The following is a 72,089-nucleotide window of genomic DNA, read 5'->3' on the forward strand; positions in this document are numbered from 1 at the left end:
GGTCCACATAAAATGAGTGACTGATATTTATCCCGTGATCAGCTCAGGTTTCCAGCTCTTTCTTCTCAGCTCTTTTTTGTCTTTTCTCTCTAATGGAGTACTGAGCTTCTAGGAGCTGTATCTGTCAGACCCTGAATACAAGACCTTGCAATTTCATTTTTTGCTTTGAATTTCATGCCAATTTTAACTCTACAGTTACAAAGGTTGCTTGGTTCTCCCTTTATGAAATTCTGACCCTATTTTCTTTCAACAGCGCATCCAAGTCCAGTATAATCAGAAATGTTCATTTTTAACCATCTATTGAGTCATAGTCATCAAAGAAGATTTCAAACAAGACCCGTACTAGGACTGATAGTTATCTTGGAGACTGCTCTGTGACCCTATACATTGCTTTGCAACACAGCATACTGTTGCCTCCTTTTTCACCAGCTCCTCATTCATCCTTGTACTAATTCCCATCTTCTATACTGCAGCTGGTAATTTCCCATATAATGCCTTTGGGCTATGGGAAGGCCACTAGGAGAGCTCTTGATTAATAAACCCTGACAGTACCCATCCATCTTAAACTTAACAACTTGAATGAAAACATCAAGCACACTTCACAAAAGGAATGAATCGACAACACAGTGTTTACAGAAAGCCTTAAGAGATCCATATTATTTCCCTTCTTTAGAAAACTAGAAAGAGCTATCAAGACAATCTAACTGTCATAATTCCTGTGTTCTGTCAGGCTTCAAATTCAGGACAGTTTTCTGAATTTGGAGACTTGTGTTTCAAGAAAAATCCCTTTAACTCTAACAGAGCAAGCAAAGAAAACTTACCAGCTCTGTTTTGTTTTATTTGTGTTTTATCATACTTTGGGTGAATTAAACAAGAAAACTGATTTGGCTTGAAAGAATTTCTCTTGATCCACATAACACATGGCTAGCTTTAAGTTATTGTAAGCAAACTGTTAAGGTGTTGTCTGATTGAGATGGAGTTAATTTTCTTCAGAGCAGAGAGTACTGTGTTTTGGATTTGTGACCAAACCAGTGTTGGTAACACTCCAGTGTTTTAGCTATTGCTGAATACTCTCTGTTTCTCACCTCCAAACCCCACACCCATCCCCTTCAGTGAGTAGGCATCCAGGGTGAGCCCCCACAGGTACCAGTTTTCCTGCTTCTGGGACAAGGTTGGAGGTAAGGAAAGCAAGGGCTCTGATGGAGGGGCTCCAGCCTGGAGGAGAAGTCAACTTGTGGGGACCCTGATCTGTCAGAGCTTCTGCTGCCTCCTCCAGGCGTTGCCGCCTGTGGTAAACAAAGCAAGAGAAGGCACCAGGTAACTGCTTGCTTTCAGGTGCTTCGAAAGCTTTATGGTAATAAGAAGAAATAGAGCTACTAGTCTAGCACTCAATTCTTCCCCAAAATCTCATTGCCCTCCCCCATTACAGCTCTACCACTAAGCAGTACTCATACTCACACTCCTGCATATGCACACTCCTGTAAGAACAGAAATCCAAAAGCAGCCAAAAGAAGAAAGAAGGTTATTACATATACTACAAACCTACTTTTTATCTTTTCTAAAATCAGATCAACCTGATCACTCCATCTGCCCAAAACGAAAGCCACACCACAACCTCTCCGTCAGGAAAATCCATCTGGACCAGAGATGCTTGTTTGTATAATAAATTAGTTTACATTGATTATATGACTCTGTCCTTCTTTTCCTCACAAGCCGGCACTATAATCCCACATGTAACACAGCCTGTGATCAGGTCAGCATAAAGGGTGTAAAGACAAGCAGACCTGGTATGATAAGCACAATGCAGATATTCTCTCTCACACATGAAGTTTAACTTTGACTTTTCAGATTGTCTGATTTTTCACAGAAGTAACAGCGTACACCTAGTATTTTATCCTTCCTGCATTTTTATATTGGGAAATACAAGGGTTAAAGAACAACTCCATAACTGAAGAAAAGTGCAGATAGGAAATACATCCAGATTCTTAAGATTGTTTATAACTGAAACTGCACACTTAAATGAGAGTGAGCTCCAGATTTTATGCACAGCAAAGTAAGGAGCTATTGTTCACAGTTAACGACTAGTCTCTAACAAACAGCACGTATTGCTCTGGAAATGCAAATCACCAGGAAGAGAAAGCCAGGATTTTATAATTATATTACAACAGCTAGTAAAGGATATATTTCATTGATTACTTACATCTTTGAAAAGTATGATACAAATAATATTATAAATCTGTATATTATCATTATGTTAAATATACATCATGCACACATATATGAAACACACACACATGTACATGTATATATATATACATGCATATATACTGGATTTGAATTATTGTCCATAGTTGCATACAACGTTGTCTTTTGTGGCCATTGCTAAAATTCTTATTTGTTTCTAAATATATACATCTATATAAATAAAATACTTTTCATACAGTTTAATTTTCATCAAATCAAATGCTGGTTTGTTAGGCACATTGCAGGTACAAGCATAGTGACAGGGGAATGCTGCAGCTAAGTCAGTGTGTATTATTTCAATTTGTGATGGTGAAATAAGAACCACATGCAAGTCTGTTTGAGCATGATAAGAACAGGAACAAACATTTAGTCCATATTTTGCTTGAGATTGTCAGCATTTTAATATTATGTGGCAGGCAAAATGCTACAATCAGAGTGAGAACAGATGGTGAAAATACTAATGCTTTCCTAGACTGCAGAATACAACTGGATATTGTACTTCAGTTGTCACCAGGATCTACCATGCACATATCATCCCACATCCAGCTGATAGGCAAAGAGATGAAGGGTAATATTTTAATAAGTTAAAATTACACTATTCATGATATTAGCTGCAAATGAGACCAGTATATCTTCCTTAATGAACGGATGTCATCAGCTGTGAGATAAATGTACAACAGAATCAACGGAGAAGAAATATCAGAGGACTTCACCCAAATGTAAAGGTATTTTAAATACAGAGGAGAGAGAGATCTCTCCTCTCCTCTTCTAGAACATTTAGAGGAAAAAAAGCCCTGTGATTAAATGATATTGCCAAAGCAACAGCTGGGCAGTACGACATTGATTCCGAAATGTTCACAATGTCCGTACTTGCACTCCAAATTGCTATCACAGCACAGCAAGATAAGCCACCTAATATTATGGAAAAGGTTGCTGTGATATTTGATATAATCAAAAATATAACTTGTATCTTAAAGTTTATAGCAATACATTACCAGATTTCTCACACTTACTTGTGAGGCGTGGCAGTTAGGCACCTAAAAGACAACACTCAAAGCCAGCCCTTGTCTGAAAAGCTTGCAGTCCTACGAACAGGCATACATTAAGACAGGGAGAGACCAGTTGCAGAATCTACCCTCTTTACTAGCACCTTCTTCAGAACTCGTACAATGTGGAAGAAGTCCTGAAAAAAAATGGAGAAGACTGGAGCCATTACTGGAGCATGGGGAGTGAGGACTGACAAGGTAAGAGATAAGACTGGACTGCTGAATGAGATGGAGCTACGAGGGTCTTCAAGATAAAGATGAGACATTAAGCCATCTGGTGGAGAAGAACAAGACAGGAAACAGTGGCAGGTGTAGTGGGATGCTGTATTTCAGAGATAGGGAGTGGAGTGAGACATTTCCCAGTGAATCTGCAAGGAGAGAAGTTATAGCAAGGGAGGAAAGATACCTGAATGTATGTTAACCTTTCAATAAAGGAACTGTATTTAATTGTACGGAGGAAAGGAGCAGAGAGATTCACAGCCAAGTCAGAATGTGGAGGAGTCCTTACTTCACAATACGAGCCTCACTGGCAGAATGGAGCTGTTGTCAGCAGCAACAGAGAAAGGCAGGAACAAAAGGATTAAGGATGAGAAAAAAGAAGCTCAGTTTTACAGTGCTAAGCTTGAGCTGCCAGGGCATCATGAACTGACATGCCAGGGACAATCTGCAGCACACAGCTGGATACACCATGCAAGGACAGGGGTGCATTCATGATTCACCACTGGAAAACTAACCACCAAAAAAGTACAGGAAGTTGTTCAGGATTAATATATAAAGCAGTGAGTTAAGCACAGTACGAATTCCTGTCTTCTCCACAGAGCATTGTCAGCACCCTGGAAGGTACTTCAAAGGGAAACCACCAGTGGAGAGGAAATGTGTAAAAATGCAATTAAATAGGTCAGTCTTTTGAATGGTAGAAAATGTAGAAAAATGGTTGATTGTGTTTTGGTTCCTCTTCTTGGGTACTTTCAGTCCTCTGCTGCCTCTTGCAAGCATCTCTTTCTACAGAGTAAAACAGTTTCTGCAGTTTGTATTTAAAGCATGCACGTCTGTAAGGTCTTCACTAGAGAACAGGGAGATAGTGCTTGATTCATGTTGACTCTGGTACATCAGCTTTTTGAGTCTGTGACTTCATAGAGCTTTGGTATCTTTGATGTACCATTTTATTCTTTTATATTTGTGTATTTTGCAAAAATTACTGGTAATCTTTTCACCCCGTGCCTTTACTTTTCTGACTTGAGTCTCTGTATTCCTAGAATTTCAGTATAAAAGATGTAAAAACTTTTCTTCAAAAATATACCTAGAATAATTCTGCTGTGATCCAGCTCCAACTTTTTCTGGTTTATTTTCATTTAAGCTGTCTGATATAAACAAGATTGATTTTCTTTCCTAACAGGATTATTTTATTTTGCCTTAAAAATAAAAATGAGTAGGACTCTCAACAGATACATAGGAAAACAAATTACCTGTACCAAATCTCATATAAGAAACAATAAGAAAGTGTCAGTTACAAGAAAAATCATGAGCACATTTAAAAAATTAGAATGCATATATGTATAGAAGGAAAGTGTAATTTAGGCTATTCCACTAAGGCGGGGTTTATTAATTAACAATTACTGCCTTACTTTTTAAGATAAAAATAATTTGTAAAAAAATAATAAAAAACAGAAGCAAATATTCAGAAAGAGAATAAAGCAAACATTCCTCATTCAGTGAAATACAATTAGTTGCATTTCCATGTCTTAATCTGTCTTTGGAGGGGTGCTTTTAAGACATGCAGCATATAAGTAGACATTAGTGAATGTAATCCTGACAGTTGTCTCTACAATAAAACTTAAAAGTTATGACTGTCCCATTCTTTCCAGAGTAACTTGGAAGACTGAATTAATTTAGAATTAAAAAGTAATATTACTTAGGGGAATACATTTGACAAAGCTGTTGTTAATCTCTTCCCTATGGACGAAGGCTAAACAGACACTTCTCCCCTTCAGCTATCCAAATGTCAACTACCCAGAAGTTCATGGCTGGCAGCAATAGATGTAGCACAGTTTAAGGGAGAAAACTTATGCCTAGCTGCCAATATCAGCCAACACAGGAGTTCTCATCACAGTGGGAACCAACAAGTTTATGTTAGCAGTTTATATCAAAATACAGAAGATCTGAATTCCTGTACCAGGAAGAGAGATGGGCTGAAAGTGAGGATAATGCCAGGCAAGGAGAATAGGGTCGGAAGAAAAAAGGTATCTTTTCTGTCCCATTAGAAAGAGTGAAATACAAACTACCAGGCAGTGTCCCCTACTCAACATGGAGCAGGCAGCCTCACACTTTTCATTTAGATTGGCAGCTGCAAACAAAAAGCCCTCCAAGCAAACCTGAAACTGCCTTTTGTAGAATGTGTGGGACACTGCAGGAAGTCCACTAACCAATAACAGTATAATGTCATTCTAATAATAGAACTTCAAACGTACAGTCAACTTCATCAGAGAAGATAATTACTTACAGACAAAGAAAAAAATACATCTGTATTTTTTGTACAGTTTCCCAGGAATAAGTCAACAGGAGTGATTGAGCAACTGTTTTAGAGAGGCAATCTCTGCTACGTCTTACCTTCCGGAAGCTCATACTGGGAGTACCAGGAATACCCCTGGGAAAGGTATCACAGAACATACAAACTCATCAGTTTGGTCCAGTAAGAAGAGCAGAAATTCCTGAAATTCAGTCCAAGATCCCAGGAAACAAACAAACAAATAAATAAATAAATAGCAAGGATGAGATCAGCAAGTGAAAGTGGACCAGTTCCAAATTATCAAGTTTATTGGAATATCTATATATCTCAGTAAAAAGAGATTCAGACAGAGGCTATAAATATTTTATACATAATTGGCTCTACATTTAATAGTGATTGCAGCTAGAAAGAGTAAATTTTGACTTTTCTCATTCTGAACAAGTAATCTCTCTGCAGACACTCACAGATTAATGATACCATTCTCTAAAATCTGAGCCACATAGTCCTTCAGACTTCAAGAACATTTTAAACAGAATTTGTGTGTCCTTACCAGTTCATTGAACTTACTGTTTTGTTATGTCACGTTGACTTAGAGAAGACTCTAGTCTATAACTGGCTGTTATTTTTTATGTTTGCTCATTGAACATTGACTTACATTTTGAAAAGTGAAAATTCCAAGCAGGAAATTTTATAAAGAGGCAGTGGCCACTCTGACCATAAATAAAGAAAAAATCTATGCACAGTGTAGAACTACATGTCTTTGTTATTGCTGTTTACACATGTAAGACATTCGCAGTTCACATTTTTTACTTGGTCTCATGATCTATGTGTCACAGTGGTACTCTACTCTTGAGACTAAAATGTATTCTCCTCAAAAGGATAAACCAGCATCCGATTTCATTTAGAAAGAGAATTTCACTGCTGGAACATCTTTGTTGTCCAGGAACATTTATAAGTGGCTGAATAATTCCTTCCACATCCTCCTTTATTTAACCAGCTTGGATGACAGCAGTCCTAAAATTCTGATCACTGCAAAAAGCCTTTGAGGTCACTTCAGGGAACTGGAAATGCTATTGTATTGGAAATTCAGGTCTCTTGCAAAAAGGACCAGATAATGTTTGAGCTGCTATCCAAGCAGGAGAATAATAACCCCAAGTGCCTAATTGCTGTCTTCACTCTTAAAATTAAGGTTTTCTTTTTAACTCCTTTTAGGTATAATCCTTAAAAAGCAAAACTCATAGGAAATGATACTTCTATGTCAACAGATCAGGTCAATATCTCTTTACTGTCTGTCCAGCTCCACGACAGGAGGAGGAAGTGGTGTGATACTGGAAGCAGAAAACCTTGTGTACGCCAGGAGACATTACTTCGCTGGGCATGCCAGGGATATATTTGGAGAGACCCCAAAGAAAACACTAAGTTTCTGCTGAGCATACAGAATAAAAAAAAAAAAAAAAAAAAAAAAAGAGAGAGAGAGAAAGATTTTTAGGTAGATAAGGTAGATATATCTTAGATAAGGTAGATAGATAAGATAGATAAGATAGATAAGGTAGATATATCATAGAATCATAGAATGGTTTGGGTTGGAAAGGACCTTAAAGATCACCCAGTTCCAACCTCCCTGCCATGGGCATGGACACTTTCCACGAGATCAAGTTACCCAAAGCCCCATCCAACCTGGCCTTAAACACTTCTAGGGATGGGACATCCACAAATTCTCCAGGCAACCTGTTCCAGTACCTCACCACCCTCATAGAAAAAAATAATAATAATAATAATAATAAAAAAAAAATCCTAATATCTAATCTAAACCTATCCTCTTTTAGTTTTTACTTTACACCTTTACACCTTGTGCTATCACTACACACCCTGATAAAGAATCTCTCACCAGCTTTTCTGTAGGCTTCCTTTAGGTACTGGAAGGTCACTATAAGGTCTCTTCTCCAGGCTGAACAACCCCATCTCCCTCAGCCTGTCTTTGCAGGAGAGGTTCTCCAGCCCCTTGATCATCTTCGCAGCCCTCCTCTGGACTTGCTCGAATGCATCCATGTCCATGGACATGATTTCATTTGGTTATCGTTTGAAACCTCCTATATGAGTTCTTAACACTAGATGTCGTTGCCACCACGTCTCCAGGAGGACAGCTGTCTCCTGCAGCAGGGCTTTAAGTGCCTTGCTGTCAGAGGCCTGTCCTTTGCAGTATTTACGAACATAAACCTTTTGCTCTTGATGCTGTAAAAACATTTGCCATTTTCTTCAGCCTGTTTTTAGTACTATCATTTCAGCCAAGGACTGATGCCTCAACAGAGAGGATCCAGCAGGGAAGAAGACTTCCGCAGCTAGGAGGATTCCTTGGGAAAATCCTCAACACCCACAAGGAATGTCACATCCCTGCACCCTGTCCCTGCGTTATGTTATATATAACAATATACATTCGTGGATATCCCCATCTGTGCATGTTGCTGGCAGGAAGGCTGGAAGGGCCTCCTGTTGTTTCACATGCACTGTTGATGGGGAGCCACAGGGCACCATCCTCTTTACGCTTGGCATACCTTGCATTTTTCCATGAGAGTGATGAAGGGCCTTATTCAGTCATGTCAGAATTTCATTGGTTCCTGTCTTCTTCATATGCAGGGTTAAGGATTTTTCAGCCTTCAGAGAAAACTCCCTCGTTCTATCACATACTCACTCAGAAGCAGCCAGGGGGAAAAAATTAAAAATAAAAAATTAAAATTAAAATTAAAAAATAAAAATAAGGTTGCTCTATGAAAAGTACTAGTGACAGATAAGTAGGAAACAGTTTTATGCAGTTGAAAGGTGGAGCATCATGCTGAGGAGAGGAAAAAATGCCATATTAAATCAGTGGAGCATACAGCTAGACCAGCATCTGGTCACCCATCTCTAACAAAGTCTTGCTAAAAAGGTGGAAAAAAATTGTGATGTTGATGATTAGGGAATTCGTCATCTCCAGGAAATATTTCCTTCAGATCCTTAAGAAACAGAGGTTTGAGTTTGCTCCAATACAGTGAATTTATATCTTTAGAAACTCTGATCTTATGAACCATAAAACTCTCTCATGGTCATAGAATCATAGAATATCTGGAGTTGGAAGGGACCTGGTAGGATAGAATCATAGAATGGTTTGGGTTGGAAGGGTCATCCAGTTTCAACCCCTGGCTCCACACAGAGCCACCCCAAAATCAGACCATGTGTCTGAGTGTGTTGTCCAAATGCTTCTTGAATGCTTCTTGTGGCAGGCTAGGTGCCGTGATCACTGCCCTGGGGAGTTTGTACCAGTACCCGACCACCCTCTTGGTGCAGAACCTTTCCCTAACCCCCAGCCTGACCCTCCCCTGTCCCAGCTCCATGCCGTTCCCTCAGGTCCTGTCTCTGTCCCCAGAGAGCAGAGCTGAGCGCCTGCCCCTCCGCTCCCCTCGTGAGGAAGCTGCAGGCCACCATGAGGCCTCCCCTCAGTCTGCCCTGCTCAGAGGCTGAAATACCTCTAAGCTGGGGTATTTAATAGTTCTTTAAAACAAGTAACTCCAGAATTTGACTAGTTAGATTTTCATAACCTGTAAAGCACTGAAGCTCAGAGTTTCCTACTTCAGTTCTCAACCACGTTTTGAAGAACACATCAGTAGAAGGATTTTTTTAAATGAAAGTGGTGCATTTCTGAATCCATTTTATTGCGTCCAGTTTTGGTTCACATACTACAAGAAAAACAGATGAAGCAGCCCAGAGGAGGGACACCAAGATGGTCTGTGGCTGGAGCACCTCCCTAAGAAGAGGTGCTGAGGGAGCTGGGCTTGTTCAGCCTAGAGAAGTGATGGCTTCAGGGGAGATTAGTATCAAGTTTCCTGTTCATAAGAGGCAACTGAGAAGACAGAGCAAGGCATTTTATTACAGTACACATTAGGAGAACAAAAGATGACAGTCACAGATTAATGCATGGGCAGTTCAGACTTGATCTGAAGAAAAAAAAATGTCTGTGAGGAAAATTAAATACTGGAACAGACTGCCCAGAGTGACTGTAGAGGGAATCTCCATCCCTTTAGAGCTGACTGGATAAAGCTGTGAACAGCCTGGCCTAAATTCAGCTTTGACACTGCTTTGAGCAGGATATTGCACTATAGACTTTCTGAGGTCCCTTCCAGCCTGAATCCCAGAGGCTGTCTCCAAACTAGAAGTCATGCTGTAACCACGAGCAGCACAGTATTGAACTAAATTAGCAAACTCTGATGAGATTAAGCAGATGCTTAGCTTCTGGATAGCTTGGCACACAAGGAAAAAGGTCGCTTCATTTGGCACAGAAGCAAAGCGCTACGACTCCTACTTTCCCTGTGCTTTTATCCCTCTCTCTGTAAAAAGGAATGCTACAGCTCCTGTGTTCACCTTTGCCTCTGTCTATCTAGGCTGCAAATTCTTTGCCTCTGACTATGAATGTGTGCTGTATCTAAAACAGCTGATCTCAATTAGGGCTTCTTGTCACAACGCTCCCACAGATAGATAGCCAAAACCATTGGAGCGCTCAGTTAAAACTCCAGGAGTGCTTTCAGAGACTTCAGGCTGCCATCCACAGATTTTAACTATGTTTTCAAGGATTAGGATTTTCATAAATCAGATGCCATTGTTCTATCAGATGCCATTGTTCTAAAGAAGCTATTGTTCTCAGATGCTGCACCGCTTGTAAGAAAAATTCCAAAGTATTTATCATCAGACCTCCATTTTCAAACAAAGAGTACTGAGATATAAAGCTGGCACTCTTCAGTTGTAACAGTGGATCTCTTAATTTCCCCTTTTGATATTTTTTTCTTTAAACTGTGACAATCCCATCATGTACTTTTTAATTTTTCAGAAGGACTTCTTCTTTCATCAGTTTATTAACACTCCTTGATCTGAAGACAGCACTAGCAAAATAGTATTTTGGCAGCACCTCAAACTATATCTTTACCTTCATTATGTTTATTTTTATTCTCAAAATAATCTGCACAACATTCTGTGTAACATTAAATGGTTCCTTGTAAAGAATTGTCTCCTTTTGGTTCTATGATCCCACTGGATTTGGTGTTACCCGTAATAGGATGCAGTACACTAACTTTGCCAGATCCAAAGCACTGGCAGTATTCTTCCCTCATTTCTTCGTCTAAGGGAAGGGATTTAGTAAAACACCACTCCACACATGCACCCCTGGAACTCTTAACTGTTCCCAGAATGATACAAGAGAAATCATCACAGGAACTCTTTTCTTTGCTGGAATGAATCAGTTTAACCAACAGGATGTGTTTTGGTACACTCCACATAATTTGCTTTGGAGATTCTGGTTTGCCAAAACAAAATGTCATGTTAACAGAGTTAAATAAAGACTTGTATTTCCCCTATCTCTAAACAAGAACTGGGGCCTGCTATGGCAAAGCTTTATTTTGCTTTATTCAGAGAGGCCAAAGAATGCATCTTTGGTAACCCAAAATGGTGCATTTTCTTGTGTGGCGCCTGACAGTGTAACACATAGCTGATGTGAGGCTGCAGTATGACTGCAGGGAACATGTCTGACCTCGCTTTACCACAGGAAAGAAGTCCTGTGTTTTGAGCCTCCTATGCTTAGCTGCAAAAGTACGTCAGCAGAATAGTTAAACACATACTCAGGGGTGCCTACACAAGCCATGGTTCCTGTGGAAAAGTCCTAGCCCAGTACCCAGAGGGGAAAGCAATTCCCCCAGACTTACTCTGACCTCCTGGCAAAGACATGGCTTCATTCGATTCTGCATTCTTGGCATCTACCTAGGTTCAATCATGCTTCAAATTCTTGCATTGTCTGCATTTCTCAGTCTCCTCACTCACACACAGACAGTTCTGCTGGGCTGAAGTTAATATTGCATGACTGCTTACTGAAGAGAGACAAAAAAAAAAAAAAAACTCCTTTTATTTTTATTTTTAGACTATGGCACAGTTTCAGATGATCTTGGACTCATTTCTTTGTCTACTGACACTTTCCATGAATCTCACAAATCTGTAGAGAAAACAGTTCTTAAAATTTCAAGAATCCTGTATCTGTGGTAGAAAGGCCCTAGGCATAAGCTGAAGCCCAAGTCAGAAGCAAGAGCTGTATCTCCCTGCTATATGCTTGCCTGTCAGCATCTCCTCTGCCCACTCCCCCAGACAAGCTAGGCTTTCTGGAATGTGGGAGGCGTATCAGATGGTGTCTGTCTATATCAAAGACCAAATAATGCTGCTACATTGCATGTAGAGGTGCTGTGTTTTGATTTTTTTCAACAATTCTTCCTACAAGATGTGTAGTCACAGTCAGAATACACCTTTTATAAATGTTCCTTTGTGGCTAGCCTTTCTTTGGGAAGCCATAACGACCCTGCAGTTTTCCTTCACTTTTATTAATGATGCATTGGAGCAGCCTTCAATAAGTGCTGTGTTTTCTATTCCTTAAATGTAAACCAACAATAAGTAAAACATTTCTCTATTCTTAGGTATCTGAAGAGACAATCCATGCTGCATTTTGAGACTTTGAACATTTGCCCGAAGCAAGCCATCACTGCATGCCAGTTTCCTCAAAAATTGGGCTTTTGTGACAGTAGTATGCATTCATCAGCCCTTCTCATACTTCGTAAGCAGTTATCTAATTTCAGTAAGGTTTGAAAAGAGAAGTGTAGTCTCAAAGATAATTACGTTCCCAATAAGTTTCACCAGTTGTTATGAAACCTTTAGGAACATAATAATCTCTGAGGGAGAGGAAATTAGTGTCCCTCAGGGAAAGGCTCCAGTATAATCTCAACAGTCATCTCTTCTGTTTGCCTTGTCAAAAAACACAGATCCACACTGGAAACAGCTGTACTTTGATAATATTTAAGAAAGACTTTGTGTAGAAATGATGATTAGCTGATAAGTGAGGTTTATTGGAGATATTACAGATGCAAAGAATGTCACAGGGAACATGGAAGGAGAATTCCAATATAATGTAGTGAGACAAGTGTAGAAAGAGTACACAAATCCAAGAAAACCAGGCATTATTAGTTCTATTATTAATGTAATCTGCTGTTCTTCTCAGACTTTAGTGTAGAAAGTATGTCTTTTTTTCCTTAGAGACCCGGACCGCAGTCTTGTTTGAGAAAACATCTAATGTCAGAATTTCCACTTAAATATGCAAAAAGTTTTATACTTGTGCTGTCCTAGTGGGGATGCCTCATGTATAAGCAGGAAAAAAAAGAGCACTTTGGATGAACAGGCTTGCCTGAAGTGTGCCCTTCTTCTTTTCTTGTAGTCTTCAAATACTGAATTCATCCTGAGTTACTAACACATACATGCATGCTGATGTGGAACTTGAGACAAAAAAATGTTAACACAAATTTAAAATTGGTACACATCAGAAACTGCACAGTTTACTATGAGTTTATCTACAGTGTATGTTATATATGCAGAGAAAGAATTCTTAAGTAAAATCATTGTGTGCTGTTTCATTAGTGCTTACAATTTACTCCTTCTGCAACTGCTGTGTATAAACAGTGGCAATCCTTTGCACAGAGATTTGCTAGAAGCCATTAGGAACTCTTTAAAATGACACAGATGTCATTTATGAAATGACATTTATGCAAAAAAAGAAAAACAAGGAGACTTCCAAAGCTCAGGAAGATGGGCTTATTAGTCAGTGCTTATTCATGCACTGACTAATGTGAGATGTCACTTGTACAGAACTGAACGTCTCTCCACAGCCTGCAGCACAGGAAGCCCACAGGTGGTTTCTTGGGAGTTACAGTCCTCTCCTTAGATCAGAAAATATTCTCCCTAAATTATGTTGATTTTTTTTATTTTTTTACAAAAACACTTGAAAACCATAGCTTAGCATTCCCTAGGGTGTTGTGTCATTTTCCTGAACTCATCACTCTTTGGGAATTTGCTGTCTACTCTTCACTTTCTTTGTTCTCCCATTTTTTTGTCAGTGTAAAAGAAAAAAGGGGACACAACAGGTACACAATGGACGATTGTGTCCTGGAGGGCTTACAACACAAACTGCTATTATAAGCTGGAATCTCATGTTTTTGAGGTAAGTGGATCTAAATATACTAAGTAATGAGATACTTCAGACTGCCTGTGAAGGGCAACTCTGAAAAAGGCAAAGTCAATTTTTGGATGTGTTAATTACTGTATTTCAAGCAGATATAGGAAAATATTGGTGTTGTGTGAAGCGTTTCTGCTGTGTTCTCTGGGGTAATGTGTATCATTCTAATCATTCATGCTCTAGAGAGGGACACAAACTGAAAGATGGCCAGGATGACCCTGAATTTGGAGATGCTGTCACATAAGGGTGGTTTGGCTGACTCAATGCTGCAAATCAGCACTGAGAATTGATTTGATCATTGAAACATCACTGCATTGTTAGGAAAGAAAAATTCTACCTAAATGAGAGAACAATTTGTTAATAACAATTATAGGTTGGTAATAAATAGGTTTATGACAGAAAATTTGAAGAAAGTTCTGCATAAAAGGTAAACTGAACTTGTGAAACAGACTTCCAGCTGCAATAGAAGATGCAAAAAAACATGGCCAGGCCAAGCCAGGATGTCGATCCAAGGGCAGACTTGGCTCGGTGGGTTCCGTGGCCAGGACAGCTGTGGGGAGACAGATCAGGATCCTACAGCATTGCAGGGTCTGACAAAGTAATTTGAAGGTCCTCACCTGGCATGATTATTTCAGTCCATATTGTTTAGGTAAATAACATATACGAAAAAGGGTACAAAAAAACCTACTTCTGGCTAGCAAAATCCCATGAAAATGTTCATGAGCAACGAATGAGATGAATGTTCCTAAGGGGACACATGGTGGCTCATACTACTGTTTTCTCAAAAGCCATATGTTCTACAGCTCTGCTCTTAGCAAATTATAACAAGGGATTCAAAAATATTGACCATTGCAACTCTAGAGGTTCACAAAATATATGCAAAAAATATGACTAGCAGAAAGCTCTCTGGTAAGCCCACTTCTACTCTCTTATGAAGGTACCTGATTCTCTATATACTCAATACTGCAGTGTACTTTTCCTAGTGCTGAGTCCTGCAAAGTCTGATGTCCTAAATAATAATTTTTAGACAATAAAGTTCATGGCTGAGAATGTATCATATCTATTAACTCACTGTTCTTCACGGAGGAAGGAGATCAGCAACTGAAAGATTTAACAATTCCATCTGCCAGAAATCTTTGTAGACCATAAAACCTCGGTGTTCCTGGAATAGCAACAGACGGGGGAAAAAAAAAGTAATTAAAAAAAAATAAAAGCAAAGCTTTTAGCACATAATTTACTGTGGTATATTGGGACTTATAAACTGGGTGATTTAGAAAGTTGTTTAAAATCAATACAGAGTGCCCTAGATTATGGCTATTCTATTAAATTTGAATGTGGTGCCTGTGTAATTTCGAATGAAGGGGCGTGGTGGCAGCGGGGGAGAGCATATGGTCGTAATTGCTTTCCTACAGCATAATGATGCAAGAAAGAACATTTCCAGGCAAAACATGAGTGAATTTACCCTAAGTTCCTTAAATTCTTGTGGTGTTACTGTCCTCAGAGCCCTGTCACTAGGCTCTGAGGTAGGTACCCTCTGGGCTTCCTCTTTTTAGATGAGTTCACAAAAAAACAGGCTTTGGCTGTTTGTAGTATGAAAATGTAAGCTAGAACTATAAACTTCTAAAAGAGATTAAATCTGGTGAAGCAGAATAAAGTGTCTGTAAACATTTTTCTCTCTGAGGCCTTGCAGGCTGGAAGGAAGGTTTCTTCCAGTGCAACAGCTTCTGGTGACTTGCTGAGTTACCATCATCTCCCCAATGTCCCTCTGGATGGTTTGGGACAGATTTTTATCTTCTTGTCCCCTCCTAAGACTTGACTGTTGCTATTCTCAACCCTCCTGGTCTCCAAACGTGCTGTCAGTGCCTGTTCCACGTGCATCCCCCTCTGCTTGCTCCACCAAAGGCCCACAGGGAGCTGCATTATTCTCCAGCCCATGTTTCATTCAGTCTGGCCCAGGATGCAATTACCAGAACAAAGTGAATAAGCAGGCTTTTACAGAAGTATAACAACCTAAAATCAAGCATTCGGGACTCTTGCAAATCTTCCTTAAATACTGGAATCCTTTCAGGCTAATACATACAGATGTCTGGAAACTCAGTATGGGAACAAAAACTTTTCAATAAAGAACAGTTGGCCAATATTTAGGTAGTCGCTGACACTTTTAAGGACTAGCAGCAATCATATCACTGCATGACGTAGATTTCTATATATACATATATTTGCAACAATGATGGAACATAGAACATAATTTTCTTTGTATTAGCAGTATTAAAAAAAAAAAAAAGTCTTTCTTTTGAGGAGTCTATGAAGCTTTAAAATATATATTGGCAACTTTCTTCCTTTCATACAGGTTAATTTGAAATCAATCTTTCTCCCTGGTCTATAAATACAATGAAACACTTCCTATTACTACTACAAATCTTATCAAAACACACAAAATTTACATGTAGCATGTGATACACAGTCCAAGACACAGCAAAATAAAGCCAAAATAATAATAAAAAAAATCCTATCAACCTTCCCTCAGTAACTGTTCACCAAGCCACTTACATAATTCCACAAAACTCATTGTAGTCAATGAGTTTTGACTCTCAAGTCAAATGCTCTCGGAGGAGTGAATTTCTTCTCCTTTGCTATATAGGAAAGCAGGTATCCTGAACAAGGGTAGATGAGGGTGCACAGCCAGTCATAACATTGACTTCCTGACTAATGAACAGCACTCACAGTCTCATCAAATCCATTTAAGCAAGAACCAGGGAGAACCAAGAGCTATTTCTATGCTGCTTGGAGGTTTCTAGCCTGAAACACTATTCCTGGATGTAAAGCCACACGGTGCGTAGCTTTGTCTCCACTGTGCTCAACCCTAGAGTGGACTTTCAGCAACAACTCAAATCACCTAGAAAATCAACCCGAAACTTTGCCAGAAACCAGAAGATGGTTGGGCCATATCCAAGATTTGAAAGGTATATTGTCAGAAGATTTGACTGCAGGTAGACCAACCCCAGAGCCTATAAGAATGCCAGCATATTGATTTAGCTTTTCTCAGCACCATGGGCTTTTAAGTTATTCTCTCATATCCTCTGCTAAAATACTGTTCAACTTCCACACTCCTTTTTTTTCTATAAATTTATGAATACAGGAACACAGTGTAACCTTGCCATTTTGATATCCTTCCAGACAACAGAGCATATAGTTTAAAAGGATTTTTCCTTTATCATATAGCTTCTTTCTAATATTCTCTCATTTCCACAATAGCATAGCCTCTGTCTAATAGCACAGACTCTGGTTGTTTTAGTTTTTTTTTGTTTTGTTTTGTTCTGTTCTGTTTTGTTTTTCTAAAGAGATCATTAATGCCAGTCATTAGCAGCATGCCCCAGGGGTCATAACTGAGACTGATACTACGGACATCTTCATTAGTGACCTGGATGATGGGGAAAGTGTTTGCTGCAAGTTTGCTGATGATGCAAAAATGATGTGGACTGGCTGATGCACACGTGAGTTGCCCTGCCATCCAGAGGGACACGGACAGGCTGGAGAAATGGGCAGAGAGGAACCTCATGGCGTTCAATAAGTGGAAGTGCAAAGTCCTCCACCAGGGGAGGAGCAACCCCAGGCACCAGGACAAGCTGGGGACCACCCAGCTGGAGAGTAGCTTGGATGGAAAGGAGCTGGGGATCCTGATGGGCAACAAGCCAAACATGAGCCAGCAATGTGACATTGCTGCTAAGAAGTAAAACAGCATCCTGGATTACTTTAGGCACAGCTTTCCCAGCAGGTCAAGGGAAATGATTCTCCTCCTTCTACTCAGCATTGGCAAGGAAACACCTGGAATGCTGTGTCCAGTTCTGGGCCCCCAGTACAAGAGAGACATGCAGATACTGGAGAGAGTCCAGCAAAGGGACACTAAGGTGACTGATGGCTTGCAGTATTTCTCTTATAAGAAAAGGCTGAGAGAGCCGAGTCTGCTCAGCCTACAGAAGATAAGGCTCAGGGGGCTCTTATCAGAGTGTGTAAATACCTGATAGGGTGAGTAAAGAAGAGGGAGACAGGCTCTTCTGAGTGGTATCCAGTGACAGGACAAGAGGAAATACAGGAAATTCCATTTAAACATTTTTAAATTTTTATTTTATTTCATTTCATTTTATTTCATTTTATTTTTACTCTGGCTGTGCTTGAACACTGACACAGGTCACCCAAAAAGGTTGTAAAGTCTCCATCCTTGGAGATCCTCAAAACCTGGTCTGAGCAACCTGCTCTAGCTGAGCCTGCTAGATCTTCTCCAGAGGTCCCTTCTAACTTTAACCATGCTGGGATTCTGTGAGACACTACATCCCAAAGAGAAAGATGATCATATACACAATTCTAGCCCAAATATCTAGAGTCTTAGTCAGTTCTCAGCACTGCCACAAATTCCTGTATAAACCAGTGAAACTATAAGTATTTGCTACGGTTACCCTGTCCTTAAAAATAAATAAATAAATAAATAATAAATAAATAAAATAAAATTTAATAATTTATTATTATTTATCCTGCTGTTGTATTATCCCATCAAAACTCAATGTTTCACTAATATTACCGAACAATTAACAGCATAGTTTGCTTTCAGGGCTTCTGTCACTTAGAACATAGTCAGCCATACACAACCTTTATAGTTTTCAAACTATAAAATCTTTTTCATGTCTGAAGAGCCAGTCTTTCAAGCCAAGCAATCTTTCACCTCAGGTAACCATATTCTTTGGCACTACCTTTTATACTGTTGGCATGTTCTAATCTAAAACATTATCTGTGCTTCTCTTCACTTCCTTCATAAAACCACATTATAGTTTTAATAAGGATGATATTTCTGAACTGCAACTTAACTTTAGTTGTTAGGGGCTGAATGCAAACTAGGAAACTGATTTTTTTGCTTGTTCCCTTAGCTTTGCTTTCAATAGTCACAGTTCCTAATGTCTTAAAACATTAAGTAAAACAACAGTTCTTGCAAGACACTTAACTTCGTAAAATTTAAAGTCTAAAAATCTGGGAACAAAACATTCTCTGGAGTTCCTTGGTGTTGAGCCCTGCTTCCCACTACTCTGTCACATAGCCAAGATCTTTCTGAGCTACAAGCTGGGGTTTAAAAATGCTCAGTGCTGGCTTATTGCTTCTCCTTGTGAAGTCAAGGGTGCAAAGACCAATGCCTTTGACTATAAAGATAATGCTGAATACTTTCAAAAACTCCGTAATAGATTAACTTGTTTTTGTGATAAGACAAATATGTAGTCACTTTTAAGTCAGAAATTTCTTGTGAAGAAAGGCCAAAGACCTGGAAAAGTGTTTAAATTTTATTTTAGTTAACAATCTACTGAAATTCTCTAGAATGCTTATAATACCATCCTTCGCCATGTATATTGCATCTTAATTTAAAAAGTACTTGAAGCATTTGGAGATGGACCAAATCCCATTTTTGCAAACAGCCTTTTAACTCTCATTTCCTCTACACCTGAACCACTCTAAAAAAAAGGCAGGATGAACACACTTTTCTCTCTTATAAATATAACTTAGAAAATGTGCACACCAAAAATGCCTCTTCTGGATGTTTTCTCTGAATGTGCAAATGTAAACTTCTCTTTGAAAATATTAAGGTAATATCTATCTTATGATAATTTGCAGATCTTATGGAAGAAGTTTCACGGGAAATAAAAAAACTAATTCTTCCAAATCCTCATATCAGTACTTCCCAGTCACTCTGAGATAATTCTTTTATAAAGAGAAGCACTTACCTTGAAAATCTACATTAGTTTTCACAACCTATTGTGTTGTATTTTAGATTAAATTTGTTATGTGCACACAGACTACATTGACATGTTAGAGACCTGCTACAAAGTTCACCATTCAACAGCATATTTTTATATTTTACCTCAAAATAACTAATCAGCTATTTCTACTAAAATATTTTATCCCATTTTCTAGGAGGTGGTAAGGACATTAAAAACAAACAAACAAAAAAATGTTTTCAAACATCCTACAGCTGTCAGAAAGTCCGCAATAAGCAACAGAAAAAAAAAAAATCTGAAATGTCAGCCCTAACACATTGATATTCTTAAAAATGGAAGAGGACCATGTTTCCTTTTGCTATTTTAGCAGATTAACAGGTTTTGTAAAGTCATTCATTTTAGCTGTGTGGATCTATAACATATTTTCCATAGCTAAAAATACAAAGAAACAACTGATTGAAACAAAGCTGGTTTTCTAGCTGGTTGTTAACATTGAGAAACTTCTAAAAAAATCTAAGTACTGAAGCCTATAGAGATTTTTGGCATTTAGGTGTGTAAGTATAAGGTCAGCGAGGAAAAAAATAACTGTTAAATTGGTAAGGAAAGATAATTGCTGTAGTATAGCCTTGTTCTGGTGTGTCTAACAGGGGAAGCCATGTAAATCCAAAAGACAGTTTTCCAGCAGAAATAGTCATGAAATCATCTTCCTAACATTATTATGGCAGACGGGGGTAAAAATAACCAGCTTCAATAGCAACAGCAATTACTGTGTTATTTTCCAATAACACCTACTTTTTTATCATCAAATAACCAACATGTTAGAGAAATATTCACATCAGGCCCTCACTCAATAGCATGGAGACCATGGATGCAGTTGTGCTTTATGGACCATCACAACACCCCACTCCCTTGTAGGCTCTGCCCTTCTAGCAAGAGCCACATCAGCATCCTTAAGGTTTCTAAACGACTTGACACACTTTTTTTCTGTCATGGGATGCCTGTGATCTCTACAGCATGACAATTTTTCTTGACAGCTTACTTCATATTATAATTTTCCACATTTATGAAATGTCTTTCATCAGAGGATCTCACAGAGCCTTACAAGAGCTGGATTATTTTTTATAGTGAGTTTGTATAAAACCAGATCTCATGTCCTGACTCCCCTGCTCTATTCACTAGTCAAAGCTACTTTCCCTGAATATGTCTCATTTAACTGACTCCCATAACCAGGGTTGCCTGAATTTCCATCCGCTCTTTCTCTGTTCTCTAAAGGAAGTTGTCAGGAGCACAGAATATAGTGAATCACGTTATATTTGTTGAATAAGAGCACACAACTGTTCACCACCTAAACTTGCTAAAGCAGGGATCAAGTGAGACCAATTTTTAAGAGTTCCAGCTAAAAATAAGTACTACCATTGCTATAACGCATTCCTCTGAGTAGACTGGTTATTGTACATGTTTTTGCCATGACAGAAGTGAAGATGTGACCATCTATAGGAAGTGCACTGTGTCACATACACAATCATTTCTAGATTTTTTTCCTTTTTAATGAGATGTTATCTAATAAACAGACTCATGGGACAATCTAATGTCCCTGGCAGTAAATGCTGTTAAGCTTGTTGTCTAATGACAGACCTGAAAACATGCCATCATGAACAATCATGCCAAAATCCTCAATAACATCCTAGAGTTCTAGTTCTCAAAAGTCAAAATTCTTCCTTATTTCATAGCATCTGGCTGTCTGTGTATGCCTACAGTAATTCACGGAGTTGTGATCTCAAAAGTAAACAGTTCTGAAAGCAGTTTTCCTGCATTTCCGATTCTTATGTAGCCCAAAGTAATTTGAAGGAGTTAATCCATTTCTTAAGATGTCTATGGATTGCAGAACAATCAGTAGATGCTTTGATAAAACAAATTGCTTATTAGCTCCTTATGGTGTTTCCTCTGTAATATTCAGATATTGCATGTGATCACTTTGATGCAACACCATAGAGATATATAGGTTTTAACTTCTATTTAAAGACCTAATTCTCAGTGGTTTCAGTGGAAAGAAGGTAATTTAAACAGGATTTAGATGTTTAATTCCTTTAAGGATGTAAGCCTTTGTCTTTCCATAGTAGATAGTTCACCATTGCTTTCCAGACATTTCAGTGTTGACCGTTTTAGCTTTTGACTCTTTATGCTCTGTGAAAGTTAGTCACTACATATAATCCAAAAATTCTGGGAGAATTTTGGATCATTATCAATTATATTTAGCAATCTGCTTTTACAGTGATAATAATATCACCATTAAAAAAAAAAAAAAAACTATCATAATGTCTGAACACAGGTCAATAGAGCTAAGAAACCCATATGAAACTTCATTGTTGTGTTTCATTTGTATTCTGCCACTTAGCATTGCATTTTTGAACATTAGTTTAAGCTCTCTGAAATAGAAAAGAAAAAAAAAAATCTATAGAGCTTTGGACTTTACAGGTCTAAAGTTATTGAGAAGACTCTTACTGAACATATTGGATTTTGGATCAGGAATATGCAAGAACTCCTTCCTATACAACAGGAAAAGTTTCCTGATATTTAACACAGTTGAATCCCCTGAGTGTAGTCATTTAAGAAATTGGTTACCAATGGAGTTACTCTAATCCCACTTAAGGAGCTTCTCACTTAAGCAGCTCTGATTCCTTCTTAGAGTGGGGTCATCTTGGTAGACACTACTTTAAAACAAGCTTAGAGAAACAGGGAAGACAAAGGTCTCTGAAGGCTACTTAAATAGTTCAGAATCAGATTTTCACCGCAAGGAAAATGATACCAGCCTGGATGCAGTTCATTTCAAGTATGTCCTCACAAATGTTGTACAATTAAGAGTTCCCTTTGCTAGACTGAGCAATCTCCCATGTGAACAAACATTTTGCTGTTTACATAATGGAGCTGAGACAGCCTCCGTTTCAGGGCTCTCAGTAAAGTTTTCTGTACTGCACCTTTTCTGGTTCCACCATCACATCTTCTGACGTGAATCCTTCTTCACCAAATGCAGTCAGATGAATTATTCTGTGACACTACTGTATTTCTGAAGTGGTTTTCCCCTTTTTATTCCTTTTAACTACCAGGCTTCTTCCTCATTTGCATACGTCAGTCTTTGCCTCATTTGCTTAATTAAGAGTAAAGTTCTGCTCTACTAATGAGAACAAAGCCTAATTCCTATACAGCCTGTTAATGTAGAATGGAGAAACTGTGTTATGCTTCTAATTCTTGGAAAATAATCTAACCTTCAGTACAGGATTAATATTAATTTTAGAATGAAAAACCTTTTCGTGCCTCAAGATATAAGTATTTGTTACATTATTAACTATGCTATAGGAACCTTAATTACATACAAGCTACCATCAGAAATCCGAAGATCAACACTTTCGATCTTGGGTGCCTCAAGGCAATTACTTTTAAGCCATTTCTATTATAGATCTGATTTTTATGGTGCTACACACATACACACCCCTCTGAATGGAGGTGAAGGAACATGAATGTATTCAGTACACTTGAAAATGAGGTCACCTTATTTAGAAGCATAACTGCATTCACATTCAGCTTTGACAATTTTAGTTTGGATTCACGTTGCTAAAAATGAGAGCACACCAATTCCAGACAAGTACACTGAATGGCACGGGAGAGCTACTACATCTTGGAGAGCTATATCCTACAGTGTGCAGTGTCACACTGCAGAATTATTTTGGCTTTTACCAGTGGTATTAGTGGTATGCTACAGGGAGCAGAGACTAGGTCACCAGCAAAATGTGACACCTATAAATGGAGTGGGTGGCCAGTTATCAGAGCCAACATGTAGGAAGAGTACCATGAATCAAAATAAAATGCTGGTGTCAAATTTGAATGCCACATATGGCATCAAGAGAATCAGCAAATAAGGCACTATAAAGGACACGATCTAACTATTAAGGGTGTCCTGGGTACATGAGTGTCATCTGGACGCCAATGCAGTTCAAAAAAAAAAAATCCATATTCGGCCATAATACACATTTCTTTTTGGAAATAGCTAAAACTCTTTCTATGATCAGAAATTTCAAGGATTTATGTCTCCAATGTACTTCCACATTTCTAGCCATGCTGATAACAGCACTGTAACTAAATTTTGTCAGACCAAATCAACGATGAACACTCAGAAAGGAATAGCTTTTGTTTGCAGCTGTGTCTAACTACAGACAGCATGTAATACATACCTGGGAGAAACAAAAGCTTGCCTGTTTTGGAAGCTACATATTTCTTTTGTTGTTAGGAGAAATACAGGTACAGCTTCTCCTGTGTGGCAGTAGGCATGGAAACATTGCTGACACTGGAATACCTACAGCATAGCAGTCGTCATAACAAATGTACAATGTGCTCCATTACACGGTAACTCTGTCCCGTGATCCCAGATGTAGTAAAGATCCTTTTTTAAACCACTTAAGCTGGTTAGGAAGAGAGGAGCTTTAACTGCTCGACAATTTTGGCAGTTGTAAACTGCCTCATTTAATTTGGTTTAAGGCAGTTGTGAAATATGGAGATATAAATACATATGGTTTCCCAAGTCCTCATTACAAAAGATTGTTATCTCATCTGTTTCAGTCTGTATAAATGTAAATAGAGTAAAATACGGTAGCCCATAACCTATATCATGTTACAGGAACCAGTCAAATCTATATGCTCAAAGACATAAAACTTCTGCAATACAGTCAACTGATGTTTTTTATGCTAGAATTTACACCTGCTTCCAGCTGGTGTATACTTTATGCCCCAAATCAGGAAAGCAATTGGTTTTCTTCTTCTTCTTTGAGGCAATTACAGATGGTATTTTAATGTATATATAATCTCTTATATACCTGTTATCTTTCTAAGTCACTGAAGTCAGCTAAGCCATTTGACTCAGTTAGCCTGTGGCAGAGAATTGCATGGGTTAATTCTACAATACTCCTATCATTTCTAAATCAATTGCCTTTTAATTTCAATGACTGCCCTCTTAATAGGGTGAAAAGGATCTAATTGCCTCCCTATGGACCACTTGTAACTACACAGCCCTCTGAAATTCACTTTTTTACTCCTGTGCTGAATTTCTGTGTAATTTAACTTGATCATGTATCAAAACGCCTCCCTTCTCCCCAGTTGCAAATTATTTTGTCATTTCTTCAGGTTGTCTCTGATAAATTTCCTGACAAGATGTCCAAAACAGAATGCTAAGTTACTGGTGAAAACACAGACTACATCGATACAACATTTTTTTTTTTTTTTCTTTTTCCCCAAGAATTTTAATTTTCTGTACCCTTTTCCATTCCTTTATGCAGCTGAGCATATTAGAAACCTTTACATTTTTTGTCAATGTTACTGAGATCTGCCTCACAATAAATAAATAAATAAATACTGTTGTTGAGCATATTCACCAGAACTTTGTGTAACAAGGTAGTATCTTTGTATTCCTAACAGCTCCAGCTAAATCTGTATTGATTCAAACACAAAGAGGGTTGTATCTTCAGAAGGGGGACCAACAGCAATATTTTAACAGATAAACCTGCATTTTGGAGCATCTGAGATGCTCTGAACACTAAACTCTGAACACGTTGGTGAGGACTGCAGCACTTTGGCCGTTCCAGAAAGGTCCACATATGACCATTTTACTTTTTCTCACCTTTGTAGGGCTCCTGCAGTTCTTTTCAACTCACAGATCACAGGGAGACAGGGATTCTGCAGCATTTCTCTAATTGCTACAAATGCCAGCTGGAGCATGTGAGGTGCTTAAGTGGTTACTCCCCAAATTGTTTCATGACAGTCAAGCTTTCTCTCAGGTTTTCTTGGCTCTCTGACAATATTAAGAACCAGTAAAATAGAGAAATAACCAAGGTTTAGCTCAGTAGCAGCCATAGCTAACTTAAGTCTGTATTGCTCGTTTCACAACCTTCCCATCATACATTCCAAATCCCTTGCACCAGCCCCTGAGCTCATTTAACAGGACTGTGAAACAGGCCAGCATTCATTTAACTGAAAACTAACCTGGAAAAAATTTGATATGGTTTAGGCCAGTTCAGGTCTCCAATCTAGCAATGGAAACACACAAATATCAGAACAATGGATGGGGGAATAAGCTGAGGCCCAGGGAAACAACAGTTTAAATTTTTATATATTGCATGATCATGTGGCTTTAGTTTTTTGTTTGTTTGTTTGTTTTAAGGTAACAATTCAAACTATTGTAGTTTTTAGCTTTCAGTGTATTTCAGGGTATCACGGTCAGATAGTACTCATTGCAGTCTGTCTTTTTTCATTGACTCTACAACCAACATTCTGATATTGATCCCGCAGGAGTCTGTCTGGAATAAAAAATCAGTATTTCTTAGTGCGCTAAACAGACTATTAGACTATTTTGTTGGTATTTGCAATAAATATTTTATTAATTATATATAATATATAAAGCCCTGACTTACTGACATCTGGCATTCTAAATTTTTGTTATAATAGCAGCAGGTATGATGTGTAATGCTAATTCTCATTTCGAATTCTGGGTTTCATTTCTGTGACTGGGAGCAGTTTCCACCATTTATACCTCAGGAAATGGTGATAAACCAGCTGCAGCCTGGGGGAAAAAAAACACAGCACAAAGAACTATTTTATTTAACATTCTTTTTCGAAAAGCTGATGGCTACTCAGCATCACACAAAACTTGTGTATAAATGCAATGCTATGCTAAGTGATGTGGAAATACCAAAAGACTGTGAAATACTTTCTAAAGAGCTATTAACGTGTGCCTGAGGCTATACTGCTGAGCTGCAAATTTAAGGGGCGTGTTTGCATCAGTATTCAAGTCATATTTGTTAGTGAGTAAATGAGAAAGGTAAATAGTGCTAGAAACATCTGAAAAGTTCCTATGCATTTTAGAAATTCCCTGTGTTGAGCCATACAACAGCACAATCTTTGACTTTTTATTACTTCTTTAGCTAATAGCCTGAAGTCCAGCCTTAGATCCACATATCTTCCTCATGCAACGTTGTCATTTATGCATATTGTTACCCTAATGCTGGCCCAGAGCCTCCAGCATAACATTAGTATTCAACCCTAAATACGTGAATAACATCTCTGATATCACATGCCTAATGGCAAACACCTACATGCCTGGAGAAGTGAGGCAGTAGGTTACAAGCCTTCTGGAACAGAAATTTATCATTACATATTTTACAACCCACTGTATGTATCTGTGACCAGCTAAGTAATAATAACATTCAACCGTTCTCTAAAGCAACCTAACATGATGTCCCCATTGTCACTATGTGATTAACGCTATGTGGATGAAGCACAGTATAGCAGGTGGCACATTTATGCTCTTGAAAAAGACATAGCAAAGCCTCGCTTTCCAAAATACTCAAAAATGTCCTAACACATGCCAAGCTTAAGCCCAGGGGCGGCAGGCTTCTCTGGCACATTTAGTTTGGTTGACTGAAGCAGTTAGCACTAGCTACCCACCCTTCTGCCAAAGACCACCATCTCCACAGCTATACTGATGTAAACTGACAGTGGCAGATTCCCACATTCAACGGATGAGCCAAATGACAGCTGGAACAGTAACGTCTTCAACTATTCCAAATAAACCTGCTACCAAACATGTATCGACCATACTTCTCCAAGAGGCTGAGCACTTGCATCTCCAGATAAATGGAAATCTCCATTCAAAAAAATCCTAAGACTCTGACAAAGTATGAGGATGGTTGTGAAAAAAAAAATTGCTAAGGCCAGGTAAAAGTTATTAATGTGCTAACCAAGTTACCAAAAACTAAGTCTTTGCAATGGAAAAAGTAACCTCTTCTTCAATTCCATCGACCACTACAAGCTGACAAAATGGAAGCTTTGGGCGTGCCATGCTGAGCCTTACTAGTCTACTTCAGATTTTGATTTCTAGCCCCTTAAATAATATAGACATCTTAAAAAAAAAAAATCAGTTCTGAAACTCTGACCCTACACTTTTCACAAGTCCCCACGGGCATACTTGCTGCTTTCAAACCTAGACCATTATTTATGAGGAGAGGTCATTGCTTTAAGAAATTACAAATGCAATCCTTGCAGAGAGAGGTAATATATTTTTGTGAATGAATGTAGTTTAAAAAAATGTAAACATAGAAACATTAGGGTTGGAAAAGACCTCCAGGATCATCCGGTCCAACCATCCCCCTGCCACCAATGTCACCACTAAACCATGTCCCCAAGCACCACGCCATGGTTTTGGGCATGTAAGGTTCTACTCATGTACACAAGATATAACACAGCTTTGGTGCACAAAAACACCTTATTGCAAATGCAGAATTTTTATTTTGTATTCATTATCTAATATTGGCATAATAAAAAAATGTACAGGTTCATTTATTTATTAACAACAACAAAAATGAACACATCAAAAAAAAATCTGTCTTCATATGGATAATTTGATTTTTACTAGGCATTCATTTAAGGGAAAAGTAATGCAAGGAAACGAGGCACAACAAGGGAAAGTCCCCAAACTAGGTCACTTTATGAATGGGGCAAGTTACAGTGACAAAAGCACAAAACAGCACCCATTTCAGGAGCTTCTGCCAATTGAGTATAAATTCTTCACCTCTTTGCATAATGCAGAACTGAGGGTATGCTCAGGATGTATAATAATAGCATTGGAAGAAGAGAAAAATATTTTTTCTTAAGTTATACAGGAGTGGTAAAGGTGGTACATGTTTCTCCTTACTACTTGTCCTTGTTTAAGTGGACACCTGGTTCTACCTCATGGTAAGATTTGAGATAAACTATCAGTTTGCTAAGCACCTGAGCAGGACCTGGAGCTCAGTGTCATATCATAGCATGAAACTACAGGAAAATACCCCGGCTATTAGCAATTACAGCATAACTACAAACTTCAGAGGGATGAGGCAGGACCGATCTTTGACGAAATACTGACTGCAGGCAGGACTCGGCTTCTTAACACCGCCGCAAAAGGAAACCAAGGGCCAGACGCCTTCACAGCCCGTGTGTCAGGAGGTAACCGCAGCCGGCTCCATCTCTGCCCACCGCCATGGCAGTTTCCAAACCCAAAGGCAGGCTCTGCCCTCAGAATAACTTCAGACCAATGCCTGGTGTGCCCTCAGTAGCTATTTCTGGGACAAATACCCCCTAGGTGCCATGTTTAACCACACACCAAGAGCCAGAGGCCCATGTGGCACTGTGAGGGGAGCCGGTGACAAGAAGACGGGAGAGGAGCGAGGGCCCTGGTGACGGGGACTCCCTACCCCATGCTCCCCCCAACCTCCCTCTCCTCACAGCTCCACTTCCCACCACCCACCCGCCGTCCCCATGGCAACGCCAGCAACCTCCCTTCACAGGTCTCCCTATGTGGCTTCACCACCGCTCCTGCGCATGCGCCGCTCAGAATGGTGGCAGGAACATTAGGTGGAGCGACGAGGCCCGCGCATGCGCAACGCTCCGGGTGACGCCCAAACCCGAAACCGGGCACCGCCGCCGCGTGGCGCTCAGCAGCTCCCAAGCGCCGGGGCGGGCCCGTGCCCGGGCGAGCCGACGGCATTTCCGGGGGAGGGCGGGAGGGAGCGGCGCGAGCAGAGTTGACTATATATGGTCATAGGCAGCGGCGGGCGGACGGGCGGCGCGGCCGCTTCCTGGTTCGGGCCGCGGCGCTGAGGCGGCGGCGGGCGGGTGAGGAGCAGAGCGGGAGCCGAGCGGCCGCCGGTCTGCCCGCCTGCGCCTCCCTCCATTCCGTGCCCTTCCCTTCCTTCCTTCCCAGTGCCTCCGGCCGCGAGCGGACGAAGATGCCGTACGAGATCAGTAAGTCCCCGGCGAGGCGGAGGAGGGAGGGTGGGGGGCACCGGGGGACCGCCGGCAGCAACAAGTGACCGCGCCTTCTCTTCCCCCCCCCCCCCGCCTTCTCTCTCTGTCTCCCTTCCTTCTTTTTTATTATTTTTTCCTCAGAAAAAGTGTTCGCCAGCCTCCCGCAGGTTGAACGAGGCGTTTCCAAAATCCTCGGAGGTGATCCTAAGGGCAATAATTTTCTCTATACCAACGGAAAATGCGTCGTCATCAGGAACGCTGATGTAACGTATCCCGATTTATTTCGCTCCGTGCCCTAGCCCCGCTCGCTAACTTTCCTTTTCCTTCCCAGCCCCTCTCCTGTAGCAGCCCGGGCTTCCTTTCACGCTTAATTATCGCAATTGAGGTCGCGGCTCCGTGATCGGCAGCAGGGGGATAGGAAGGGTGCGTGACTCAGGCGTGCAGCCATGGGCAGCAGCTACAAAAATCTGTAAAAAAAATAAAATAAAATAAAAATAAAAATCATTATTTCCTTCCTTTCTCTGCATAGGATTTATAGAGCAGAGACTGGTATGTTCTGGTTGGCCCTGTTTATCTCCTTATATACCACTGTTAGGAAGTTGAGAGTTTTGTTGGCCTAATAAATGAAATCTTCCTTATTTCCTGTATTGGGCCTTTTGCTAGTAAAAGAAGCATGCAAATACTTGCAAACAACTGTCTTTAAGTCCATTATTCTGTAGCTTTTTTTCCCCCCCACCCTGTGAGCGTTCCAGGAATTGAACCAGTTATCAGGTACTTGACTCTATGGCAAGCTGCACCTTGAGCTCTCACCCTGCTCATGGGGAATTTTTCTCATTATTCGAATACTAGAATGCCCCAGTTAATGTTTTCAGTGGTGTTTTTGTTTCTCTTTACTTTGGTGATAACTAGAGTAATGTTAGATGAGTTATTTAAATGATTTCAAAGATGGCATCCCTTAGAGAAGTATGGAGGAAGCGCTACATGTCCAGGTTATTGTCTTGCTATTGGTTTTCAAAAATCATTCTTTACTTATAAGTAAATACTTGCTCTTTAGAAAAAATCAAACTCTCCCCCAGATTTAATTTCCTCTCTTACTGTAAACGTGGCTTGCAGTAGGGAGGGCTGCAAGGGGACAGATCCTACCTCTGGAATTTCTAGGTCTCCACGAGAGTGTATTTGTAGATGGCTGCTTCTGCTTTTGTAAACTGGATATTTTTTATATTTTCCTGATTCATCTCATAACTCCCACTGTATTCAGATGGTTCTTCACTATCATGTCACAACACAGAAATGCTAGTAAACACTTAATTGCAAATTTCTTGTTTGGTAACAGTTTAAATGCACTCACTGAAAAACAAATCCATGCTTGTACTCTGGTTTTAACGTCTCAGTATTTATCCTATAGTAATAGTGTTTCACTCTTGGTGTCAAGAAAAGTTCAATTTTCTGAAACCAGAACCCCCAGTTAAACACTATAATGGCATACAGTGCAATGAGAGAAGAGAGAAAAGCCACTCTGCTTACATTACAGTTCTTGCCCAAGATATGGATTGTGACCTCCTCCCTTGCACTGTCATTAGTGCTTCTCTGACCCTATTTTGGGGGGTTGAATTGGAAGAAAACAATTTGCTTTTAGCTTTCTGAATCAGCTCACTGAAGGTTTGACTGGTGCAAATGTTAGTCCCAGCATGAGACAGAATGTAGAGCACATTGCAAAGTCTGAGTACAAAAGTGAGGTGGGACTCTGGGAATTCCAATTTAGACTGTTTAAACTCTCAAGGGATGTTGAGAATGGAAGTCATAAACCCTTCAGTTTTATATTATTTATGCTGGCATGCAAATTTACCTGAACTGGCAAGTAGGAAGAACACCCACCTCTAAATCAAGAGCTGATCAGTGGTGATGAATATAGCCTTCAGGGTTAATATGTGAGCATGAAGTAGAGACATTCTTTAACAAGAAAAAGTCCTGGAATGGTGCTGAAGAAGCTCTCAGAGACAGGACTAGTGATATTTGTAAGGTTTCATACTTAATAAATAATTTATACTGTCTTCATGGGTCCAAGCCTACTTTGAAGCTTGGAACTTTAACTGCTTGGTTTCGTATGTGGCTCTGGTTTCAGTGTTCAAAATAAGCCACATAAGCTCTCTCTTCTTGTTGAATCTGGTATTAGGTACTGTGTTTGTCCTAGCTAGCAAACTTATCCAAAAACCTCTTTAGAACTGATTTTTTTTCTTTTCCTCGTGGTATGAAAGACACATGAGATTTTAAAAAAAATAAACAAACAGGATTTAAAATGGTAATTCTGACCTACCTGATATCCTGAATTTATTGACTGTATTTTAAATTTGGGAATTTGATCTTAATGGTGCATTTCACCCTCTCAGTCAGTCTGTAAGTTCAGTCTCATCCCTTTAGGTCCCTGGACTCTTGGAGAGTGTTGCTATAAAACAGCAGCCACTTATGTATGCCATTACTAACAGAGTGGGGTTGTTTTGAGCTCCTTGAACTAGGAGATGGTGCAGCTATAGCATAGGGAAAACATTATCGTGTATTGCTTAGCTAAAATCCCAGTTGCACACAAAATGGAGAATGACATGAGGATGCTGCAAATGCAGACAATTGTGACTTAAGTAAGGCTATAATGCACTCAAGCAATGTAAAAGCAGGAATGAAAAAGTTGCTTCTTGCATGAGTAAGCTATATTTTGTCTCCTGAGATGTAGCAGTACTGCAACAGCAAGAACTCATGCAAACAAGAGACTCTCTCTGCTTTCTAGCACAGAGCAGGTGTTTTAGTTTTTCCTGATTGGACAGCTGAATCATGCCACAACATCAGGTGGTTCTCTGGTTTGGTTGGATAATTCAGTATTTATTACAGCAGCTAAAATTGACTTTTGTTTTGACCATAGGAATAATGTTTCTGGAGCTGGAAGATGTCTGTTAACTGCCAGAAAAAGACCGCTCTAAGGAGTAGCGCATTACATTGTAGCTTAAGCAGTGTGTTTGGGAGATGTGCAGAATGTCTCTTCTGTTTATGCAGTTAATTTGAGAGCAGGCGTTGGAAGAATTCTTGTCTAGATGTTGTCCTTTGATTGGTGTGGCACCTCAGTAGTGTAACACCACTGATCTTATGAGACACAGTCAGTTTTATTATCCAGCCTGAAGCCTCTGAAAGCACATAAGACCGAAGAGATAAAACTGCGATGCCATGGCAGCAAATTTCTTTCAGAACTCCTGTACAGCTGTTGCTACTGGGGAAGACTTCCTGTGCTAGTCTAGTAGCTTTTAAACCAGATTTCAGTTGGCAAGAATGAGTAAGCCTTGCACAGCTCATTGGTTACTGAGTAATCTGGAGTGTGCGTACTGATGAGTAACGGCCATGCAGTATGGTTAACCATCTGCTGAACCTTCATACTCTACTATAGTACAACTTCTGGGTGTGTGTCCTGAAGCACAGCTCGTGTTTAGTGATCTACCTGGAGAGCTGTCTTACCTGGCCAGCCCCATAAAAAGGACGTCTAATGCTTAGCGTGCTACTTTGGAGAGGGTTTTTCTATTTTTCAGCAGATATTGAAGAGAGGGTCACAGCTAGTGTTGGCTGTCAGAGGAAATAATTTAACTGTGGCAGTTGTTAGAAATTAGCATATGATGTTTCAGTCATAACTGGACAGTAATTTTCTGCAATGTGCCCTGCAGTTTTCTTCTCAGTTGTAGACTATATCTTGATTTAAAGGACAAATTAGAAGAAAGAGCGAGAGGAGTGTTGGGAGAAATGATTTTTTTTCATGGAATGTCTGATTTTACTTCTGTGAAAACCAGGAAGTACTACCTAGTAACATTTTTTTCCTTTAAATTAGAATCCTGCAATTGCTGACATCTATACTGAGCATGCCCACCAGGTTGTAGTTGCCAAGTATGCTCCCAGTGGATTCTACATAGCGTCTGGAGGTAAGGTATTGATGCGCATGCTGGATGGGCTATGGGGGCAGAGCTGTTAAAGTGCTTGGCACAAAACTTACTGGCACAACAGAGGAGTTAACCTTTAAATGTATGTCCAAACTGTATGCAACCAATGTGACATGCTGCAATGAAATTAAGTGAGGGAGGAAGGAAGGACTTCTGTAGTTGTTCCTCTAGCCTCTTTCTAAAGCATTGAGTTCTGTTTCCTGCTTGGTCTTTTTAAAATTGGTGCTTAAATCAGAAGGAACCTGGAAATCAACTTTACAAAGTATAAAGTTAAAGAGAGAAAAGCTTGGTGTAATAAATGACATTTGTACATGCAGCAGAATGAAAAGTTATTTCTGAAATACGGGGCTGCTGTTTCTTCTCATTAATATACTTGGATACTTTAGGGGTGAGGGAGGGATTCTAGAAGAGTATACTCATTTCGTTTCCATAGCCCCTTTTTTCGTGACAGAACTTGGCAAGATTTAGCATCATTTTTCTTACAGTTGTAACACAAACTAAAAAAGGCTTTCACTGGTAAGTTAACAGGGAAAATGGCAGATTCTCAACTTCTGTGAAATATATGTTTGTGAATGAATATCTGAGAATGGGCAACATGAATTTCCTTCTGCGTGAATTTTTTGGATTATTAGTAAAAACGGCTGCAGTTTTTGATGATTTACAAACAAAGAACTAAACAATCCCATATTAACAGCAGCTTGGTTCAAATAATTCCTCCTTTTTCAGGAGGACTGGTGTACAGTTGAAGAATATTAACTTGCAACATCCATTTCTTAGAATTGTAATCAATTTGTATATTTAAAAAAACATTGCCATTGTCAATGAAAAACACTTGAGAAGCAACTAGTGGACCCAAATAGAGCAAAACCTCCTGATTTTAAATAATAGATCAGTTACTGTTGCTGAAAATAAACATTCTGAATATGTACCCCTTAGGGAGTCCAGATTTGTTTACACAAGTGTTAGTAGTTGGTGAATTTCTCATCAATTTTACAGGTAGAGCACTTTGAATTTGTAAAATATCTGTCCTTTCTTGCATATCCAAAAGCTGTATTAGAAAATGTGTCTTCTGAATACCAGGGGAGCTTTAAGAACACTGATAACACAGTCTTAGGTTTTGTATTTTTGTTCTTGTTCCTTTTTCCCCCTCCTTGTCTGAAGGAAATGAAAGCCAGGATTTTTTTGGCTCAGTCTTGTGTGTGGACCATATGTCAAACCGAGTACCTTCTTAAAATCCAGTTTGTATTTTTTTTATTCTACCGACTTGGTGCTGTAGGTTTGTGCTGTACTTAACCCTCAGGATAACCATTTATTTTGTTCTTGTGACACTGTAGATTCAGTCCTCTGTAAAATAAGTTTATATATGCCTAGCCTGATCCAGAAAGATGTCTTTCATTTGTGATCAGTGTAAGGAAGCTCCTTGCTTCTGGGGGAATTATTCATTTGGCTTTTTTTCAGACGTTGTTTGTCCTACCCCAGTAAACAAGCTTAGGCTGCAATATTTCCTTTAAAAACTGTCTTCTGTATATCACTGATTTTGAAGTTTGAACTTGAATTCCACTACAAAAGCATTCTCAGTGTAAAATGAAGGGTTCTGAATCTGTCCTTTTAGCAGAAGTAGAGGTGGTGAGTCAGTGGGAAGGTCCCAAAGATACAGGGATGCTCTATGTCCATGCTGTAAAGATGCACTGATACTCAAAAGAGCTCTGCTGTGGTAGAAGATATGCTGTTAACATGTAGCTTATTCTAAAAGGTGGCTTTTATGAAGGGTTCAGTGCGCACAAAATCTACTGTGTGGGCTTTGTTACAGATATGTAAACCTGTCTGTGCATGGAACAATTCTGCTGGTTGCAGTGTTGCACCACGGTAATTGCTTCTAAATGGAAGGAAGCTCTAGTTTTGTGTAATACTTAGAGGAAGTAATGACCAAGGCAGCTGGCATTATGTTGTCCTAGATTGTTAGGACCTGTTACATCTGCTGGTTGTGTCATTAATGTTTTGTGATATTTTGTTGGATTTCTTTGTAATACTCTAGAAACTGCATGTGGATACCTGCACAAATAAGTGCGTATGTGCTTTTGTACTGAAAAAGCATGCTGATGTGTGCATGAATAGAGCGTTATGGGTAGAGGTCTCTTTGTACCTCTAAATATATATACACCTTGTATTTACATGCAAAACAGGTTTGCTACAAAGGTGCAAAAAAGCTGAAGTGTGAATTTTAGTGTAACAGCCACTGTCCACCAGTTTCCTTTCTTATTGTAGTGTAGAGTGGCTTACTTTCCAAAGTAGCGTGTGTGAGCCATCTTGTAGTTGATGGAGGATTTTCATTTTTTTGGTAACATAGACATGTAACATGCAAATGCCTACCTTCTCTTTACTATGTAACTTTCCTCACATGTTCTCAAATTTTCTCACATGTTCTCAAAAGTTCTTTACATGCATTGTATTTATTGCAGCATGTCTTAAGCCTTAATATCTGGTTAAAAACATACATCAGTGAAACAGATGTAGTCTTCAGCATTCTTAAATCAAGGGATTTGTGGTCATTGCAATAGGATAAGATTGGTCCCTAGTACCAATGTTCAGTGTAGCTGAAAATTTGTATCCTGGCAGATTGTTGAGTCATGTGACTGAGTCATGCTGGAACAACGATAGTTATATTCTGTTTTATTATGGCAGATGTCTCTGGAAAGCTAAGAATCTGGGATACTACACAGAAGGAACACTTACTGAAGTATGAGTATCAGCCATTTGCAGGAAAAATCAAGGACCTTGCCTGGACTGAAGACAGCAAGAGAATTGCTGTGGTTGGAGAAGGAAGGGAAAAGTAAGTAAATTTTTTTGTATGTCTGTGTATTTATGCATATGTATTTGTGTGTGTGTATAAATATTCACACTGTAAACTTCTGTGATCTAGCAAAGCAGGTTCTTTGCAGAAAGCTTTTCCTTCTTCAGAGGAAGGAAATTGTGGCTTGTTCCCTCTTTAGACTTCAAAATGTCCCGTTCTGCAGCAGAGTTCTTTATGCAGTATTTGACAGCTGTAGAGCTACTTGGAAAATACAGTTCTGTTACAATTGCTTAGTTTAAATTGTGTGGGTTTGCTTATTTCTTAGAGGTGATATTATGTTAAATATCTGTTCAGTGTGACTCTTTAGGGATTTCTTTCTTTCCGATAGAGTAGGAAGGAAAAGCCACAAGTAGATTCTCTCCCTCTTCTTTCACCCCTCTCAAATTGAGGATATGATTGAATAAGACTACAAATAAAGAAAACCTTGTATCTGAATTTTCTCACCCGGCAACACTCCCATACTTCTAGGTATTACTATGTTGATTAAAATTGCAACCAGTTGTCCTTGTTTGACTAAATAAGGTGTCTGTTTCAGTCAGGTTTGTGTCCTTCCTTAATGTTTAAAGACTGGCAGATCTTTAAAACAGAGTCCAGACCAAGTAGTCTTATACCTAGATGTCTGAAAAATATAGTGTGGTCCTGTTCCCCACCTTCTGCACCATTTTTAAATGCCATCATGTACTATGTCCTGATATTGGAGAGATGTTCTTTGTCCCTGTCTGTCCCTTCACCCCTACCTGCCCCTTGGTAGATACTGTAGAAATTTTGTTCTTCTGCTTTAAGAAACTGGACTGTTTCATATTAGGTGTGTGTACTTCAAATCTAGAATTATGCTGAAGTCATTCTACAAAGCCCATTTTAAACAGTGATTTTCTGATAGCTTAATGCCATTGTACTGACCATACTAATTTAAAAAAACATAATTTAAAATAAGAAATGGCAAAAATGCTATTATAATAATTCTTTATATCTTTAAGTAGTAATTGTTGTAAAAGTGATGGTACCCAATCTGGGCTAAATTGTCAGATAATTCATCTGATGTTATTGTTATGCTAGCTCTCTGAGTTCTGTGTAGTGACTAGTTAGTTGGCAAAACTTAGTGTTTTCTTTCATAAACCAGTAGAGTTGCTGAAGAATATCTTCTGGATCTCTGAATTTTAGAAGCTCTGTACATAAAATGTTTGTCTGACCTTCTCAGCGAATGTCTCCTATTAAAGTCTAGGTTCTATCTCCAGCAAGATCTTAAATATCCTTCAGGGAACTGTGATGCGGTTGCATGAGATTAATGAGATGACCTAATTTCTTTGAGTGCACTCGAATCTGCTGTTTGCAGATGATCAAGGAATTAATCTAAATGTAACATTTATGAATTATACTTAATGTGTGCTTCTCTAACTAGATTCGGAGCAGTGTTCCTGTGGGATAGTGGTTCTTCTGTTGGTGAGATCACTGGACACAACAAAGTGATCAACAGCGTGGACATAAAACAAACAAGACCTTATCGTCTAGCAACTGGCAGTGATGACAACTGTGCTGCTTTCTTTGAGGGACCTCCATTCAAGTTCAAGTTTACACTAAGTGTGAGTTTTAAGTTGTGGTTACATTAAACTGTGTACCAAATTAACTAGAAGCTTTCCAACAAGCTTGCAGTTTTTGTCACAGCTAATTTTAATAAGTTCTTAATTCCCTCTTTTGAGCCACAGCTGGTGTCATGTGTCTGTCTTAAACCCATGTTTGTGTATAACTGAAGGCTTGACTCAAGCCTACAATCAAAACAAGTCATTGGGTAAGAAGAAAACCTGAAGCATTTTAAATGAATTTTGGCTTTACGTCTTCTTTCATAGCATAAGCAGTAGGAATTCTCATCAGCCCTTGTGATGCTCCTTGAGCTCTTCTTCCTGACAGAGAAATGCATAGTGTTTCTTAAGACTCCAAGGTGCTTGATTCAAGAAATGTGGTTGTGTGAGTGGAATTTCCCAATCTGCTTAAGAATGCTCAAATCTGAAATCCCAAGGCAGCTCTGAAAGGGCAAGAGGAGGTGTTTTGAAATGTAACTAACCACAGAAAATATATACCCAATACTTGTAGAAATCAGTTTTGTTTTTACATTCTTTCTTACTTTTTTATTGTACTAACTGAAATCTCATAACTGAAACAAAGCCTGGAACTATCACATTTAAGACATTCGTTGTTACTTGAGGCAAAAAAAAAAGCCAAGAACTTGTGTAGCTTTTTCTGATGCCACAAAATGTGTCTTGCCTCAAAAAAAAAAAAAACAGTATTGCAGAGATACTGAATTTTATTGGACTAGTAAATTCCAAATATTTAGTGGCTCTTTTTTAAAGACTACAGTAGTAGGACTTATGAAAATAAGTATGTGCTTTGAGTAAGCTTCATACATTGACTTTAGTAAGGATTCCATTCCAGTTCTAGAAAAGGAATTGTTTTGAGCTCTGCAATCCAATGAAATGATGTAGTTGCCTAATATATTTCTGAACTTAAGTTGATACTTACATTTTGCTAAGCTGGTTCTTCTGGAGCTGTGAGGTCTGAATTGCTTACCAGTGCTGCTCAGACTGGTATGTGATGGAGCCTTCCTTTTAAAGTGATATTTGAGTTGCTGTATGGGATTCAAGTACAGGCTGTTAAATGGCTTAGATTGAAGCTTGAGGTATTGGGGGGGAAAAGTATTTAATCAAAAAAAGTAGGTTAGAACCTGCCTTTTATAATACTAAAAATAGTCTTCCAAATCTCTTTGCATGGGAGCTTTGGCCTCATTGTGGTGCTTTCCTATTTAACGTGTGCTTTCTAGTTAACATTGTTCGAATAGTCTCCTGTTTGTAAGTGGCCTATTTGCAGAGCATACATCAGTCTTGCCTGGTTACTTCAGAGCTAGTATGACTGCAGTCTCCCAGAACTGGAATTCCAGCGAGCAATTTATTCTTCATTGCTGTGTTTTTTTTACAATAATAAGCATAAAATACTTTTCTGTGTGTAAGATTTACTTGGACAATGAAGTAAGTCAAAATTTAGAGAATGCTGCAGAAGAATTGACTGGGGGCAGGAATCCCATGATTGCATATAGGCTGCACCTGAGTTTTTTTCCCCCCTACATATCCCTGATACAGGGCTTACTCATTCACCTGGTATTGTGCAAGTGGTGTGAGCTACATCAATATCCAACAGTTTCTTCCCTGGGCTGTTGTTGATCCATATGATCATCTTCAGTTATATTCATATATTCAGAGGCTTGGTTTGCTCTTGAGAAACTGAATAGCCTGCTGTAGAGAATACTGCATTTCCTACATAACTAATTTATGGCTTGAATATAAGAGAACTTCATTGTTACTGGATTATCTCCTATGTAATTTGGTCTCTTCTTATTTTGTGTGCTGGTTGTTCTCTTTTCTACAGGACCATACGCGGTTTGTGAACTGTGTGAGATTTTCTCCTGATGGGAACAGATTTGCTACAGCTAGTGCAGATGGCCAGGTAAAACACAAGTAACTCTTTTCTGTAGTGACTTTTAGAATGAGAGATTTTCTTGTGCGTTTTCTTATTCCTGCTTTTTCTTATTCTGAGAAATCACTGATGTAAACTTATAGGGAGACACTAGAAAGGTGTAACAGCTGATGTCAGACCACTTTCACTTAGCCTTGTCCCTGTTCCATCTCCCTGGCGTATTACTTCTCTTGGAGATGATTTTGGTAGGAATATATCAGACTTCTGCAATATGTGCATCCTTGTTATGATCCTGAAAAGTCTGAACTCATAGATGGCATTGTAGCTCCATGTGGATGCCCTGCTGCTAAGGGCAGATTTAATAACATTTACCATAGGCTGCTCCTTCTATGTAGTAGATTTCCATGTTGTAGGCAGATACCCCTGACAGCAGTGCTAAGCAGCTGCCATCACAGCAGGAGTTAAAAATGTTACATCTCCCACAATTTCAAATGTCAGGATCCAGTGTACAGGGTGGCTTACTGTGCTTATTTAGAATTGTCACTTTATTGATTCAGGCTTAAATATTAAATGCAGGACTACTTGTGCCTCTTCAAAAATCTGCTACTTTATAAGCTGGAAAGTGTGCTTTGTAACAAAAGAATATGAGCAGTGCAAGTACCAATGTTTTAGTTCTTCATTGTTTTTTCTCCTGTTACCGCTTTTCTATTTGTGGTGTGTGTGTGCTCTTTTAAGATTTTCATCTATGATGGGAAGACGGGAGAGAAAGTGTGTGCTCTTGGTGGAGGCAAAGCTCATGATGGAGGTATTTATGCTGTAAGTATCACTTAATTTGTGCAAATGATCCATGCTGTTTCATTACGAAGTTCGTGGACTGTGAAGTCTTGCAATAATAAATGCACTTACTGTCTTGTGGTGGCATTTAATTTTACAGATTAGTTGGAGCCCTGACAGTAGCCAGTTGCTTTCTGCTTCTGGAGATAAAACTGCTAAAATCTGGGATGTTGGTGCTAATTCAGTTGTCAGTACTTTCAACATGGGATCAAATGTGTTGGATCAGCAGCTGGGTTGCTTGTGGCAGAAAGACCACTTACTGACTATCTCCCTCTCTGGCTATATTAATTATCTGGACAAGAACAATCCAGATAAACCTTTACGTGTCATAAAGGTAGGTGAAACTTACATTGTCACACCAGAGTCTCTGATAAATGGTTTGGTGATTGAAGTTGTCTAGGTGGAATAGTTGAGTGCTGAAAGATGGCTTTGTTAAATGAGCATTGCCAGACAAGCTATATGTGACTGACTATCACAAGTCACGTAAATCAAAAAGTTACAATGTTATGTGCAGTGATATTGTGCAAATATACAGACTGACTTGGTTTCAATTAAGGTTATCAAATTTTTCTTTTGTAGTAGCTTTAACCATTCTTCAGATGAGAGAAGAATACAACATAGATAGAAAACTACCAGTGATGTCTCAGTCAACCAGAGCCACTGTGTTGTGAACAAGGTGACTAGGGTTACTATACAAGTGAGCTTTAATTTTAGGAATTACAGAGTTCGCTGACACAGCACTCTCACGGGAGCTTACGTTTTTACATGAACTAGAAACAGATGTCCCAGATTCTTGCTACTATAATTCTGGCAGCTGGTGTGGGTGCACAACCACATCTAATCTTCATCTGAATCGTAAAGTGCTTGAAAAGTAAACTTTGCCTATGAAAAGACTGTGAAAGTATTTTGGCCTAGCTAGCAGCCTTAAGTAATAGGGGTATTCACAGTGCTTATTTTTTCTCCTTAATGGGTAGTACATGTAAATAGCAATACTGCAGTAGTAAAATGACTTCACTAATTAGTGGTTTGTATTCTGGGTGACCTTCAATGCTTATAAATGTTACTTTCTGAATAACCTGTAATTCTTCTCAAATAGATTTGAACTTATATATGGATGTTAAAGTGAAAAATTGCCTATCAATAATTATTGTCCTATTCACAGGGTCACAGTAAATCAATTCAGTGTCTTACAGTGCATAAAAATGGTGGAAAGTCCTATATTTACTCTGGCAGTAATGATGGTCATATTAATATCCTTTGAATAATAATGTGATACTTGTTTTAACCTTATAGTCTGAGAAAGCTTGTTAGGAAAAAAAAATGCTTCACCAAAGACAAAAATTATCTTTATTGAACACAATTTATATCTTCTGAAGAAACTTATTTTGTCTTCCCTGTCTTATTTTACTGTTTGTCTTTAAATTTGCCTGCTAAATACATGCCAGTTCCTAATTGCCAGTTCTCACTTCTTTGTAGTAGGTAGATTGTTAGAATGAAGAAGTAAATATACAAATTAGCCTCTTGTAACTTTCTGTATATAATTGATTACATGTGTTAAATATGTATTGCTGCTGCTTGCTGTTACATGCAGTAAATAGGTAGGTTTCAGCATGAGCTGGAAGTCATCTGTCTTGGTTTTTCAGATGTTCAGGGCAAGGAAGATGACAAACTCTTGTTAATCTCCCTCTGACCTAGTAACAAGCACTTCTTACAGCAGTTCTTCCCACCTGTATTCAGGTGACATTCTGTGACATACCAATCCTATTCTTTACTTGATATCCCAAATGTCACTAGGCTTTCTCAGTACTCAAGAGAACTTGTACTTCTCTTAAGATTCAATTCCAGTCCCTTTGGTTTCTGAATTAAAATGTTGGGAATGCAGTCTGATCCCTAAAGGGCATGGGTAAAGGGTGAGGCTGTGGTGTGTTTAGCTAAAAGACTGTTGGCTTTTCTTCAACATTCTGAAGATTATAAATAAAACTGCAGTCCTTCATCCAGCTTGCCATGATGCATTAAAATGGCATCGCATTGGCAGAAACCATTGTAAAATAAAGGACTTACCTCTCAGCAAAGCTCTAGTACAAACTGATAGTTCAAACTGATATTAATACTTCTTATGAGGGAAAGCCAATGTTGCAGGACTTGTAAATGTAATTGTTTTGAAAAGTATTTTGCATTCACAGACCTAATGCTAATTGTTCCAGTATTTACTATCAATTGTAAGAACTCACTTAGCTTATTACAGAACATCAGAATTTCATTTAATAAATAGTGTGAGGGATATTGAACACTGACATGGGTTTTCTGGAGAAATTGTAGAGACTCCATCGTTGGAGATGCTCAAAACCCAATTGAATAAGCAATCTGCTTTATCTGAACCTGACTTGAGCAAATGCTTGGACTAAACAGTCTCTAGGGGCTACTTCTGACCTCAGTTTTCTGATTACATAAGCTATTTAACTTCTTAATTGGGATATTTTTCTATATCTGACTGCGCTGGCGTCTTCAAATATTCCTTAATTCTGTTGTGTACATTATTGGGATTCGGACACTGGAGAGAATGATGGCTTTTCTGGGAAAGGCCATACAAACCAGGTTTCTAGAATGGCAGTGGACGAAATGGATCAGCTGGTCACCTGCAGTATGGATGATACTGTGCGCTATACTAACCTTAGCAAGAGGGACTACAGGTTAGTTAAACTGTTATCTTTTATTGTAATATTGAAGCCTTTTTTATTTTCCAGCAACCATTTTATTGATTTATATGGTATATAATTTTATGCTGCAATTTATTCAGGTTTTAAGTTACCATGGGAACTGTAGAAACGATTGCTGCACCAACCTTACTTTTTTCTGTGACAAGGGAAAATGCATCCCAGGCTTTTCACTTAGTCTCATCCCTTCCACAGGTTAGATAGATATTTGTCCTGTATCAGGTGGCTTACTTAGGGGATGGTGGGAAGGGTGTCAGTTTCTCTATGATTCATTAATACATAAGAATACTGTTAATAAGCAGCTTGTTAGGAAGGCTGGGATACGGCTGTTCCTTCATCAAAACTACAGTTGAAGGAAACAAAACTTTACAGAATTGTATTAAGATCACCTAGTTACATCCAGAATTTATACTCTAGTGTAGTAACATTGACTTTCACTTAGAAGGTATACTACCCAATTAAGATATGTTTGGTCTTTAGAATGTCAGTAAGGAAACTTTGTAGATTTTAATTTAAAACTTTTTAGGTATATCCATGAAGATCATTATTAGGTGATTATTTTAAAACTGATTATTCAATAATATTAAGTATGGAATATTTTTCTCTGTTTTGTTCCTTCCCGCTTCTCTACCCTACCACACCTTCCTCTAGTGGCCAGGAAGCTGTGAAAATGGATGTTCAACCAAAATGTTTAGCTGTGGGTCCTGGTGGCTATACTGTAGTTTTATGCATTGGACAAGTAAGTATTAACTTCTGGACTTGCAACACAATTGCTCTGTTCATAATGCAGTGTATGGTAACAAGATGGCTTCTAATTTGTTTAGTGTGGGATCATTAACAAGAGCTTTGGAGAACATAATTAAACAAGCCCTTGTGATAGCCTTGCCTTTTTTCTTGTACCAATTGAATGGTCTTATGTATGGATTTAAACTTCATGTAGTCCCTTGTGTGCATACATCTGAATTCGTTATTAACAGTACAGTTTTGTGCAGGAAGGCTGCACCGAGTCTAAGTTGAGATAGGGAGAAAAGAACCCTGTACACTTGCTGAATTGGAAGCTAAATAGGCATGTCTTGACTGTTGGTTGTAAGTGTGCCTGAAATAAATCCTCTCAGGTACTGATTGTAAAGAGGTTCTGATCTGCTGTCTCTTTCAAGTTTATTATGCTAGATTTCATTCTCCATACTCATTCTCTTTTTGGAGAGAGAAGGGGGGTTGGGGGGAAGAGGTGAAGAAGAGAGGGAGAGCAGAAAAGGGCAAGGCAATAAAGTTTAATTTTATTCTGTCATGTAACTCTGTTGGAGTAAGCGCACTTACCTCTATGTACTATGCTGGCCTTAAGAACGTTTCTGCTAGTACATAGGACTTCTCTGGTATATCTTTTTTTATGAGTGATTTTTTTTGTTGATTCTTTTCTAAAGATTATAGGGATTAAGCATTATGTTCATGCAAGAATATTAACTTCCAAGTAATGTTCTTGCCTGCTCTGTTCAGTGAGGCAGTTCTGGGGAAAAATTGCATCTTGCTGCTGCATTTTTTTGGCAACTAATCCAACTAATAAATTGGAAAAATGCTGTTCAGTGTGGATAGCTTGAATTTGCTTGTCAGCAGTATTCAGATCACAAAACTCCAGAAGGATTTGTATCATCAAGGCAATCATGTATCAAAGCCTGCTTAAATTCTAATGATTTCTTTTCCTTGTGTGGATACTTGTTCTATGCTTGAGCCTTTCATTAAGGTTGTCCAAACCTGTTTCCAATGTGAGTTATAATTCTAGTTGTCTGTTATATAGATCTAGATAGGAAATAGCCCTCAAAATGTAATACTGCAGTATTAATGTGCTGCTAATTTGGGCCTGTGTCCCTTCCTTTAATAGTGAACTGGGCAGGGAGTAAGCACTGCTAAAAATACTACTTTATCCACGTTTCTTCTCTGTTCTGACCAAGTGAGGTAAAGCTGAATGCAGTAGAGCATGCCCTGTGCTACCTAATGTAGAATGCTTAACCTGCTGTACTAGAGTACTTAGTCACCACACAGGCCCTTTTTAATTTTTAAAGGAGTGAATCAGTTCCCTCAGGATCAGAATATAGTAGACTTTTGAGCGGTCAGAGTGGATTTGTGACTAAGCAACATGGCTTAGTCATAGTTATGTATTGGGCGCTTGGAAGAATGATCTTAATACTTACTGATTTTTTGATTTGCAGATTGTCTTGATGAAAGATAAGAAAAAATGTTTTGCAATTGATGACCTTGGCTATGAGCCGGAAGCTGTAGCTGTTCACCCTGGAGGAGGTACAGTAGCAGTGGGAGGAACGGTAAGGTTGCACTTCTTACAACTGTACTTCTGTGACTACTTGCACCGGTAACAGAAGCCTTTAACAATAGTAGGTCTGTTGTGTTGAGAAGTAGTAGATGGCAGGTTGTAACAACAGCAGTGTTGTAATAAGTAACCTATGTGTAATTGGTATTCCTGGGGAATGAAAGCCCAGGTTCTTCCACCATTGTGACCAATATCTACTTCATTTTTTGCATCTCGTCTTCACTGTCTACAAACTGTTTTTACTCAGTGCAAGATTAAAGTAGGCAAATTCTTCAGTTCTGTATTCTAGACTTGTTGGACTGTAGTCAGTATGAATGACAGTTCTTTAAACTGTTTCTCAATATAAGCAGTACCAGATGGAATTGATGACAACCGTCCAGAAGCTCGGTGAGCCTTCCTGTTTCTACTGTACAGTGACTTTTTTGTACCTCCCCCTCTTCTCCACTTTTAACTTGCAGGATGGGAATGTCCGTTTGTATTCAATCCAAGGAACCTCTTTGAAAAGTGATGAGAAGTCTTTGGAAGCCAAAGGTCCTGTTACTGACCTGGCATATTCTCACGATGGTGCCTTTCTTGCAGTCTGTGATGCAAACAAAGTTGTCACTGTCTTCAGCGTCACTGATGGCTACGCGGTAAGAAAAGCTGCATCAGTTTTTTTGTTTAAAAACACATACTGGCATCTCATGTCTAAATCTGTTGTGATGGAATGTGTAGCTGGTGGGCCATAATTGTTAAATCACAAATGTGCACTTGGTGTTTCTGTGACTTTACCTGACATTTTGGGGTAGCGTTTCTTTTTACAGCAGCTTATGTGAAGCCATCAGATTGTTAGAATAGAGGAAATGTACAGCATAGGTTGATTACTAGGAAAATGCTCAAATTCAGTCTAATAATAAACAGATAAATGGAGTGGAGTAGAGGGGGAAGGGTCAGGTTTCCACAGGCCTAGGGGTAATGAAATACAAAAGATTACAGAGTATGCAGGTTCCTTATTTGGATCAGCTGAATCAATAACATGGGGTTTTTTTTGCTTGTTTGTTTTGCAAAACAAAAGTCAATGAATTGCGTGCATGTCAAGTAGAGAATTAGTGTGCATTTCTGTACAATAGATAAGAATGCAGGCCCAATTTGATGAGAATTCTGCAGTGCAATAAACTTTAATGAAGTGAATAAAGCAGACTTAACAATGTAACTTTGTTAGCTGTGGCATACAACTTTGTGGTAAGAACACCAAAAGGGATATATGGTAGGGCAGGGAATCTTGTGCCATTCTTCAATCTACTGTCCTTTAACCAAGAGCCAAGTAACAAGCAATTGCTGCTTCTCAGCTGAGTAGCCAATATGTGAATCAGCATTCTAAAGTCATTTTTCCAGAAGTTTACTGAAACCACACTGAAGTAGACAATTCAGGATGACATTCCAGAAAAACACTTCATTTTTTAAGTAAAAACTTAAAGAATTGTGCTTTTGAAAATATCCGAAGGGTTATTTTAAAGGCCTCTAAATAAAAAGAACTTGCTGTACATGCCCTTTACAGATCCATGTTTCATAGAAAGTCTTCAAATTGTTTACAAAAGGTCTGGATTTTTGTATACATTTTATGCCATTTATTTAAACTCTAATCAAAAGAAGTCAGCACTTGGCATAGGACATCCATCTGCACCTCAGATACACATTAAAATTATCATTGTTTGTTTGTGATGCTATACATTGAAAGCCAGTGATTTCCTGCAGTAGCTGGAACTAATGAAATGACGCTGTATCCCTGTTAACTTTCAAATAGGAACATAATGTCTTCTATGGACACCATGCAAAAATTGTTTGTATTGCCTGGTCACCAGATAATGAACACTTTGCTTCTGGAGGCATGGATATGATGGTATATGTTTGGACTGTAGGTGATCCAGAGACCAGAGTCAAAATACCAGGTATGTTTGCTTCAGAATTTAACTTCTGAAAGTTTCTAGTCTTACAATCCAACATGGTGCTTGTTTTCTAGAACTGGACAGTAAGCAGATAAATTGCTGTGTATGTTCCCAAGCTAATTTAGCCTTCATGTTAATCTCTTCCATATAACTTAGCTGGCTGTTTTAGCCATGTTCTGTTATGTTCTTTTATTATGTAGTCACAAAATATAGTACTAGTATTTAATGCAGCTGAAAATCACTTTTGGAATATGTGCTGAAGTTATTTCGTCAGCCCAGCCTTCCTAATTTTCTCTTATTTCTGACTGCCATACAGATGCTCACAGACTACATCATGTAAGTGGCTTGGCATGGTTGGATGAACATACTCTGGTAACAACATCCCATGATGCTTCTGTCAAAGCGTGGTCTATCTCCTACAATTGAAATAAGTCGTCTCTTTGGAAGGACCTAATCAGGGACTAGAACTACTGCAGCGGAACATAGCATTTCTCTTAAAGAATCTGTATTGGCCTCTGGGTCTGCTATCATATCCTCATATCTTTACAGGGTGTTCATATCTGTAATTAAATGTACTTTGAAAGCTTTAGCCAGTAACAGTTTGCACATGAAAAGCACTTAAATTATGTCTGGAGCTTAACCTTTGTGCTGAACATTCCAGAGGCAACAGCCTAGCAAGTTGGCGTGAAAGATTCAGGCGTGAAAGATTCAAACTCAATCACTTGTTCTTTTCTAACCAAGAAACATGAGACTGTACAGCATGAGAGTAATACTTCTCATTTTTTCTAATTACAGAACATTTCTGTACTAACGGTCATAGTAAGAATATTTAGTTGTGATCTGAAACCAATCAAGCTGTGTGCAGCTACTGTATATTGCTTTGCTTCTCTGTACTGCACCAAACTGTTGCCTCAGATTTTCTCCTCCAGATAACAAAATGGGGTACATACATAATAAACTTTTTATGTATTTCATGTCAAAGCTTTGTGGTTTATTTTAGGATGAAAGTGTGGGGTTTTGATGTACTTACTGTTGTGGGTATAATGTTTACAAATAATTGTTGTGGCAACTTCTTGCTTCAAAAACACATTTGTTACTATCATGGAATAAGAATGTCTAGTCATTTCAGTGTCAGAAAAAATCTGTTTCAAAGATTAAAGATATTTTCTGTTTGAAGGAGGAGAAGCATGTTAGTGTTCACAAAAATGCAGTACTTCTACCACCCTTTTTGAAAGTACAGGAATTAAACTAAGTGAAGCATTGTTGTGACTCAAAGTGCTTTTTAAGGAGATAGTGTTTACTAAGTAACTTCTATGCATCCGCATGTACAGAACAGTTGCATGTAAGCTGTTATCTAATGCAGACAGATCATGCTCTTGTGTTTGGTTCCCTTCTCGCACTCTACAGCACATTTAAGTGATTTGAAGTGAACAGTCCAGCCAGGCTGGAGGAGGGCACTGGTGCAATGTAGTAGGATTTGTTACCATCTCTATTGGCCAGAAGTTGGCGGTGGTGTCCAGAACCTTGGAATACTTTTTTTTCAAACTTTCCTCTAAGTCTTTATCACTGTCACCCCTCCGATATTGGTTTGGTTTTTATTAAGCTTTCCTTTCTGTGTGGATTTGTATGTTGTTTTTCTTATTAGTCATATTTCTAATGATTAATTGTACAGCAAATAAAAATTCTTTCACTGGGCCTTTCACTGATAACTTACAATGTCAGATGTATCATGTTATGTTTTTGTAAAGGGGGAACAAATAGTGAATGTTTATTTGGCCTTTTCCAAAGAAACTGTTGCCCTTTCTAGAGCTATCTATGTCAAAATAGAGCCTTCACTGTTAGGTTGACTATAAAATGTGTGTGGTAACAGAAGCCATTGGCTTGGCTGGACAAATTGTGATTACTTCAGCTATCATATCTATATTTTTTCTGCATTCCCTTTCCTACAACCCTGTTTTGTACAACCCTGTTTTGTCTGTGGCAGCTTATGGCAAGATGATCTACAGGCCTCATGACCCCTTTAAAAAAAAAAAGGGATGTGGACTGATTTCTATGAACTCAATTATTTTCTTCAGTAGTAGTTTACAGATGCTAGTGACTGTGAAAGGAAATATGAGATACTTAACAAGAGTATGAAGTTAAGGCTGTTAATAGGAATGCAATGACAAGAAGGAAAAACAAAACACTTTGCTCTATTAGAAGACTAGTTGTGATTTTTCTTTTTTTAATGTTAGTTGAAGCCCTGACCAAACATGGCTTCTCAAGCCCATTCAGGAGTAAAGGTTTCTGTTTCAAGCATGCATGCGCTTTAAATTCTAGCTGGCAGTTACTTGAAAGCAGGTTTCACTTCACCATGACTGGCAGCTTGCCTACTTTACAGTGAAAATGCGGCTTAATTAGGCCAGGGATAGATTTAGAAAACTAACATGACCAGCAATTCCTCATGAGGCTGTAGTGCATGGATTCTCCCCTCCCCCTTCAACATTGCCATTTAATCCTGTTTGCCTCTTCCATTTCTGCTGTGTTTGTACAGAACATTGGCCTTCCAAGAAGTTGGTCTATGCTCTCAGCCAGAAACTAGCAGCAGCTGTTCTGTGGAATATCACCAGCAAATCCCAAATGACATCTTTAATTGGTAATGGGTAAACGGAAAGGTAAAGGACATCATAAATCATTTGGACATGGAAGTGTTTATAGAAAGTGAGACACACGACGGTGAAACTATGCATAGACTTGCAACGTGTTGTGGCATGGCTCATCTACTAAATGATTAGTTTTTTGTTTGCTTGCTTTTAAGCATTATGGCATCTTTTTGGAGTGAGGGTAACTGCCTGAAAATTTTATTCATGCGATTATTGTTCTTAAGCAAAAAGCCAAAGCCATGGGATCCTTCAACCTGGAACTGAATATTTGAAGCTACGTTTCTAAGCAGAGAATCCAAGAATTTCTCCTGCTGCCCATATTAGTATACCACTGCAGATACTGTTTCAGGGTTGTGGCACAAGTAAGGATTTGCTGATCAAATCGTTTCCCAGTGATAAATTTAGCCATGGCTATCTCTATGATGAATGTGTACTGAGGAGAAAAAGGTCCCTTCCGTGTGCCCATGAGTGGGATGACAGTTCAACCGGCCGAACTGAGAACAAGTGGCAAGTTCTCAGATATGCAGGAACTGCTTGGGCTAAGAGAGCAAAGTTCCTTGGAGAGACTTGGGCGTGAAGCTAATTAGTGCAAGAGTAAGTGCATGTCTTTTGCATACCACAGAAAGTTCATTTGATTTTTTTTTTACTGAGATGAATTAAATCAGTTACACCTATTCATAGCACAGAGGTATTGGTGACAGGGACGCTGCAGATCCCCTTCATCTGGTCTAATTTCCTACGGGAAGTAGGGCTATGAGCAATAATACATCAGGTCAGCTGCATGTTTTGTTTTGTTTTCCTAGCCAAGTCATAGAAAACATACACCAAGGGAGATTACACAACCTCTTTGAGTTATCTGCTCCAGTGAAGTTTTTCCCAATGTCCAACCTGAAATTCCCAAGCCTCATTACATGGTGACTGTCCCTTTTTACGTGTTCTGTAATCAGACGTAGGCTGAACAGCATGGTAGTATTGCCTCCCTGGAATAATTTACTGTTACTTCCTGGCCACCAGATGGAAGTTCAGTTATTGATTGCTGCTTAGAGCCCAGCGGTCCATTCTTCCAGCCCACATACCTCAGTTTTTAAGTAAAACTGCTGGGGGATGAGGTGTATGAATAAAGATGTACTGTATTTGCATGCTGATGGTGAAACACCTAGCTGTCAAGTGTGATTTGCCTATGGCAAGTCAGGGTAGACCATTTCTTTGTCCTGCAAGTATTTAGGATTGAACTTCAAGGGGATGTGCTCCTTCAGCTGTCCAGGGACTAGTGAAAGCTAATGAGCCACTAGTGCTCTGGATCTTCCTTTTATTCAAGGTTGTACCTGGGTACATCAGCATTTTTCCAGTCATCAGGCCCCTCCCATGGTGAACATGCTTTTTTCAGGGATGATAGGTAACTATCTTATAATCACACTGGCCAGCTATCTCAAAAGCTTTGGGTGAGTCCCATCACAATACTATGGACTTGAATGCATCCAGTTTGTAGGTGTTCCCTAACATTTCTTCCTCCAGACATTTGCCCCTCTCCTCTTCAAATCACATTGGTATTGGAACAGGGCTGTCTGAAAAACAAAGCCAAAAAATGTGATGAGTACCTGAGCCCTTTCCTACATCATCTAGTGCTAGGTTACTTTACCTATTTAACAACAGCCTCCCAGCTTTCCTTGAAATATTCAAAACATAAAATTGGTGTGTGCAGTTATATCTGAGGCATTCCAGTATTTCTCTTTTAAAACAAAGACAGGAGAAGAAACTTTGTTAATTTTTTGTGGCCTAGTTGCCTGGGTCTTGCAGGAAATGCATTGAGTTTGAGGAGTATGCCTCATTTTCAAACTTATTTTGAACTTCTGAAATACTTAATCATGTAGCTGCTGTAACAATTGCAGCCTGATGATGGGAGGCTTGCAGGTGGCTGTAGGATCTTGCATCAAGTTGTATAGGTTGCAGTTCACACTAGCTCTGTATAAACTAGGCTGAGAGAGAGAGTTACAGAAGAAAAGCCAAGAATAGCTGTTTTCTTCTGCTCTATAGGTTAGCTGGCTACTAAGCGTATGTCCTATGTAGTCATGAACATCTACAGTAGGGTTATTTGCTGTGGGTTCAAACCAGCCAGCATGCACTGTGGGGAGTCAGCCCTGAAATGTCCGTGACTCGGACTGGTTAGTTCTGATTTCCCCTAGAGAAAGATAAAAGTTGTGAAGTGCGGCTTATCTGTGATGCCAAGAGGAATTTCTTCTTGGATACCCAGAAATGCTTGTCAGTCCAGATTGCCTGGTCTGCATGATTTACGGCAAGTCTGTTCCACATGAACAAATGAGTCATCCATATTTAGCAACCCCTGAGAACATGGCTTATCAACCTCAGTCAGGCTGAGATGTCAGGGACTCAGACTACCTGAGAGCTCCTCGATGTGTCAGCCAGGCCCCAGTGCTTGACTGTGGATTTGCTTTGCTCTGTAACACTTGCATAACATTAAAATTGGAAGGGAGGGGTGTCCTCAGAGTAACAGTACCCTGAAGCAAGCATAGCCAGGGGTGAATAACAGGCATTTGTGCTGTGATTCACACGCTCTGATCATAGGCCAGAAGTGATTTTTGGGTTGGCATACACAACCTGTGTTTTCTGTAGCTTTTTGTTTTTATGCAGTCTGTAGCCTGTGCATGGCCCGTGCAGCAACTTGCTACTTGCTGCACCATGCTTCCTCTGCACACAGCACGCTCACCTGCCAGGGCAATGCTGGGTTGCTGCAGCTCTGCAAAGTTCTCAGCATCACTATCAGTGCAGAAACTGTGGTCGTGGTGACTGTACCCAGCCACAACCCCACAAGGCAGGAGTAGTGGTGTGGGATGGGGAAGTAGTATGGAGAAGTTGCTACAGCCAAATAAGTTGGTGCAAAATACTTAGAGACAGTCTTTCAGCAGATTTCTCGACAGCATCTATATGGAGATGGAAAGAGGCCCTTACTGCTGAGTTTTGCTAATAACCTTCATGGAGAATCCCGTTCCAAGCAGTTTAAAAATCAATCAATCAATAAATAAATAAATAAAAAATCTTTGATGCAGATTATGCGGTACCTCAGTTTACAACCACAGCAACACCTGCATCATAGAAAAATGTAGAATGGAAACATCAAGGTAAGGAAGGGGTTAAGACATCTCATCAGATCATTCATGGTTTTTAGATTTAGACATTAAGAATGACAATGATCTTAAAGTGCCAAATAAAAAGGACTAGTTAGTAGTTACATCTTTGCAAGTAGTAATTCCTATGTTATAGGGTGTTATTTAGTCCCTAGAGCTGCTCTACACAAAGGAGAATGATATTTTTTAGTATTAGAAGTCATAAAGGGTCAAAGAACTTTTTGACAGTTATCTTTGGTAATGTGGTGCATGCATTCCCTAAATTACTAGATTTAATCCTGGCAGCACTGCGAGGAGAGGCACTTGCTCTGTGTCAGCCCTAGCCCAGGAAGGAGTGAACTGCCAGGAGGGCAAATGCTGTGACCTGCCAGGACACGGCTCTAGCACCAGGTGGCAGAGTAGCACTGGCAATTGCATCTCCCACTTCTGCTTTTCCACCTGTTTCCAGCGGATTGCCATATCCCCACTGACACTTCGAAATTACTTCTGTTTCAGAAATTACTTACCTACCTGTTCCCGTGTGTGATTTCAATCTGCAGCATGCACAGTAACAGGGATAGTTCACAGCTCTGGCCAGACAGCCCACATCTCAGTTATGTTTGTGTGCCTTCTACCCAGCTTTCTGCTGCTGCTGTTCATTTACACAGCACTATCAGTGAGCAAAGTACCATATAGCAGGGCAGTGAGTCTAACAGGGAAGAAGTCTGTTTGACAAGGAGCTGAGAGTCAGATCAGTAAATTACCATCTGATCATCATCAGATCATCGTGTCAGATCAGTAAATTACCATCTCAGCAAAGAAGGCCCTTTAAGTTACATACTATATAGAAAAGTACAAGGATTACTAAAGGGCTGTAACTTGGGCGCTAAAAAGGTAAATAGTATCAGAAGTACATACTCATAATTTTAACTATATGTAGTATTTATTTGTTTAATGATAAGTCTGTAACAATCATTTCTTATGAAGGCAGAGAAAGTGATGTCTGATCAAATTTGAATCCAAGAGAAGATGAGTCTTCCATTTGTAATGCAGGCAAGAGGAGCTGGTGGGAGCAGCAAACGGGGAAGATGGTGGAAGAAGGTAGATGCACTGGAGCTTTGGCACTTGTGGCTGTAAGGGCTGAGCAGTGCTAAGACAGTCAGTGAGGTGATTGATCAGTTAGGAGAAACTCAAAGCTGAAAACAGTGGTGCTTTGTACAGTCACTTTGATGCTGAAACAAAATATGAACCAATGAGTCTATTTATCAGGGGACCATATCATCTATGACTTACCACCACAATGAGTTTAATCAACTCCTTAGTTATTGTGGTCAGCATAACTGGATTTATTAATATCTAGGTTAACAGAGAATCAGTGAGAGTAGAAGTACAATCTGCAGTATATAACAAGGCAGCAAAATCAATTGTACAAAGAGCTGGAGCCGGAGAGAGTTGCTGACCCTGCCCTGATAACCATGAATGCCCAGAGAACGTCACAGCCGGACTGCGCAAGAGTTGGCCAGCTGAGCCAACAAAGGACAGATACGAAGGAAAGGTCTTTCAAGGTGGCCGGATTACACTCCATGGTGCTGCCAGACAGGTGCCATTCACGTCTGTGGGCAGCCTACTTCAGCTGACTGGATCAGTTGTGCTGCAGAAATGAACCTTTCTTTATCTGAAATTCCATAGTCCTAATTTGTGTTGTAGCCATGTCAAAGCCCATTCCACGTGCCAGTGGTGTACACTTGAAGGGAGAATCCCATTTACACAGAATCACAGAATCACAGAATCACAGAATCGAAGGGGTTGGAAGGGACCTTGAAAGATCATCAGGTCCAACCCCCCTGCCAAAGCAGGCTCCTTAGAGCAGGCTGCCCAGGTAGGCGTCCAGACGTGCCTTGAATATCTCCGGAGAGGGAGACTCCACAACCTCGCTAGGCAGCCTGTTCCAGTGCTCTGTCACCCTCACCGTGAAGAAGTTCTTTTGCATGCTGGTGCGGAACTTCCTGTGCTCTATCTTGTGGCCATTGCCCCTTGTCCTATCCCCACAAACCACTGAGAAGAGGTTGGCCAAATCCCTCTGTCTCCCACACCTCAGGTATTTATACACATTGATAAGATCCCCTCTCAGTCTTCTTTTCTCCAGGCTGAACAGACCCAGGTCTCGCAGCCTTTCCTCATAGGGAAGATGCTCCAGGCCACGTATCATCTTTGTGGCCCTCCGCTGGACTCTTTCCAGAAGTTCCCTGTCTTTTTTGTACCGGGGAGCCCAGAACTGGACACAGCACTCCAGGTGAGGCCTGACCAGGGCAGAGTAGAGGGGGAGGATCGCCTCCCTTGACCTGCTGGCCACGCTCCTTTTAATGCACGCCAGGATCCCATTGGCCCTCTTGGCCATCACACTGCCGGCTCATGGTCAACCTGTCGTCCACCAGGACCCCCAGGTCCTTCTCCTCAAACTTCCTTCTCTTACAGTTTTGAGTCACATTCCTGTCACAGCAACCGTGAGAGGAGTACAGATTTTATATGATCTGAGTTTTGTGCCTCTTACCTAACACTTGTGCTTTTCCAGAAAAAAGTCATTGGGAACTTTTGGGGCCTGTATCACCAACAAGTATCAGTTCCCACTAGCTCAGCTCTTGGCAGCATCAAGGTGTTCTCACCAAATTCTTCCCAGCAGTGGTCCTGCAGAGAACAGACATGTCATACTCATGTTGGATAAGTGGCTGAAAGGTAGCGATCATTAATAGCAAGTAGCAGTAAACCCACAGCTCAGCTGGACTTGGGAAGTGAGCCTAGTCCTATCCCAGATTCTGAAATTCACAATGGCATTTTCAGCTCCTTCTCAGCCATGTTCTGGCTTCTCCAAGATGTTCTTGGATTCTGTTTTGATTGGGCTTCTGATGCCAACAATGATTATAATCTACTACCTTTTTCTAGGGCCCAGCCTCATCGTGACTTTTGATTGGTGTATCTTTCTTCAAAGATAGATGGCCTCCCTGAGATCAGTTTTCCAGATTGAGAAATCAGGGCCCCATTTCTAAAGTATTCATATTAGATGCCTGTTTTAATCCTTATTTCGATCAGGGTATGGCTGGATGTATGTGTGGTTGTTTTCCCATTCTGCATGCTCCACCAAGAGGATAAGACCTCATCAGCCAGCTCTCGCTTGCTTCAATGTGTCTGTTTTGGTTTCCAGAAGGCTTTAGCCTGTTATCACAAGGTCCTGCTAGAGCTTTGGAAATGCTATCCTGAGGAAGAAGTTACTTAAATTAAACTGTTCAATCCATAATATCTCTTCTTGGTCCCTTGGAGTAGTGCCTGAATGGCCTCACCAAAGTATTCTCTTCCATAAAGTATCAGATGGACAGATCGGATGATTTCTGTTCCAAAGCTAAAGAACTACTGCCATGTTCATGAAAGAACAGCTTGAGATAAAGCATGGTGTGTGCTCACACAGCTGTGTGCTCCTGAGATCCATGGAGAGTCCGGTGGAACACAGCACCCAGCTGACATTGCTGTACCATTTTTACAGATATACTTATGTTAACCCTTTTTTTAACCTCTTTTCCTTCTGCCACATGAAGCTCAGAAAGGTAAGACTGGTTTTTGAATGATTATTTACAGAATGGCAAGTTTGCCTTCCCAGAAATCATTCTGTTCAAGCCACTGTATAGCCTTAACATTAAACTAATACAAATATTAACCTCTGGGACACCTGCATTATACATTGAGCAATAATGCTGCAATACTGTGTTTTAGGTTATAGCATTCCAATCATTTAACAAAATGTATTAAGTTCTGCCAGGTGTTTTTAACTTTGTTAATTTTAAGGAAAAGAAATGAAAATTTGGATAATGGGAATCCGAGTGTCAAAAATAACATCTCCTAGCAGTGTTTTTTTAAATGGTGCCAGACTCTGATAAGAGACATTCTTCTTGAATATGAATACGCCTGTTTGGTTTGGCAGCGGGTTGTAAAGTTCTCATTAAATCATTATACTTTAGATTATTAGATTATGATGGCAGCACAAAAAATGGCATGTGAATACTTCTAAGAGAAATTAATATATAAATCACAATTGTCCTAATTCAACTCACAGTGATTTGATCTCGCCATAGAAACTAGGCTCTTAAAGGGATAAACTAAGTTGTATTTTGACTACTCTTTTAGGGGGAAGTCAATAGGATGAAATTATTTGATTGTAAAATCTTTTTTACCATGACCTAGGCAAGCCCTGTATTAACAACAGTGCACTTACTGGTATGCGTACTGTAACAGAACTTGATTTTAATCCTGAATTCTATACCTAAAAATCCCCTTCATCTATTTTTATATGGGTTTGTCCATTATTGGCTAACGCATGACTTAACAAATATCCAGGTGATGTCTTTCCATCACCAGCAGGATGCTGGTGTAATATGTATTTCTGAAAGAATGTAGAACTGGTTTGCACTATTTATTTATCCGTTTAACTCCTTGTTTTGCTCTGTCTGTTTTGTTCATTATGAATACTTGCCATTTCATTAAGGAAAAAGGTGCACCAGCAATCATGTTATGAGTATTTCTGGAGGTTGCCTTTCAGAGATGCACCAATGGTGTGCCCACCTCCCCTCCACAGCACAAGAGGTCTGACTTTAAAAGCTTGCAGTACAAGAGAAGCCTAGAGTTATTCTACACCTATGTATTTTGCTGTTGAGTCACATAAGCCTGTCTCATGAGCACGCAGGACTGGTATTCTGCCAGTACTACGCTTTGCCAAAACTGTGTTCTGTGTAATACAAGTAGCTATTCATCAAGTGCAACTGATGATATCCTGGTGATTTAGTCAGGTTTATCATATTATGAAAGACAGGCTTTTTTCTTAGAGTACTGTAAGTGGAACAATTTCCTGTTTGCTACTCAACGTGATCACACCATTCCCATGTCTCTTCTGCAATCTGTACCACCACCATGTTACACCTAAAACCTACATTACAAGCATTGCTCCATGGCAGTAGATGTTATGGGAGAATCGTACTTGATTTTATACTAATGTTACCATATTTGTCACAGCAATGTCTTCGTACTTCTTTTATCGTTAATTATATGATTTCTTCTCTTAGGCAGGAAAAAGCCTCCTCTGTCATTTATTACCTAAGACAGTAATGTGTCATGCTAAAAAAATTGTTACAGGAAACAATGCAGACCACAAATCTGTGGGCTGTTATTTGCTTCCCAGTAACCCCTGATGAGACAATTCTCTGGGTGGCATATCTCACTGAAATTAGGGTCAGAAGGAACTACTAGATCATTAAATTTAGCCTGATGTATATCAAAGGCATTTAAATTTCACCCAGCAATGTCTTGCTTGTTACATATTAAGTTTTCAGGTGATGAATCTACACTATTGTCTGGTGCTTAACAAAGACTGCCCCTCCCTTTACCCCCAGCAGAAACACTATTTCTTGCTCTCACCAGGCCCAGCAAACCTAGAGGGCAAATACCCTATGGCTGTATACATACAGCAAAGTAAAGCAGGGCCAACTCCATACTGCAAGACAAAACAGGGACACACGGAACAGATTGGTCAGGGGCAATGTGGTGCTTGGATATGCACCTCTCCTGAGCATTAGTTTCTGGGCTCCTAAAACAAGATTTTGAGTTCACAGTGTCTGAAATAATACATGTGCTGTGTTGCAACTCATCAGGGGCATAGCCTGATTGCGTGATGTGACCTGGGTGTGTTGTATGCCTTCAGGAGTCACCTGAGGGTGCAAAGTCTGCTCGGATAATGTTGAAGGACTGTGCAGGGTGGAGGAGACAGACCTGGCATTTTTTTGTACATAATGCCTATTGGGAATGCTCCTTCTAGCCTGCTGTCTCCCTGACAGGTAGGCCCTGTGGCCATGCCACGTACTGACAATGACTGCAGTGCTTTAGGTTGCAGCCTACCCCTGTGCTATATAGCAGCATTCCCACAGCTTGTAACTGTGCCAAGCAGCAGCTCTGATTTAGGGAAAATGTTATTCCAACTCAGATTAAGGACCAGCATGTAAATGGGACCAACAGTCCCAAACACAGCAAGATCAGCATGTTTTTTCACTCTGGACTCACAAAACCATGAGGAAGTAAAAGAACTGGACTGGATGTAATCCCAGTTCCTTGAAACACAAACTGTGAACTGCCTTTTGGGATTTTTGGCAATACAGTCTACCATACTGTTTGGTCTTTCTTTTGTGATAATTTTTAAAGACCTGATCAGCCAATATTCTCCAATTCATATTTAGCTCTAGTTTCGTTCAAGTCAGCCACTCAGCAAAAAATGTGTGACCAAATCAAAGCTATGAACGTGCAGCAAGTCAATAGAATGCAATCTTTACATAACCAACTGAAGTACTGCCTCTGGCCACAGTTATTCATTAAAAGGTGAAGGGTATTTCCCTTTGAAAAACATGCTACTATATATTTACACCTTCCTAGCCTTCTTATGTTCTCAAGGGTTTTGCAGCAGCTTTGAGTCCAGTTTGCCATTGTATTAGATTACGAAATATTTCTCACCATGAGCCTTGAATATGAACAGGAGAAGAGTTAATATAGGAATTCTTTTTCAACATAATCATAGAATCATCTCCCCTTTGCAGCTTGGTAACCAGCCAGGGCAGTTCACTGGTACCTGATTCTCTACTCACTACAGAAGGGATGAGCCTGTCCTCATGGTGAGTCCAGGTATCTTGTAGATTAACGCGTTTTTAAATAGCTGTTCAGGGTCCCACTGTTGGTATTAAAACCACAGCTTGTACAGCGCTTAATATAAAAAATTACCTACATATAGCAAGAAACAATACCTCTGTAGGGCAAACCAGGTTACTTGTCTGTGCATTTTTTTTCCCATCTGTCTCAGATATTTACAGTTGGAGTACAACTGTGAGGTCTTCCTTATCAATGAGGAGCAACAGAAATTCAAAGCGAGGGAAAGCTATGGCATCTTTGAGCAACGACAGCATATCAAGATTGAGACAAGTATTGAGATGAAAGGTTTGGTGGCAATGCTAAACCAGGTTACAGGTTGAAAAGGCTCATTAATTTCGCAATAACATATGCCCTTTGCATGTAGGTCAGGAACGCACTTCCTACCCTTAACCAATCCCAATTCCAGTATCATGACCCTCAACTGCAAGGTTTTCATAACAATAATGAAAGTTAAATGAAAAAACATGAGAGTAAATGTTACAATTTTTAAAACTTGGATTTCTTTATCAGTAGACAAGAATTATGACTCTTGTCTCGTGACATTTTTTAATATATCAACATGTTATAGCATTTGTCCTTGTTGCCATGATCAGCCCAAGACTGTCCCAAACAAGTTATATGACAAGATGAAAACGGACTACTTTATTACTTGTGCAATTAAATCACACCTGTTATTGCATTTTGGTTCAACAATTAAGCTTTTTCTAAACACTGCTGAGGCCTTATTCTAGATAAGACTGAGGAATACCTCTTCCACTTTCTGTTTTTCCTTTTAAAGAAAAATCAGTGCAAATCAGAACAAATTTTAAGGTTTTTTTTTGAGACAGAAGTGAAAACCCTATCAGGGATTTTGAAGTTATGTGCCAAATCTTAAACAGGGAATCCTACTGATATTAGACATTACATATATGCAGCTGCAGCTGGCCTTTGTAAATACATTTTTAATGTGCTATTATTCCTAAAATCTTAGACAGGAGAGGATGAGCCCACATAACATTATACTTTGTTATCATATAAACTTTACACTCTGTAATGGATTGGATGCATCTCTGTATGTCACTTGGTGCTAATGTATGGAATAGTATTGGAAAAATATTGAGTTGCAGATTCTCTCCAACTTGCCAGCATAGGCACTGAGCTTCCCCAGCATCACATCTGGAATAAGATGGCATCCTTCCTTTGACACTGAAATGGCCAGCAGCTCTTCAAAGGGGCTCTGAACCCAAAGAAATAGCCGGAGAAGAGGCCAATATATATTTGGAGGGATCTTTTTGTGAAAGCACCATACCAGACACCTTCTTTCCTCCAAGCAAACAACCATTCCTATAACAGTGAGCAAGGAACATTCTGAAACCGATCCTCTTTCTCTGCATCTGAGCTGGTGAGGGAGACAAGATACTTCTGGCAGCCTGTGAAGAGAGTCAGGTATCTGCAGAAATAAACCTATATTTTGTAGTATTTTAAAATGCATAAATATATATGCTTCTATGATAGCTAGACAGCTGTAAATCTCAATGAAAATCTTGTATCAGATTAAATGTCCAGCAGGTTCATAACTTTATTATGTTTTCATCCTTGTTAACACCAATCTGAATTTTAAAGGGTCCAATGAACTAAGTATAACAAAGACAAAGAAGCAGATAAAGAAAACTCCAAACCTGCAATTTATTAAGGGAGCTCTTTTCTCACTGTTTTTCAAATTGAGCTGAAAGACTGCTTTTTAACTGAAATGTAAGAACAGATGCAGAAGTCATTGTGTAATTTATGCCAGTGACAAAATCTCCGTTGATTCAATGGACCAAGGATTCATATAAAGTAGTCTCATTTTCATTAATTTGTATTTCATCATCCATTGAAAATGATGGAATCATAAACCCCAGGTCCTGTTGCTTTAGATGCTGTATAACTGTGAAAGATCTAATCTCTGTCTTTCTCTCTCCAGAAGCACACTTAATAATTACATGTGAAACACAAATCTACTTAAAAGAACTCAATGTAGCATGACTCAGAGGCATGACAGTTGGGCCCACATAAATTCTTTGCTGTTAGGAAACTCTGATTATATTTAACAAGTTCCACAAGTGCATTCGAGGTAAAACCTGGGGTTATGAAAGTCGCAGTTATTTTGGAGTCTGTGTGTAACAGGAGAAGAATGCTGCACTCCTCGCATCTTACATCAGTTCTGCATGGAGTGTTGTGGTGCCAAACACAGATGACTGACCTTGTGAAAATGAGGTTCAGTGCTCCCCTGAGGTGCAGGAAGCTGGCAAATATGCCACCTGGTGTGCTTTGGGGCATAGTGAAGAACCCAGAGGGACATCAGCATGATACAGAGCTGAAACCTTTTTGTCCAGCCATCTTCTCTCATATACGGCTCCATCAGGATACTCCACAGGAAGCCTGTTCTCAAAGGTAAATTTGAAATATAAAAATGGAAAAAGGCCTTAATTTTCTAGAAAAATTGTTCACATTAATTAACAATAGAAAGCCAAGCTTGACTTTTGAACTTGCAAAAGATGTGAAGACTATTTCCTTGAGAAGCTCAGTTTTAGGGTATTTCACAAAGAAAACAGTAAGGATGCTCTGTCATGCAGTATTTGATGTGAGAGTAGATTTAATCTTTACTAATGAATCAACAAGGGTTTCACTAGAAGACTGTACATATATGATACATTGAATTAATTTTTTCCGGGCTTCACTATCCATGCTTCCTAGCCAACAGCACTCAATTTTGAGGTCTTGTGACTGAATTTGGCCTGCCAATAGTGTGGAAATTGCCCATTTGTATTATTGCACCTCTGCTTGAGTGGGCTGTCTGTCACGATCACCATTGACAGAAATTGATGTTCTTCATTTGGTGCAATTGGGAAGAAAATATTGCACATCTCCTTGACGTAGGATAAGGACAGCTCCATATTGACATGTCAATATGCTAGTTTTTGTCTTCTTTTAACATTGCTTTTAATATTTAAAGTGCAATTTTCATTTAATATGAATTAGAACCCAGTGAAGTGTGCAAACTTCAACTACAAGTGAACTCATGTAAATTTCTCCTTGTTGAGCAGCAAGACTTGAGCATTACAGAAGGTTTGTATTTCATGTTCACACACACAAGATAATCTAATTTTATGCTTTATCCTACTCTTTTTATTTGAAGTGTGTTTTTTTCTCTTTTATCAAAAATATTTTTCTTTACAGGATGTAAACTTTGACACATGCCAATTAGGTGGCAAGAAGTCTGAATCAGACCAGGTTGAAACAACGTTTCTATCTTATTTTATTTCTAAATGTTTTCTGGCATTTTCTAGATTTTTTTTTGAGATATTCTGAAGTTAAAAAAAAAGAAGGGAGTCTGTTCAGGACATTGAAAATTTCATCAGGTTGATAGGAGATGTATCAGATCCCTAAGGAACATGAGTATATCACATACATCTGAGTCAGTAAGCAGACAAAAAATTAATTTAGGCAGCAAGCCACCTGCCACTTCTGCCTCTGGAAAGCTTGTGAAATGTACGTTTGGCTGTCATAGCCAGTTTGGCATCAGCAAATTTCTCCTACTCAGTGCTGCCCTTTTATATATTACAGAGATCAATCACTACAGAGGTGAATCAATATAGTGGTGATGCTGATCTTCTTTACAGATTCTGTGTTTGTTCATTGCCTCTGGCTTTTACAGAAAACTTTTGAGCATATTCTTTATTTTCTTTGCTTTGGGGAAAAAAAAAAAAAAAAAGTTCATTAGAGTCTGTCCTGATTCTTCTGGGACATTTACAAAGGAGCTCTTCAAGCATGGTTGTTCCCTTCACAGTTGGGTGTGTCCCACAAGGTGAAGGTGACATTACAGGGTGCTGAGACCTTCAAGTTAAAAAAAATAATGATTAACAAAAATAATAATAATAATAATATATATATATAGTCACAAATAGCAAAATACATTTAAGCATTCCTGGTTTCATCAGGTAATTTTCATATCTGCTATTGCATTCAGGAGCTAATGACAAAGAAAACGTTAGATTACCTTTTATAGAATGTAAAAGACCTTATTTACACTGAAGTACCACTTTAAGTGCAGTTGAAACCCATCTCATTTGCAACAACTTAGGTCAATACATGGAAAGATGTTACTGCTCTCTGCCTGTCAAAGATCACGATGGAATTGTCCAAGAAAGAAGGTCAGTATATGTTTGACCTTCTTCATCCCTCAACACACAGCATTGAAGCTCCTTTGCTTCCCTGAGGACTCATTTAAAAAGCATTTAGAGCATTTTTTGTGAAAGCAACATTCTAACTTCAAAAGACATGAAAAAAAAAAGAGAAAAGAAAAAAGAAAAATGAAAAAAAGAGGAAAGAGAAAAGAAAAAAAGAAAAAAAGAAAAAAAGAAGAAAAAAATGAATGAAAAAAAGAAAGAAGAAAGAAGAAAGAAGAAAGAAGAAAGAAAAAAAAAAAGAAAAAAATAAACTAAACTAAGTTAGTATTAACTAAAACAATAACTATTTTGGTGTTTTAAAAAGGACAATTAATGAACCAGGAAAGAAGGCAGTTCAAACCAGCTCCACTCACTAATGAACATTGTATAAACTGCTTTGTTTCTTCTTGTTCTTGTTATTGCTTATTTTTCTCCACACTTCCTTTATCAGAAGGACTTTGCATTTCCTGCTCACAGTTTATCTTTTGAAATATGTGTATAGAAAGAGATAAATACATATTGCTAACAATTCTGAAAGCATTTACTAATTAACTATAGTCTGGAAGAAAAGGAAGAGAAATGAAACAGAAGAGACCTGCAGACTGGTAGGATTAGGATCTTTAGATCAAAGCCAGTCACAGGTCAAGGCCAGCCACAGGGTTTTGCCGTCATCAGGATATGCAACTGCAGGAGACTCAGGGATGTTCAAGGTAGAAAAAATGATTTTCCCCAGGCAGTTGTTTCCTGAAACTAATATGTAGTCTGTATATTAATCCTGTAAAAAAAGGAGTGGTTACTTATTTCTTTGACGTTTGTATTTGCTCTTTATGTCATTTACTCTGGGTAAGAGGAAAGAAATTCAAGATGTGGTGGTGGAAATGCCCTTGGGAAAGTAGCGGAGATGGGGATAGAGTTGAGTCACACTCTAGCTGTTCACCTTAGGTCTGTTACTCTTCTATTTAGCTTCAAAAAGCAATGTCATAGTCATCTTAAAACATGACATACTTTAACTTTATGAATTATTTCATCTGCTAGTAGGATTCATCAGAATACTCTCATAGTTAACCTTTAAAGCAAAAATGAGACCATTTCTGAAAAGAAGTTGCTTTGGACTAAATTTTCATTGAGAATCAGCAGAGAAGGTTGATGGCAACACTCTCCACCAGAAGACAGACTACAGCACTGTGACTGGATCATGCTCTAAGATGGAGGAAGCCTCTAGAGAGGTTTCTTGTTAGTATAAGAAAGGCAGGAGACAAGAAGGTATATTAACATCGTTTTCAAGGAGAAATACTGTGGTTAAGGCTTGTGCAATGCTCTAATCTCTTAACCGGGGATTTCTTCCAACAGTTTTGCAGTAAAACATTCCTGATGTTATTATTTTGAGTAATAGACTCAGCAGCTGAAAGGGAGGATGAAAAATTTTGTTATTTCTGCAGATAGACATTTTCACATCTTGATCCTACTCTGGCCTGCCAAGTATGCACCTATGGGCCTTTTGTTGGCTGCAGTGTTTCCGAAAGTGCTTTTTAAATGCAGATGGAGACAGAGCGCAAGGAAGCATTCTTCTTCCTAAATCATTTGTTAGGTAGCTTATTGCCACCTGTGTTCAGGAGCACACTCTTCTCATTTGAACATTGAAACCTATTTAAAGCTCAACAAGCAGCAATGTGAATAGTTCTCTCACTATTTACAGTGTAGCTTCTGCCCTAGAAACTGTGGCCAAGTCCTGTCATTTACAAGGAGTTATTCTACAACTAAGAAGCACCTGATTTTACACATGATCTTTTAAGGTGGAGTGGGAGAGCCTAGACCTAATTATATTCTCTGCATAGGGTTGAAGTATCACATCTCTGAATCTGATTTTAAAAGACTGTGATCTGAGATGATGACAGATCTTATCTATTCATGGGTCTGAATCTGGTAAAAGGTGAGTGAAACGGCTGTTCCAGTTTATGTTAGCTCTTGACAACTCCCACAACCCCACTCTCCAGCTGAGAACTGACTGAACCAAGTATTTTTCCATTCCCATGCCCAAAAGCCGGACTATGGGGAAAAGAACAGGGTCTCTCAGGAAAGAAGATTCCTAGAATTTTCCTAAAAGTGAGAATATGGAGTGAGGCAAAGACTGCCACAGATTACCTCCGTGTTGTTCCTTAAACAGCCTGAGGTTGCCATTTGATTTACAGCAATGTCTGTTTACTTTTCACCATTTGTATTCCCCCACCCTCTGAGGTCTCCATCGGACACAACTCCTGTACCAGCCACGTTCAGGGGTGCTTCCTCAGCCACCATGGGACAGTGCTCCTGTTGCAGAAAATAAAGATTTATTAACAATTACACTGTGACCAGTGAAGTACTCGAATTTTCAGGAGTTGGCATAAATCAGAAAATACATTATTTTAAGCCTCAGAAAACGTCTTGGAGCAATAGAACATTTCCAGGATCTGAACAAAGAGACTAAGTGTTAGAAGAGAAAGGAGTACAACATGCACAGAAAGATTTTGGCAGGAGAGATTAAAAAAAATAATAATAACTAAGAGGGTTTGGTCCTGAGCCAGACAAAAGTTCAGCAAAGGAACCAAGCTACGCTTACAGCAGCCAGATAAAAGAGAGGGTACCTGGCTTTGCTGGGCCTCAAGAAAGGAATCAGAAGTGAAGGATGAATTGCACTTTGGAAATGGGATGGTTTCTAAATGACCTTTAGTTTTTTGTTGCTGTCTTGACAACAAAAACAAATAGAATATTAAAATTAAAATATAAATCAATAAAAATGCAAAGATTGTCTCTGTGCATCCATTTCTTTGCATCAGTCATCTATAAACCAGAGATCATTAGTAAATCAGAAGGTTCAGACTTCAAAGGGGTCTGCGTCAGGCTGAGGGATTACTACTAGAGTCAGTGCTAGGTGACTGGATCAAGAAGTCTTGTCTCTCAGGTGGCAGCTGGAGGCAAGAGAGCTGTTCGATAAGACAGGCATTCATAGCTTCGAGGGCTTGAGACTCTCTGACGAGTTGGTGGTAGTGTTTCATAACCTGTCAGGGAGTATTCAGCAGGGGATCTCATCCAGATTATGGAGATCTGACCTAACAGTATGTCCTTGGATTATTTTCAGTGATTTGGACAAATGCTTCTCTGTACCATAATGCAGCAAAGTTAGGTAACTTTCCTCCTAAATCCTTTTCATTTTTGTCTTGATCTTCTTGAAAGAGAATGAATGTGAGGTATCAGGCAGGAAATCATAAGCCTTAGTAAACAGCTTGAGCCTGCAGATGAAAATTTGAATAATGCAATATATAAAAATGCATTATGTATTTTAATATACTAAATTATGTATTTTAATATTGAATTTACTTGTAATACACAATAGCAGCTATATATTAAAATATCTAATGCATATTAATTATTGTTATATACAAAATGTGCCGATGTAGAAAGCCATAGATTATCCAGCTAAAGATCCTGACATGTGAAATTCCATAACACGCACCCATAAACTGCAAGCTACAACACAAAGTGATCTGTTCTGAACTTAGTTGATAAAAGCTCAGTGATAGCTCAATGATAACTGACAACTCCTCAGTGATAACCGTGGCCTAAACCCAGCATGAGTAGGGTTTGAAACTGTTCATATTTAATCACTGTATTTTGAAAATAACAGCACTGAAATGTTCCCACACAAGAAGCCAAGGTCTGAGTCTTTGGAGCTTCTGTCCTTACAGGCAGATCCTCTTTGCATCCTTGATGAGCCCTAGACCCAAAAAACTCTCAGCAGAAGTCCCCATGTCTTCCACTGAAGCTGAAGGGAAGTGTTTGCTTTTAGCCTAGAAATAAAAGATGTAGGTGAGATGCAATCTACATCTGTCATTCTCATAAGATAAGTATAAACGAGGAATCACTTTTTATAAAGTAAAAGCTCAAGAGTAATTTAAGTGTGTGGTCATTGATGTCAAAGGGAAGAATTGCATATAAAAGAAAGTCATGGCACTGAGTGCAAAGCTTATCATTTTATTGCCTATAAACTGTGGCCTAGCTATTTAAAAAAAAAACTTTTTGTTTGTGTTTCATTTTATAAATGTTGTCCTTTTTTGTTTTTCTCTCTGTGAGATCTGTTACATGAATTTTTTATTGGAAAGTAGCTAATATAAAGTATTTTTGATGTTTGTTATTACTTTATTTTTGGCAAAATCTGTTGATCTCGCATCAAGAAACTATTAACCATATACCTACTATTCAAACCTACAATCTGGAATTTTCCATGTGTTTGGAAAGCCATTACCAGCATGCCAGAAAAACAATGGGTAGAATAAAAGTCAATCTTTATACAAAATGGGCATGTCTTTTGCTTATTATAAGAAAACAGCAAGCAAGACTTGGCTCCAAGTAGTTAGTGTTTCACTTGTATGATTACTTTAATTCCAAAGTCATACATTCCCAACAATGACCTTTAAAAAAAACGGATGTTCAAGACTTCCATTTTGAAAACTGTTTGAAAGTTCCTGACCAATATGGTTGGTATATCGTATTGGTACTTCTACTCTTTTTTATTTTTATTTATTAATTATTTTATTTACAAGTACTTTTATTATTCAGATTTGTCATTCACCAAATGTAGTATGCTATAAAGAATAGGGATTTATAAGGCATTATGATCCAATGTATGTTAGGACAACTAGGACAAGGACAAGGCTGGTGGGAGACTGAGTCTCTGTGTTGTAGAATTATAAAAGGGTGTATGATTTTGTAGTTGAAGACTATACCATAAAAATATATATAAGAAAATGAGGACTGCAAGTGGTACATTCAACATTAACTTCTATGTCTTTAAGTAGTCAAGTATTTCACTGCGTAAGCCTAAGGTACAGGTGAGTTGAGGGAGAGGGTGGTCATTCTTTAATTCCACATTAGTGGGTGTTCAGTATGGGCAATTTCTTCCAAATCCTCACATTTATCTTCCAATGAAGGAAAAAGGGGCAGAGTGGGTTTCCTTGGGTCCTTGTACTTCCACATATTTTGGCCGTTTGGGCAAGCGAGAACACCATTAATACTGCCAGCTTCAAGTTCAGCAAAGCAAGTAGTCCTGCAAAGCCCATTGCAATAACATACGGGTTTTAGAAAGCTGTAGTTATTCCCAGCCTACTAACCACATTAACTTGTGTTTATATTTTCTCAGCCAAATCTGAGAATGATATGCGATTATCCATAATAAAATCACCAGCAATTAAGAACAGTTGCATTTCCAGTAAACATGTTTCCTTATGTCATTACAAATGCCAAGTCTGACTAACTAGTCCAGGTTTCAGTCGGAAGTGAATACCAAGACCAATGTGCTTACAGAGTGCCCTAATTTTCAATGAATCACGTATACAGATAAAGTAAAAACAGCCATCACCTCTCCACTGTGGCTAATAAGTACAAAAAATAGGCTACCCTAAAGAGAAGTGTATTTAAAGAATGAAGAAAATCCATCTATAAACAGGAAGATGAAGTTAAAAAAAAAAAAAGCCACAATTTACTCAGATATGTAGCCTGCATCACCCCAAAACAGAACTGGAGGTGTTGGAGTCTAACAGATGTGTTCTGGCATCATCTTCCTCAGATTTCATACTCCTCTTCGTAAGGGAAAAATCAGACATCTTGAGTTCTTCTGCAGGCTCTGTGAGAAGGGGCAGTATGCTGGGAGATCTCTCCCTGGAGCAGAAAAGAGACCTGTTGTCTGGACATGGTCCTGGTCAAGCTGCTGTGGGTGGCCCTGCCTGGGCATGGGTTGGACCAGATGACCTCCAGAGGTCCCTGCCAGCCTCAGCCATTCTGTGACTGGGATGAACAGCTGAAGGACAGCAAGCTGGCTGGGGGTAGAACAACTACCAGGGGGCCGAAGGCAGAAGTAAAGGGGAGGCAGGTAATTAAGAACCAAGAAAGAATGATTAGAGAGCCAGGACTCTTGTCATGAACAGAGGGCATTGGGTGGCCAGGAGGGCTGTCATCCCAGCTTCTTGCCTGTCATGCCAGGATAAGGGACAGCTGGGTGACACTGTGTAAGAAAGGCGAGGAATTCAGTGGACTAGGGCTCTTCCTGAGTACGTGTGGTATGTGGGTGCTCAACTACAGGGAATGAAGAAGAGGATATGACACCAATGCTGAATGTAGTTGGACTAGAAAGAGAGAAAACTAAAAACACAAATAGCAGGAAAAAAAAAAGAGATAAAGATAAATAACAATCTAATTGAGTAAGCTATATAATTGCAATGGAGTAAATCAGAATTAGGTTAATTCTAGGGTGGGAACAGATCTTGACTTTCTTTCTGTGAACTACTCCAGTTTATCAGCTGCATAGTCAAAATAATCTCTAATAGGAAAACAATTCTTAATTATTAAACTCTAAATTTCAGGCCATCATCTAAACATTTATCACAAGCTGTGTTTAGACTGTAGCAATAACTGGCTTTATCTGCAGTGCAGCCATGGTACAAAATGAAGCAGAAATAAAATACTGCTTAAGGTCATGGAGTCCACGTTACATTTATAATTTCACACAGAGTTCTCAAATATGTCCTGATCTTTCAGCTCCCTACACTTTAATGGGCTTGCTAGTTTAGATCTATCAATAAATCAATTACAGAATGATTTTGTTAGTTGCCTGGAATTAACTTCTCAAACTACTATCTTTTCCATAGCTGTGGAATTGCTAAAAAAAAAAAAAAAATTTAAATTAAAAAATGATACGACTTCCAGATCACTTGTAGGCATATCACAAATGACAGAAAAAAAAAGTACTACTAATAAAATGTGATGGGGAAATATTCTGGGGAAGAATGAAATCCAGGGAGGGAGAGACAACAAATTAGCTGTTCCTTGTAAATGTGGGAAGGGTCTATTACAATGAGGATTTCCTTTGGATTAGTTAAAAGCCCAACAATTCAAATTCCAGTGGAAAATTATGAACAGCGTGACATATTTTGTGGCTGTTAATGTGTTTTTCTCAAGACTTGATTTCATTCCTAGAATTAATCAGAAAGATTTAGGCTTTGTATATGTGTATTACCCCTGCCAACTCCTGCCTAGATATTTAGACTGGAGCTGAAGTAGAAAGTTGTCAGTATTACAATGTCTTCAGTAGCTTTATTGGTTTAACTGCTTTTGCCGTCCTTATATACAGGAAAAGCTCTAAAATAAATTGAAGTATGCCAACTGGAAAGTTCTTTTGGTAGCATAATTTATTTCTCTAAGGGAATTTGTATAATTTACAATGCCAAAATTATGCCTATTAAAACATGCTTACCATACAATCACAAAATAATTTTGGTTGGAAAGGACCTCCGGAGCCCACATAGGCCAGACTCCTGGACTAGCAATGTGAAGCTAACATCATGCTTAAATTAGGTTGTTCAGAGGCCAGCACTTCTCCAGATACTTCTTCTAAAGCTTCACCAATCATTGTAAACTTTTTTTTTTTTTTTTTTTTTTTTTAATGCATATACAGCCAGGACTTTCCCTTCTGCACTTGGTCATTGATCATTGACTCTGAGAAGAATTTAGCTATGTCACGTCTAGGTCTGCCCCCTGCTAGGAAGTGGAAGACAGAAATTAAATTCACCCCTAAGCTTCCTCTTTTCCAGACTGAGCAAGCTTGGAACTCCCTCAGCTTCTGCTTTAACATCAGATGCTCCAACCCTTGGAGCAGCTTTGCAATCCTCAGATGAGCTCGCATCCATTTGCACATCACTCTGATGTCCCAGGGGACCCAGAGCTTAACATGGTACTGCAGAGGCATCATCACAAAAAAACAAGTCATCATCCATTATCACTTCTCTTGACTTACAGCCCAGCGTACCACTAGTCTTTCTCCTGTAATCACATTTTAAGACATGTGGAGATCACTTAGAATAC

At 39.1% G+C, this 72,089-nt stretch overlaps 1 protein-coding gene and 1 long non-coding RNA gene across 2 annotated transcripts; both read left to right on the plus strand.

Annotated features, from left to right (window-relative positions):
- Positions 1-3,281: 3,281 nt before the first annotated feature.
- Positions 3,282-12,336, plus strand: LOC121070025. The gene is made up of 3 exons (XR_005819836.1): positions 3,282-3,488; positions 4,109-4,187; positions 12,276-12,336. It is a non-coding gene; the product is annotated as an uncharacterized LOC121070025 (long non-coding RNA).
- Positions 12,337-29,127: 16,791 nt separating this feature from the next.
- On the plus strand, positions 29,128-48,492 carry WDR1 (WD repeat domain 1). The gene is made up of 15 exons (XM_040556810.1): positions 29,128-29,439; positions 29,584-29,705; positions 33,302-33,392; positions 36,093-36,240; positions 37,661-37,841; positions 39,676-39,753; positions 40,459-40,539; positions 40,658-40,891; positions 41,720-41,807; positions 43,091-43,247; positions 43,923-44,010; positions 45,476-45,586; positions 46,050-46,223; positions 47,375-47,519; positions 47,833-48,492. Exons 1-15 carry the CDS (start codon positions 29,424-29,426, stop codon positions 47,940-47,942), a joined length of 1,824 nt encoding a protein of 607 aa, XP_040412744.1. The 5' UTR covers positions 29,128-29,423; the 3' UTR covers positions 47,943-48,492.
- Positions 48,493-72,089: the final 23,597 nt, after the last annotated feature.

Source organism: Cygnus olor, chromosome 4 (assembly GCF_009769625.2).
Source record: "Cygnus olor isolate bCygOlo1 chromosome 4, bCygOlo1.pri.v2, whole genome shotgun sequence".
In the NCBI taxonomy this organism is placed as follows: domain Eukaryota; kingdom Metazoa; phylum Chordata; class Aves; order Anseriformes; family Anatidae; genus Cygnus; species Cygnus olor.

What these genes read in the sequence shown, in the direction of transcription:
- WDR1 (XM_040556810.1), top strand. An exon ending in ATTCTACATAGCGTCTGGAG is followed by an intron (nt 33,393 to 36,092) that starts GTAAGGTATTGA and finishes TTATTATGGCAG; the next exon opens with ATGTCTCTGGAAAGCTAAGA. An exon ending in AGTTCAAGTTTACACTAAGT is followed by an intron (nt 37,842 to 39,675) that starts GTGAGTTTTAAG and finishes TCTTTTCTACAG; the next exon opens with GACCATACGCGGTTTGTGAA.